We start from the raw sequence: 72,089 nt of genomic DNA on the forward strand, positions 1-72,089 counted from the left end.
TCCCTACATGCCTTCCTAGAGCAATAGGTACCCCATACCTGCCTGCTCCAGACATGGCACATCTCCATACCAGCAATCCACTGGCTGTGATCATCACCTACTCCTATGTCTGTTGCTACTGCTTCTCCTGACTCCGTGTTTTTCATCTGTGCTCCTGCTTTTTTTCTGATCTGAAGAGAATAAAGCCACATAAGCCACCTTCTTCTGAAGGAATTATCCCTGCTAGTGACATCCTCATGTCAGCCCTCCAGAACATGACCAACAACGTCCAGCTGCAGTACCCGTACATGGAAACTAGAAAATCACTGATGGATTGAGCCTGTAGATCAATCACTGATGGGATGGGCTTAGATTAACCAGCCTTGATGTGTGGCCACAGACAAACAGACACTACCTTTAGTATCTTTATTATCTACACTGCTCAGGAGAGAGGACAAAGGTGCACCAAAAGAAAGAACATCCACAGTTTACAACTGGATTTTAAAATACATTCACTTTGTCTTTATGAATTTAAGGCATCTCCACTCAACTCCTTACGCTGAGCTGCTGACCCAGTCCCTGGGGTGGACCAGGAAAAGGCTTCTGAGGCCTTTTTGGCCCAGACAAGGTTGCCCATCTTGCTCAGTTAATGTTACGAGATAATATTTATTATTACTTTTTCACAAAAGCAAAGTTCACAGTAAGAATAAACTAGATGACACTGAGACTTCATAGTCACCAGTACTGCAGTCAGAAACAACAGAGATGAGTCCTTGAAACATCAATTATGCTTTGGCCATGATAGAACTAAATAATGTGGATGATGACGGTAATAATGATAACAATTTAAAAAATTATTTTTTGTCATCAGTCACAACTATAAAATCTCAATGCCTAAAACATTTGAAAGGATATTGCAGGAGTTAGAGACAGATACAGCTGAATGTACCTTGTGACCCACTGATAAACACAGCTTTCAAGGTTGCACTGGATAGAAATGCATTTGCCCTCTTCATGCTGCTCCAAATAATTACCAGCTGTGCTGTCATTTTGCCAGTGACATGTCCCTGCAGCATTTTTCAGATGTAACAAGCTGAACATTTAGGTTCTCCATTCCTTTGATCTAATTTATATGGTTTAAATTCAAATTTTGTTTCTATATCTCTTCATGAAGCAACTTTTTAAAATCTGACACTAATAGACATCTGCACACATGCACTAAAATCATCAGCTCTCCCTAGCAAATCCTAGGCATTCTTTATAATGGGTCCACTTTTTACAATTTAATTTTGTCATTATGATTGTAGAAAGATTGACATTTCTCATTTAGTCAAAGAAAGTCTTTTGCCTGAGGATAACTAAGAAGGATTTACAATGAAAGAAGGTGATCTAAGTAAGGCATGAAGGGAAAAAAAAAAAAGGATGATGAAGGACTTAGTCTATTCTAATAGTAATAATCTCACTTATCTAGATTAAAATTTATTTCTATGTCATGGACCAACAACCAGGTTCGGTATCACTAAAGCCTTCAAAACAAGCAGTGAGGCAAAATTACCAATGTAGATCTTACTGACTCTTGTCATACAGTTGCATTAAACTCACAATGCAACCAGAATAAATAATGTTATGTACAGCAGCCATTTGAAACATCGTTATTTTGGGGCTTGCTGTATTTTGGGCAGGAGGGAGGGATTCTATTACATACACAGGCAGCAAAAGCTCAAACCTTCCTATTAATAGGCTTCATTTCTGTCTCATGACCACCCACTAACACTAAAGGACTGCAGTGCATCTGACTGACTATCAATTTCTCCTCCTGGTACTTCTGAGCAGAGAGCTACTTTGCTATTTAACCATTTTCATGATGTGATGAGCCTTATCAGACTCAGGTAGACTGCTCTGACAATTGCACAATAATTTTACACATGATACCAGGTACCTTTGAAAGAAGGCAAGAAAAATAACAATTACAAATGCTTTTAATGTGTTTCCCCTGTGCTTTATAGGCAATCCATGTACGTGAGAGAGATCGGACCATGACAAACCTTCTGGAACACTTCGATTTCTACATCATGCCTGTGATAAATGTGGATGGCTATGACTACACGTGGAGCCACCCCTCTGTATGTAGACCTTTTTTGAGAGGTTCATCATTGTGCATGGTTAGGACATAGTTTTCATCCTGGAACTGCACACCCCAAACTCTTATTCTGTGCTTGGAATTTCTGCATCTTTGGCCACAGAAAGTTGGATTTGTGCTCCTAAATTCACATGCCAGGCCAAACTGTATGTCTTCTGCCTTCCTTTCACAGTTCAAATTCCATTGAAATCAAAATGTGATTACTTCTGATCCTACCCAACATTTCCTTTTATCACCCAGCCTTGCTGGCAAACAGACTGGGGTTTTAGAATCTTCTTTGGTCTTTGCTTGTGGAGGACTGTAGAGGCACATGTGGGAAGTCACTTTTAACTAACCAGTGAGGTGGTGCCTTGCCTTTTTCAGCATTTTTCCCTGAACATGGCTTGTGTGTCTCTTTCCACAGAATCGGCTGTGGAGAAAAAGCCGCTCCTCGCATGGTAACAGCAAGTGCATTGGTACTGACATGAACAGGAATTTTGATGCACACTGGTGTGGTAGGGCATAATTTTCTTCCTATTGTACCCCTGCCTCACTTTTGGCCTTTAACATTTTTTATTTTGAAAACATTTTCATTTACCACTCTGCAAAATTAATATAAAGACAAATGCAGCTGAGTATCTGTTATGAACTGGTGAAAACTTTCCCAGCATTAGATTTCAGTCATTCTAGCCCATTGCTAAACCACCCATGGCTGATATATCATGCATATCATGCATGAAAAACATGCTTTTTGGGTTTTTTTTTCCCTAAACACCAAAGATCCTGACTGCTTCCAGGAAGTTATTTGGTCTTATTCTGAAGACAGAAGCGGTGAATCCTATTTGTCATTTTGATAATTTGTTCCAGCATCAATTTTTCTTAAAAATTTTCATTTTGATTTGTTTCCTCAGCTTCCCATTGGGAGTTTTCTTTCCCACAAGATTAAATAATCAAGTAGAATTGCCTTTTTCCTGTAGTACTTCTAGATTGTAAGATGTGATCTCACAATCATGTGATGATTTTAAATGACGCATATTCATCCTCTCCTCTAAGACTTTCTATCCAGTCTTTGAATATTTTTTTTCTACATCTTCTCCTTGATTGTGAGTCCTTTCCATAGCATGGTGGAATCCATGATACCTTGTGTATTAGTATCATACTCTGCTCTTTCATTTCATCCTCTTTCATTTTTCATGAACAGAAATGCAGAAGGGAAGAAGTAAAGGAGTAAAACTGTGCACTTTTTTTTGGCTAAAGGTCCAGGAGCATCTCACTCTGAATGTCAGGAGACGTACTGCGGGCCCTACCCAGAGTCTGAGCCTGAAGTGAAAGCAGTGGCTCGCTTTGTCAGAGATCACAAAGACACCATTAAAGCCTACATAACCATGCACTCCTACTCCCAGTTGGTGTTGTTTCCATATTCTTACACCATGAACAAAAGCAAAGACCATGAGGAGCTGGTAAGTCTTCCCACCTCCTAAAGTTTCACACATTTCAGAACTATTCACCCAGCTTGGTGAGTCTGGTAATGAGGGAATCACTATGTTGTGAGGATCAAGAATTAGGAAATGACATTTTTCTAAGATGTTCTTAACAACTTTTTAAAGTCTGGGATGGTCTAGTAGTGTGTAAGTCAGCAAGCTGCTTTTGAAGGCTACAGAAAAATGAAAATATTTATTCCAGATTGATTATACATCAACAACACCTAATATGTTGAAGCTCCTGCTAAAAGAGCAGTCTTGTTCTGGACATCTTGAAAAGATATATATGTGCAAATTCTTCACTATGTTGTATGGTTTATATAAACTCTGAAATTAATTGTGTGTGACTCTTGTAAACACCCTTTACAATACCTAAGCAATGAGGTATTCTGGTGGACACTTGCTACTTTTATTAAGGCTTTTGCTAGGGATACTTATTTAGAATTGTCTTAGTGGTAGGATGGAAAATATATCCTGCATATGTAGAATTTTACTTTCTTGAGCCACCAAATGACACAGTACAAACTCTCACTGAAAAGAGCAGAGTTCAAAACAGAACAGTTACTCTTGCTCTGTAAAGCAGACAGAGGTGCACTGATCATGGGCATTTCAGCCTTCTTCATGGCTTAAGAGTAGGGTTCTCTCAATTAAAATATTTTCCTGCCATATTTGTCAGTATTACTTAAATAAAGAGTAACTTAAATACTGTGGCAGAAAAGAAAAAAATACGAGATGAATGAGAACAAATGGTTTGACAACAGTTTACTGCCAAAAGTGAGGATAAGGTCCCATCTATACTTTTTATCTGTCTACAGCAGAAATGCAGTATGCAGCATAGGCATACACAAAAAACTTGTACCACATTCAGTGGGTTTTCTAGAACCTTTTATATGATTACTTAACCAAAGTGAAAATCTGAGCACACTGTAAGTAAACTCTAACTGCATACATATTATCTATTGTCACAAGGGCTTAAAGGTAATAATATATTGTTTAATTTCAGGAAAGTCTGGCACAGAAAGCAGCTAAAGCTATAAAGAGGACAACTTGGAAAACTTACATACCTGGTGCTGGTGCATCAACAATCTGTAAGTATGACTTTACTGCAATGTAAGGCATGACAGTGTATCTTTGCTAGCATCAAAAGACAGCTTTTGAACAGAACATGTTCTGGTTTCAGGCAATTTTTCTATTTTCTCTTCCTCACATAGATCTAGCTCCTGGAGGGTCCGACGACTGGGCCTATGATCTTGGCATTAAATATTCTTTTACCTTTGAGCTTCGTGACACAGGAACTCACGGATTTCTGCTTCCTTCTCGAGAAATTAAGCCAACTTGTTTAGAAGCACTTTCTGCTGTCAAAGTGATAGCTCAGCATGTTCTACAAAATTTGTGATGTTGAATATAATTTATTCCAACATGATTGTACTTAGTAACTTACGAAAATGTAATAAAAAAGCTTGCTCCTTTATTAAAATTCTTTCCACATAGGCAAAACCCCAGAATAACTGCACCCCCTGTATTTTAGAACACCTTGTTTTTTTTCAGACATATTTATATACCTATATCTACCATGGTAGCTCACTGCACCACAAGTATAATAGAGAGAGCACAGTACAAGGGGAAAAAAAAAGCACACATGTCCCACCAGATGGTGAAAACTCCAGGTGAAAGGGTCTCTGACTGATACAGGGCACACCGGGCAGACTCCATCCATAGAAGAGATTCCCCCATTTAGGTCGTGCTGTTTTAGAGGATCTTGTTACAAGACAACAACCCTACTTTTCATGTCCGCTGTGACACAGGAAGGGTGTTCACAGCAAGGTGAGCACACACAGGTGGCCAATCCACCAAGTGGTAGCAGCCAAGTTCTGTCACCCTGCCGCCAAGGGTTTGTTGCAGCACTGCACTGGCCTGAAGACTGTAAGACCTTTGTAAGATGACAGGGCAAGGGACAACAGTTTTAAACAAACCAAAACCGGACAGGTTTAGATTAAGAAAGAAGATAATTTTACAGTAAGAGTGGTACAGCACCGGCACAGGTTGCTCAGAGAGGTGGTGGATGCCCCATCCCTGGAAACATTTATGGACAGGCTGGATGGAGCTCTGAGCAACCTCTTCTAGTTGAGGATCATGGAAACACAGATTCACTGAGGCTGGAAAAGATCTCAGAGATAACTGAGTTCAAGCTACACTCCACCACTACCCTGTCAATTAGACCAAGGCACAGAGTGTCATGTACAGTATTTCCTTAAACACCTCCAGTTACAGTGATTCCAGCACCTCCCTAACCATCCATTCCAATATTTAATCATCCCTTCTGTGAAGAATTTCTTTCTAATGTTCAACTTAAACCTCCATTGGTGCAGCTTAATACTAGGTCTTCTCATCCTGTCATTTGTTGCAAGGAGAAGAGACCGGCCGCACCGGGCTAAATTTCCTTTCAGGCGGTTGTAGGGAGGGACCCCTGAGCCTCCTCCAGGTTAAACACTCCCAGCTCCGTCAGCCACTCCTCACAGAATTTCTGCTCCAGAGCCCCCGCCAGCCCCATTGCCACTCCCGGGAGGCGGAGCCGGGCGCCTACCCCGCCCTCCCCAAGATGGCGGCACTGCCGCTTCCGCCCTTCTCGCCACCGCCCTCCCAACTGCGACGTCACCGCCGTCGTCATCGTCGTCATCATCGGCGGCGGCGCGGGCGGCGCGAGGGCCGCCGGGAAGGGCGCGCGGAGGCGGTGGCGGCGGCGGCGCTCCCACGACGGCTGTCCCGGCGCGCGGGGCGGGAGCGGCGGGTCCGCGGGGGCGCGCGCCGCTCCGCGCGCTCCTCCCCCTCCTGCCCGCGCCGCTCCGCGCTCAGGCCCGGGAGGACGGACCCCCCCCTCGCCCCCTCCCACCCTCTCCGCCCCGGGCGGCGGCGGAGGAGGCGGCGGGGAGCGGCGCGGCAGCGCAAGGAGCAGGTGAGTGCGGCGAGGCGGCCGCGGGCGCGGAGGGTGGGCTGGAGAGGCGGGGCGGGCCCTGGCGTTCCCTTCCCCCCGCCCGGCCCCGGTCCTGGCCCGCGGCCGCCGGGCCTCGGGCGCGCTGGGCCTGCGGGGCGCAGCGGCGGGGAAGGGCCGCGCTCCCGCCCGGTTTGGTGCGCGGCCGGGGGTGCACGGGGGGCTCCACGAGGAGGGGCGAGATGAACCCGCGGAGGCGCCATCCCGCCGTGTGCCCGGGGTGCCGTTCCGTCAGTCGGTGGTCGTACTGGAGTCTCCTTCCCGTATACTCGGATATTCCCTGCTCGGGGGGATATTTTGGTTGGATTTTGGTTTTGTTTGGTTTTTTTTTCCTCCCACTTCAGTAGTCCTCTTCTCCCACTTTCTGGCAGTAAAATAGTTTCTGCTTTATGTGCTCAAGAGGGACTGCTAATTTCGCTTGTATAAATTCACTCATCACCATTCCTTTAAATAGCAGCTACAGCTAACTCCCATCCCTTCCAGAACTTGTAGCCGGGCAGGTTGGGTTAGTGTGTTACGGGTGGTCTGCTTAGGGCCTCGCCTCTCACTTCTCGATGGATTCTCGCTCCACCGTTGATATCTTGTCAGCCTTCTGCAACACTGTTTGAAAATCAGGTGTTTGGCTCTCAGTGGGTTAGCAACCAGCGCTTTGTGGGATCTTGGGCTGCTAATGAAACACTCCCGGTTCCTCTGTGCAGATGGGAGTGGAGAGTCTTAGCCAATGTACCTGAAAGCTAAAAAAGTGTGGATTTATGTGGCAGTGCCCCAGATAATACACCCTGCTTCTCAACATGTTTGCTGAGAGTGACAGCACGCTAATAAGCTGATCCAGCTCATGGATTAGAGGTAATGTGTATCCAGCAAGCTGGATACTGAGGCTGAGTGAACTTGGACCTGTCCACGCCAGTCTGTACAGACTGTCCCTTAGTCTGGGGAAACATCTTCTTTGAGTATGAAGATTTTGTTAGACACGGCATGGAGTCCTCTATACTTCCTGGTATCATACTGGGCCCTGATGTTTTTATTCACTCATAGAAAGCCAACCATGATTTTGTACTCATGCAAACATAATTAGCAGTTGCTTATTGCTACTAGTGGAGAAATACCGTATGTGAAATTAGAGGGATAGGGTCAAGTTACTATTGTGATGGGTTACCAACAAGGAGTTTTTAAATTTGAGTTAATTTCTAGTTTCGTGTCAGACAGGCTGTGTGAGTATTTGACTGCTCTTTTGCAAGGTCCATTATGAATGCATTTTACGATTTCTAGTAATATTTTTAGGTAGTAAACCCATGGAGTTTCTTCGAATATCATGATTTTATTAGTGATGTGACATGGAGGTGTTAACATTGTAATAGGACCCAAAATGTTTTCAGGTAAAAGCTCTTCATTTTAAAAAGTGCAGGGAACCATTCTCAAAGCTGTTATTCAGTTTTCATCATGTATTTAGTTTATCAGGGAGTGTTAATAATGAGTTTGCATCTGAACTTCTGTAGGACTTTGAAGTAATTTCGCTTGTTATTTGAAATGGCATATTATTTGTCTTTTCACAGGTAGGATTTTCTGAAGTGATGTTATGCTTAGCTTGTGTGTGGTGTGCATGCGCAGACATTGACATGCTCATGAGTGATGTCTTGGACTTCCTAAAGAGACTTTTATCTCCTTAAATGTTTTCTTGGTTTTGAACTTTGCTTTTGTTCTGTTACATCTCAATTTCAAGTTTTCCTGTGGAATCCTTCAGGATTCATTTTTTCCGGGGACTGGATTAGGTTTTTCTAACAGAAAACCAGGTGTTTCAGGTGTCTCTTAATTATGACTTATGTAGTATCATACTGATTTTGAAGAAAAATGTTAAGCATGCTTGACACCAAAACATAGGAATGCTGGTAATAAAAAATACAGAATATCAGTGAATGCTGTGTCAGTCATATCATGCCTCATTGATTTCAGTTCATTGGTCAGTGATCACTTGGTGCACTCACTTCTTTCAAGTCTGTCACATTTTAGACGATTCATGTAAATAACACTCCGTGATATGTTCTCCTTCAAATGGTAGTGTAATCAATGTCATTAACAGATTGTCTCTCATCCTGAGGAAGTTACTTCATTTAAAGAATAACATAGATGCATCCGTGAATGAGTTATTCTAGCGTCATAATATTTCTAATTTATTGTAAAGGTTGTCGTGGATCTTACTTATGCATGGAAAAGTGATAATTTACAGTTAAAATTTTAGGAGGATAAAGTCAACTTTGCTTAGCTTCAGAAACTTCATTCTGTTTCAGAAGTACGAAAAAGCTCAGTGCCCCTGAGTAGTCAGTAATTCAGAGTCATGTACCTGAAAAAGAGAAGTGCATAATATTCTACTTAGATTTTTTTTTTTTTTATCCTACTAGTAATTATTTGAAATGTTGAGAGTGCTTAAGGCTCAGTCCACGCTGGTACTCACGACTGTCTAATCCCACATTAGTGTTTGATAAGGAGATGGTAGTTCAGAGTAGTTCAGGTAGTTCAGACATCTGATGGAAAGTCACTGTACTGGCCATCAGCATGGGATTGATAGCAGGACTGTGATCATCAGTGGTAAAACATCAGAAGGTGATAATAATTGAGAAGGGGAGTCTTTATGGGGTATTCCATTTAAATTGGTCTTAGTTGTCCATTAATGTGTAGTCTGAGAAATTTAGAAATAAAACACGTATTTTTTCCCCTTACAGTACTTATTTATGAGCAAGGAACCTTCTTAGAAACACAAAACCTGTCCATTATCCATCTGAGATTTTCAATACTGTTTTAATAGTCTCTATTTTTTCAACTCACTCGGTCCTCAAAGAATGAAAATGGGACTGTGTTTGCAAACACAGTCTCTCAAATGCAATGTTTGACAAAGTGAAATTCCTCAGTTTGCCTCAGAAGAATGTGTCTGGACTCTAATCCTGCAGCCTTTGATAACATCTGTAGTCACTTAGCAGTGAATAAGTCTTGCAGTTCTTGTTACATGAGTGAAGCTCTCGTGATAATATGTGGATACAGAAAGTAATATGCTGTGTATTCCCAGCATGCTGGGCTTGTTTCCTTAGAGTAATCTATCATGAAATATCTCTTCTGTTAATAAAGGATCTGTTCTTAATTGCAGAGTGGTAGATATGGGCCAGACTATGAGGATAGAGTTGACAGATTTCTGCCTGAAATAGCACAGGTTTTTGTTTCTCATTTTAAGTTGCTGTTTTGGCTTTTTTAAAGAGGGGGTTTTACAAACCTTAGAAAACTCAGAGTTGAATGGTATTCTTTATTTCCTCATACCAAAATGCAGGGAAAAAGGCGATTGGAATTAAGTTATCTGTTCGGTTATGATGATGTTGCCCCCTTCATCCTCTCCATGTTTATAACTATCCTTTGAAGCCTAGTCATCATCATAACTTCTGTACAAGTTAATTCCAAAAAGGTACTAAATGCTGGGTAAAAATTAACATTTAAAATGTTTCTTTGAAAATAAAAGTACATTGGAATTGAGGTGAAATGAATGTGATTTTTCCATATGCTGCTACAATGTCAGTGTGTACTGTACTTGCGTATTAGATAGACTCATCTGTCCTTCATGTGTTGAACCTCTCTCCCTTTGCCATTGCCAGTGTCGTTTATCTAACACTTTTTATTCCAGATGTGGCTCTTTTAGCTGTAAATATTTAATCCAAATTAGGCATTTGTTATATGATTAAAAATGCTTTTGCATGTATCAGTTGATTTTTATATCTTCTATTAAAAGGGTGTGACTGTGTGAAACTGTAGAAATTTAGTATTTTTTTTTCTGAAATTCTCTGAGAATCCTGAAAGGGTGCTCAGCTAGGTGAGATGTGGTATTGTTTTGCTTTCTAACTTTAATTGTTTATCCTATCAGACTTTTTAACTATTGCTGCACATTGAGCTGTCCACAATGACTCCTAATTATTTTTCTCAGAAGACTGAACTAATTTGGTCTCATCAAATATTTAGACAAAATCATTTCTCCTTGTGTGCATTGCATTATATTTATTTGCATTTCATCTGCTGTTGTGTTACTCAATTCTCTTAACTCAATTAGATCTTTCTGGAAATCTCTATTCTCCACAGTTCTCACTAACCCAAATAATTTCATACTACTGGAAATTCTACTGTTTGACTGTCTGCTTCCACTAATTGATGTTAACCATTGTTTTTAATGTTTGGTATACACCATATGGTTAACTTCTACCCTCCCTGAACATCTTGGTTAATGTCTTGATTATCTGAACCTTATTTATGAGATAAAATTCTTCAGATAATCAGAGACTTGGAGAAGGAGTCAGTAGAGCAGAGGTCTACTGAGAAATCTCAAATACACAGTGTAAGCTTGCTTTCTTCTGTTGTTTATAAAGGAGCTAAAGTGCTTCACAAGAGCTTCAGCACAGCATTTTGTTTGTAGAAAATGCACAGGTGTCAGACTCCTAGGGAAGTCTTGTCTGGAAATAGCTGTAGGGTTCAGATAATGAAGTGTCCACGTCTATACATTATAATATTTTGTTTCTGTGAAATGTTACCTTACCATATGGATACTGTGGGAACATATTGCTGATCAGATGGTGAAAATGCATTAATCCTCTCTGGTTGGATGTTAGTTTGAATGTGTATTATTCTGGCTTTATGGATGAACTTTGTCATTTGTAACCTGTTTGTGTGTGAGATAGTTTAAGTGTGTGTGTGTTCTAAATGCGGTGATGTGCTTAGGAGCAGAAGAGACAGCAGCAGAAGGGTAGGAGATTAGTGTTTGGCTAATCATGATCTACTGATTAATGAGGGTGATGGCACATTGCAGTACAACAAAGAGGTGGTTTTTTGAGCTGTATATAAATTGTCAAGCACCTGGCAGATGTTGCCAAATTGATTTTATTTTTGTGTAGATCAAGTAGAATGTAAAGAATGGATAATAGTTTTTGAGGCCCATTTTGCCCTTTTTGTACAATCTTTCTGTAGTGCTAAATATATGTTGTTTTTTTCTTTATGTATGTTTTTTTAATTTCCTAAAACTCCTTCGTTTCTCAGGTAAGATAAATTGTGACTTCTTGTTTATCAAAGTTATGCTGTATTTCCTTTAAAATCTGTTTTTCTTAATGAGGAGGTGCTTTTTGAGCAGCTGAGTAGGTGCATCATCATTATGGAGTTGTTTGTTTTTTTTTTCTCCTAAACTCATGTAATTCCAAATAGTTGTAGGAATCAGACTGGTAACAAACACAGGCTGTGGATGATAGCAAGATGGTTTTCAGTAGGTTGTCATACACAACAAGGGGAGAAAAAAGATAAAGCTCTCAGTTTTTGAAATTTGGTTCAAAAGTGGGAAGCATTTTTAGTGGTTGGAACTGGTTTCTAAGAGGTTGGTGAAATAATATTAAAGGTTCTGTTCACTTTAAGTCACTTGAGTTGGTGCATCAAAAATACATGATGAAAGAAAGCATTTGTCCTGTTGGTGTTTGCTGCCTAAATGAATAACATGTCATATGATCTTTCCCAAGGGGAAGCTGAAGAATCCAAAGCAGGTCATGAAATAAAATGAAAAATTATCATTTCTGGTGTTCAGCTGACTAGTTCAACTCAGAAGCATTCTGTGTTATTAGATACATTTCACTCATTTATGACTTCTTTTTCTTTCTTCATCATCTCTGCAGCAGCTCTTGCAACGTATATCATACTATTTTATTCGTGTGAGTTCAGTGTCAATAGCCCCAAACTGAAGGATTTTACAGTTTTGCTTTTTTTTTTGGTTGAAGTAGTACAAAATGTCAAAAATTAGAAGGAAGGTCACAGTGGAAAATACCAAGACCATATCCGATAGCACATCCCGAAGACCCAGTGTGTTTGAAAGGCTTGGACCCAGCACTGGAAGTACTGCAGAGGTGAGTTGTAAAAGCGTTCTTCTTTTCCTCCCCACCCCAGCATCTTCTTTTCCAGGATTTATGTGGTGGGAAAGAGTAGTTCACAAGCACCAAATGCTCAGATGTGATTGAGATTAAGTAAAGGTGAAAAGAGCTCCTTAACGCATGGATGTTCAACATGCTAATACTAGAATTTTCAAATACCGTGTGTTGTGCCAGCTTCTGGATGGAGCAGTAGTAGTACTATGCATATTAATAATATTTCCAGAAACCTAAATTTTTCTCTGCCAGACCTGATGCTCTTTGTTGATTATTTTTTTAATCAGTTATATTACTGGTGGACAGAAATTACAGATAAATGGGACTTAATGTGGAGTCATTTGTTTGTTCTGCCACACTCACACCAATGGTATTTCCAGAAAGGAGTGTGAAATTCACCCAGTAATGTCTGTCTCTTAGACACAGTGCCGTAACTGGCTGAAGACTGGCAACTGCCTCTATGGGAACACATGTAGATTCGTACATGGCCCTTCACCACGAGGTAAAGGCTATAGCAGCAGTTATAGAAGGTAAATCAAGAACTCACTTTGAATTCTTCACATGCTGTAGGAAAATAGCTTTTGCAACTGTCTTTTGTTTTGTTGGGTTTTTTTTTTAAGTGAAATGCTGTGGTGTGCCTAACTGTATGTTGTATCAATAATCAATTGCCTTATGAAGCTGCTTAAAACAATTATTTTGGCAGTGTGCAGGATTTTTGTGTGTATACAGCTTTAAAAAATGAGTAGAGTCGACTGGATGCAGATTAACTATGTGTTACTTGAAATGGGAAGTTAAGTACCTTAGTACTTTTTTGTTTTGGCATAATGTCACTGCAGCTTTCTGGTGTACTTTTGTCCTGTGCTAAAATGCCGGTTTGCAATTACTTACAGCAGTGCTCACACTCACAGCCCTTCTGCCTTTGCTATGTTGCGTGATGAATGTCTGTCCTTTCTCTCCTGTTGTGAGAAAACACTTCTCATCAGAACATGGCTTTGTGATTTTATCTATTAGATATAGAAAAATGTCCTATACTGTAGGGGGAGATGCAAAAAGTGACCTCACTTTTCAAAAGAGAATATTTTTTATTATATGTCTCTTTATATGTTAGTAAAATCTAATTTTTTTTTCAACTGTCCTTTGTGTGGCCTAACACTTAACTGAAACCAGTAGTATTCTTGCTGTAAAGGACAGAAAGGTGTTACGGTTTTAGCATAGTATCTCTTCCTGTGAAGGCTTCACAATTTGCAAACAGCTGTCCTTCATGATGCCAATATTAACTATAGATTATGGATGCGCACACTGAAGCATCAAAGAGTAAAGCAACAATAGGAAGGTTGACATGAGGTTAGGGTTCTGTGTCTGGTTCTTTTTCCTGTTCCTGTGGCATGCTCTTAGAATGATCTTGACTTTGCTTGTTTGATCTTCCATTGCTTCTAAGGTGGTAGCAGCTGGGATACAAAATACGTCACTGAGGTTAATATTTCTTTTGGTGTGTAAAAGATTTTACTCTGTTCTGCACTGAATGTTCTAAATGAATGAAGTAAGTGATTTACTGGTAGGGATTAAATTTTAAAACTGTTATAATGTCACTTTCTCCTTGCTTTCAGTGTTTGGAACATTCATTGCATAGTTCTGCTTGGTCATTTGAAGAAAAGTGACATTTCTTTTAATGATTAAAGCTATGTTTCTGCTTCACTGTCACCACTGACATTTAAGAAAAACGTTGATTTCCTTCTTCTTATTGCTAACTTTTTTGCTAGGACTATATGAAAAGTCAAAGGACAAATCTTCCTGCTTATTTGCTTGGCACATTCAGCATTTAATAAAGGTGTTTTAAAAATAAAAAGGGGGAGGAAGCCCACCACCCCTACACACCTCTCAAAACAGACAAATGAAAGAACTGTGCCTGTCTTCAAAAGTTTCCACTAATAGCTCTTGGCCAGGCATAGAAAAAGCTGGTACATGATACGTACATAATAAAATGTTGGCATTTTCATGCCATTTAACATTAGAGAGATTTTCACAAATGTTATCCAGGCACTTCAAATGCAATTTTATTAGCTTCAGGCAAGCCAAACGAATGCTGTTTCCACATCAGTTCAGTTAAAGCAATACTCTTTTTCAAATACCTGCGATAACAAAATGGCAGTGTGTCTGCATGTGTTCAGCCATGCCTGCCAGGGAAGTCTCATCTGCTTTGCTGGGAGTTGGGTAGGACAAAGCATGTTTTGCTGCCTGTCTCCGTATCTTCTGCCTCAAGTTCCATACCTGTCTGCAGTAAATCCTGTTGTTAATGGTTTTATCTGACCATAATGCCTCACATAGTTCAAAACACCACCAGACAGTAGGAAAACTTGACTCTAAAGTGTGAAGAAAAAGATTGTTCAATTTTAGCACTAATGCTGCCTCACAGCACGAATTTGAATCTTGCTATAAAAATAAAACCTAACATATTTTTACATGAAGGTTACCTGGTGATAGCATTAAGAATTTACTATTAGACCTGCTAGTCTTCCCAACATCAGAATTAAGGAGAAGCTAACTAAGAGCTGTCTGTGAACATGTGATCCCATGAGGAATTTTGCTCTTTCTGCACTTGTAGATTATTGGTTGGCTGCTTGGCATCTTCCTGTCTGGCTCCTTCATGCGATTTTCATGCCATTGCTGGGCCCTTTTCTTAGTCTGACTGATCCTCTATATTTGGGATCATCACACTGCATTTAAAAGCCAAACCAAGTCAGCAATTATATTAGGAAAGAATGTATGGATTTTGAAAGTTTCAAATATTGTTGTATGGTAAACTGGAAAACAGGACAGTGTTTCTTGAGGAGTTACAATATGTACATAATACACAATATTGGTTATCTGCCTCTATGCATATGTGTGCTCTCACACAGGTGCACAGAGATATCCTCAGGTAGGTGTGTTGCCAGGTGTGCCTGTTGCTGCATACTTGTTCCTGAAGTACAGGAACAAATGAAAGCACTGTTATGAATGTGCATTTCCTAAATGCTGTTGAACATGGATAACTGAACTGTTGCAGGAAGTAATGCTGTTTAAAATCACTTAACTGCTTTAGAATTTGAAAGGAGGAAATTCTACATTTTAGGCCTTATTTAAAAGATAGGCCCAGCTCAAAATATTAAAAAGAAATTGCATAATGCTTTTTGTGTGAAAGGTTCTGGCAGTTGCAGTCTAGCCACATCATCTTAAACTGGAGAGGTAAATTGTCATGATCTGTTGCAGTTCAGCGGTGAGCATGACCTGGAATAACCAAAAATCTCTTTTGGAGTGGGCTGGGGGAAGCTTATGTAGAAATGAAGCTGTGGTACAAATAAAAGAAAAATCAGCTAGTGGACCAGCTTGTTTTTCTGTGCATTTACCCAAAGCATCTGAAAACAGTCATGGCTTCCTGAGTAATTATTTCTTAAAATTTGACTTATTGTCAGTCTTATTTTATTAGAGTTTTTAGAGGGTTAAGATGTCTTTGGGGACGGAGAGATAGGGTGATTACCATGACTTTGCTTTGCTGTTCTCCTCAAGCTGAAAAAAGCTGACCCAGTAACAGCAAAACCAAGCAAAAAATTGCCCAACAAACCCCAGCCCTGAATGTGTACCTTTTAAATTTGTGTTTTTTTCAGAATTTTTATAATGTTTAAGTAGATTTGAGTATTGCTTTAGCAAAATAGCTTTTTTTCAGCATGGAGGGAATTAAAAATGTATTAATTGAGGGTAAAATGGTTTGGATATTTTGTTTTTTACTCCAGCCTATAACTTTTAAAAAACAAGTCGTATTAAAATATCAGCTGTCACTCTATAAGGTACACGAGCTGTGTTCAGTACAAGTTCTCTTGCTTTCTCCTTCAGCTACTGGGATTTTTTCTGAAAGTATTCCTCTCGAGGAGCAATATTATGAATACATTATTGATAATCTTTCTGCCTTTTAACTTAATTTTCAGTTTCACTAATCCAAATCCTTTGTATTTGTAGCTTAAATATTATTGAAAATTAAAGTGTTGAATTGCACTTTAATGCTGAAAGACAGTTTATTTGTTGAGGTAGTTGATGGTTAGAATGCTTCAGAGAGTCTTGGTAATGCAAATAATTACCTTTTTAATATGGGGGAGGGGAAAAATACTTTGAATCATAACCTTTACTAAATCCAGACACTTTAAAGATCATATAGTCAAGCATGCAAAGAAGATAACTTATTTGTACTTGTATGCCAGCTATTATTTGATCCTTAGTGATGGAAAAAAGCAGAGCTCCACTCTTCTGTACATTTCCTCTGATCTAGATTGACATGTACTTAAAATTTCATGGAGAATTAAATGTATTAAAAAATGAGAGCAGTCGCTGGTCTTTGTCTCTGTAGGTCCTCATACATTTAACCCTATGATGTAGTTTAAGGAATTAAATATAGGAAACAGTGCAGAGGATGAAATGGAAAAAATTACTTCTTCAAATATGTGCAGATTGAAAATTAAATCCTATTAAATTAAATTTTTGTATGCATTGACTGTGAAAGACAGTCTTACCCTTTATATATAATGTGGCAGGAAGAGTGGGAGAAATTACTTTCTCAATGGAAACTGTTTCAGTCTGAAAAAAAAGGAAATGCCAGTTTAATTTTTCATATATTACATGTAAGTTTTCTAATCAAAAGACAGCATTAGTATCTCTTTATATTAGTGTCAGCTGATAGGCACAGATGTAGTACTTGTATACATTTCACAGAAGAGTCTATAATTACAGCTAATAGAAGTACCATCACAGAAGTGCTAAACTCGGTATCAAGCCAAATATGTGTGAAGAGAAAATTTGTTTTCTTGAACTGAAAGATCATCTGAAACAGCTCCTACATTCCCTTAGGTTAGGAGTTTGTCTGAATCATAGAATCACAGAGTACTTTGGGTTGGAAGGGACCTTAAAGATCATCAGGTTCCAACCCCCCTGCCATGGACACCTTCCACTACACCAGGTTGCTGAGGGCCCCATCCAGCCTGGCCTGGAACACTGCCAGGGATGGGGCATCCACAGCTTTTCTGGGCAACCTGTGCCAGTGCCCCACTGATTCAGTGCTTGTTCTCCTTTAACCCATAAGGGGTGAATGAACTCATTAATCTGTACTAAGAGGTGACAAAATTATAATAGTGTAGGATGTTCCTCCTCTCATTCCACATCACAGTGATATCTTTTACAGAAACGATATCATAAAGGTGCATGACTAGTAGAGTTCATCCAGTATTTTGTAATTAGATAATGTATTAATTATATTACTCCAAGATGGAAAATGGAAGATGCCTCCAAGAGTTAATTTCTGGTTCATGGTCTTGCAGCAGTGTTTTCCTGTATGGCAGCCTCACCTAGACCATGGGAGGATGGTACCTAGGTTATGTTACCTCTGCTTGCAGACTTCATCCACATTCAGAGTTGTGCTTCTCTGTGACTGTCATTGCTAGCCTATCATAGTTTGATTCTGCATTAATTGTGGTTTTAAATATATAAATGTAATATATATAGAGAGACACTTATATTTGTATAATATATATATAGAAATCGTTGCAGCTTAGATTATGGAGAAGGCTAAATCTTGAAATATTTGGCAGGAGTGATTGTGAAACACATTTGCATGATGGTCAGAAAAAGGTTATTTATTCTGGATGGGATCACCTGAAGATGATGTAGAGTAGTAACTGAGTAGAAGTAGTTTTTCTTCTTAGAGTCAAGTCTTCCTTGACTTCCTGAAAGGATTGGGGTTTTTGTAATGCATAAGCCCTTTAGAACGGAATATTTTCTTACTCATCCACCTTACCTCTGGGTGGGAGGTTTAGATTTTTCTGGATATACCAATAAAATAATAATTAAAAGACAGATAATATTCCTTTAAAAAATAGTCCCATAGAGCTGGTTATATTATATTTCTGTATTACACAGGTCACCAGAAAGACCCACTGGAGATCTTCGGGAAAGAATGAAGAACAAACGTCAAGATGTTGAGACAGAGCCACAGAAACGAAGTACAGAGGAATCATCCTCTCCTGTTAGGGTAAGAGTGGAGTTTGCAGAACTCCAGAATCCCTCAGTAGCAATTGGGCAGTGTGTCCTAGAAAACTTACTGTTGTGACTTGTAATATTGAAAATGTTTTAAGGAACTGATCATTCTGTACATAGCATTTCACATTTTTTGTTATGAAGTGTCTTAAAAATTGTACTGTTTTGCAATTTTATAGTGCTTTCTGGTCTTTTGGTTCCCAAAGATTTTATAAATCACACAGACTTAAAAATGTGTTACAAATACTGATAAACAGGTATTTAATAACAGTGCAGACTCTTTGATTATTACCAAGAAAGTATATTAACCATTGTTCCAGTTATCCACTATTTTCTCCCAACACTTATTCATGTCCCTTGTATACACGCATCCTGACTTAAGTTGTTCACCCCAAATTTGCTTTTGATGAAACCATGCAGTTACTATTGTGCTGGTTCATTTTGCCTTTCTCATCACATACTCATCAGGCACCCCAACTGCTCACTTTATGGATTTTGCAAAAAATTCATTATTGTTCTTATTTTGTAAACATCTTTTTCAACCCTGTGGCCCTCAAATATCAAAATTTAATTATTTTTAAATTGTGTTACTTGTTTCTAATGTTACAAACAAATAGGGATAGAGTTCATAGTGTGACCCTGTACTTGCATAGCAATAGCACCACTGTGTTCCTGCACCATGTTTAAGACCATCTTCATATGAATAATTTTTCAAAGGTTTTATTTGTAAAAAATCAGTTTTGCTTCTGCAGGTATTAACAATGTTCTATCATTTCCTCTTGGTCTGTTCCTATTTGCTGTGTAAAATGAATTTTTTATGTCAGCTGTAAATAAATCAGCAGCAGCTGCTATCATTAAATTTAACAGAATGGCTTACCTTCCAATCATGTTTTCAGTTGCTATTAATTTGTGTAAACTCTCAATCTTTTTACTGAAATGTGTTTCTTTTATTTTCTAATAGTTTGAATAAACTGTTCAGTTATTGAGTACATGGTTGGTGGGAAAATTTTTTTTTCCAACCGTCATTAAAAATTTGCTGTAACTTCTGTCCTGGTGCAACTCTAATTTTGATGTAATTCTTACTTTTGGTTAGTTAACCATGCTTTTTATAGTGTTCTCTTAATGTAATAATAAAATACTCTTAAACGACTAAAACTCAAGTGAAAGTGAACTGGAAGCAAGAATCTAAAGGAATTGGAGAATTAGTGTTAAAGTATCAAAGAATTATTTCTAGATTAAGCACACAGCAGAGTAAAAATTGCTCTGCTTCAATCTCATAAAATGGAAGATTGAGAAAACAGCTGAACTTTTGTTTTAGTTCCATGGAGGCAACTTTCAAAATACAGGATATCAAAGAAAATATTCTGGAACAAATAGATGAAGAGGGACAGTCGTCAAGAGTTGCTTTGCAAAGAACCAGTATATCTAAAAGGACAGAAGACTCAAGTGATTGAACTGCTAAGAACAATCTGGCTCCATCGGTAGAGCTGCCGTCATGGTGGAGATCTAATATGTGATGTTTCCGTATTTTATTAAAGCTTTTGGGGTAACAGCAGAGCTCAATAAGAAAACTTTGACATAAAGGAGCTTCCATAGGAAGCTTCATAATTTTTGTTAAAAAAAAAAAAGACCGATCAGAAATGTTCTTGCAGACAAAATCTGCGCTTCACCAGACTACTAGACTGAAACTTCGATGGAGAGTAGTGGTTAAGAGAGAACTGCCTGACATAAGTCAAACCTGTTTTGAAGCAAGGCTTTTGAGGCGTATGTATAGATACTCAAAGAATAGCAGGTATAATATTTTAGGTTTAGAAGCCAGCTAAGGGGAAAATTTTAGATTAATTTGAAATTGAATTACACGGAATGCTATCGTAATTCATTTAAAGAACTATAAAGAATGTAGAAAAAACATCGGACATCCCAAATGTCAAACTTTGCAGAAGATTTGAAAACAGTACTTAAGATTACTGAAGTCTGAGGAATGCTACGGGAGTTGGGAAAGATAGTTTTTGGCAGTACAATGGCAGATGAAACTTGGTGTTGGCAAGTGCAAGGTAATGCACAATGAAAAAAGTATTTAAAACAAAAAATTAATGATTTTTTTTTAAATAAATGAAACCACTCAGTAGAAAAAAGTTGTTGTGGACAGCTCAATGAAACCATGTGTTCAAAGTGAAGTCGCAGTTGTAGAAGCAAACATTCAGGTATATAAAAATGGAATAGAAAATGATTGATAATATGCTGTAGAAATTCATGGTCCCATTTCATTTGAAATGCTGTTTGGTTGTCATCACCTGTATGCAAGAAAATGCAGTCAAAGGTCTTCTTGAAGTGGGCAAAGAGGTGAGAAATAAACTGGAGAGAAGAAAGGACATGGGATGAATGCATATAACGTATGTTTGAGACAATGAAAGTTAGATGCGCCATATTCATGCTTTATCCCAGTAGAAAGAGTGGCAAATTTCAAAATGACAAGGGGAAATGCTGTTTACATTATATATGACAGTTCTACCTGGTTGCCAGAAAATAGACACACGAAGCTGAATAGGTTCCACAAGAAGCTAAGACAGTATAAGTAGTATAAAATCTTTTCAGAAGAGATTTTTTTTTCTTTGGAGACACAAGATAACTAGTACACTCTGTATGTATTCAGGAAGAAACTTCCTATATGGTCAGTTTATAGACTATATCCCTTTTTATTTTTCATGCTTTGTACTATTATTTGGAGAGACAATATGCTGTGTTATGTGGACACCTACATTAAACTCAGTTGTTTTTGTGTTTCTTGGATTTGTGTTTGCAATTACTTCACTGTATGTTAGTGTATGAATTATTATACAAATAATTAGATGAGGTTCCTGCTGTTACTGTATTCAATTGGAAATTTTTATTTTAAAATTTTCACCGTTTTATGAGAAGACAGTTACTGATGTATGAAGTCTTATCCAAAGTCTTAACCTGGAAGGTGTGTATGATGTGGGAGGAACTTAACGTACGCTTTGGAAGGTTTTTGTGAGGAATGCGTATCAATTGTTTCATATCTGTGGGTTTTGTGACTGCAGTTTTTAACTATTTCCACTGGAAATAGGACTCAGCATTGTCTTCCATCTCTGAAATGGGAACAGATACCTCTTGTTGTCAGGGGAACATCAGATTCATTTTCTTACGTTTCTGTAGCATGCTAGTAGTTTACACTATAAAGATATTATACCTAGAGCAAAGTAGTACTGTGCTTGCCCAAAAGGTTGTAGCTGTAATATGCATAGCTTACTGTAGGTTTAAAGTAATCTATGCTTTGGAATGAGTTTATTTTGCTGCTGCATGTACATGTGCAACTTGATAACGTTGAAACTGAGATTTCTGCAATGCAAGAATTGTAGGTTGTATGAGTCTTCTTTCCATCAGTGTTGACAACGTAACACTTCTTGGCCAGAAGCATGTTTTACAGATTGGATGAGTCCTTTTGTGCTTGGCCAGGCTTTTCTGGCAGTAGTGGGAATTTTATTCAAGTAGACATCAAGTCTTGTACTGTAGAGTGCTGGTCACATGGGACACAGAACTTCAACTTGAATAGATATTAAATTAAATGAAATCTCAGAGAAGTCAGCCATAATGTCATCCATTTTTCCCTTTCTTATGTGGCATCTCTCCTGAACATCATCATGAAACTGTAAACATCTGTCTATCTATAAACACTTGCTATGTTTAGCTGTGAGCATGTACCTGAAAACAGCGTAGACAAGTCTGCTAAATCGTTGTTTCCTCTTAGGACAAGCTAAAAATAAATACGTAATTATGAAAATGTAATGTTTCTCATTTAGTAAATGGCATTTTTCAGAGTCTACAGAGAAATAGTTAACAAGAGTGACTGAAGTGGACATAGAGCATCTTCAAGTACAAGTGAAAGACATGCGATTGGCCTTTAGGAACTTAACTTTATTCTTGGCTTGTTAAGGTAGAGACAAAACAGGTCTGTAAGGATATGAAGGAAGTATTTCATTCCCATAGTACGAGGGAATCAAATGTGTTACAAGTGTAACAAGTAAAATAAAAGGAATATGTTGAAGGCTTTTCAGTGAGAAAAATTAAGTATGTGTTCTAAACCATCATAACTTAAATTCTTGATTTGCTTGCCCCAGGAAAATATACTCAATTTCTAAACTGATTTTTTTTTTTTTTAAAGATACAATGTTGTCAAAATCTTTTTTTTTGACAACTAAACAACATTAGTGTAAAATACCATGCTCCCCCTATATTCATTATTTCAGTTTGATAGCTGTTTTTGTTCTCAGTTCTTCTGTAGAAATATGATTGTGTCACTACTGAATCTTTCCACTGAAAGGAGAAAATAAACACTTTTTCAAGATGCTTGTATTGGCTTGTAAGTTTGAGGAGGTAGGCATGATACATACAGGTTGTGTAGTATTTTTAACATGGGTTATTAAATTGGACTTGGAAGCATCGACTTGCTGCACGTTCTTTGATGACAAGTTATTTGATGAATTGTCTTTGAGAGGTTTTTTTAAATCGGCATAGAGAGGTTGTCCTAGTGTTCATACTCCAGTTTGCTAGTAAGAGGTAGTGTTGAATTAATAGAAACTAGTAATCTAGTTCCTATTCTAAACTAATACTTAAGAAATTATGGTTTTGTTAGTTTATGTTGTAGGACTTACTTGAAGTATATAGCAGAAATATACAGCTCAGGAACAGATGTGGCCTTCATGGAGGATTTGAAAAATATGAACAGTCTTAGAAAAGAATGGTTGCAGAGATGGCTTGTTATACTTAGAGATTTTTAGATCTCATCAGGATAATTTTCTTTTCAAGTAACTTGCTTTGGGGCATAGTAGAATTCTGGCTCTTAGACTGAATTTCTTTAGTGCATGTTGAGACAACGGCTTAGTGGATGTAGACTTGTCTGCAGTGGATGTCAGCAACCAACATTACTCAGTAAATTATGACCTTCTGCATCATTTTAGAGATTTACGTCATTAAACTAGAGATAAGTTTTTGACATTGCTACTGACTGAAGAGGAATAGTTGAATTTTACTCATTTTTGAGTAACTGCAATTTTATGTTGTTTCCATAAAGTGTTTCTAAGTTGATGTTAAGGTTTTAAATTAAATCAAGATCTAGGTCTCGATAATGAATAGCTAGTGAAATTCTCAGGCATCTCCTTTTCTTGATGTTTCTCCCACATACCAACATGAAAGAATCCCCAGAAATACAAAACAGGGCACTATGTGAGGTGAGAACAACAGGACTACGGGACAGACTTTGCTGTTCTGATTTCTGAGATACTTCTAAGCTTGAATTTTCTTCTTTTGCTAGTAGTGAAGAAACTTTGTCCTGTATTCCGCTTGAGCCCAGGTTGATCATTTATAGAATGTTGCTTCAGCAGATGCAGAGGTGCAACTATGTAGCTTTATACTGGAATTTAGCAGGGCCACAAGAGCAGCGCAGCATCAATTGACTTGGAATGATCTTTTTTCTTGTAAGGATGTCTCTGGCTTTCTTAGGTGTTCACAGGACCCTTTGCCACATGGGAAATAGGTGCTACTGCATTAGTTAGACTTGTGTTGGAGACAATGAAAGTCAAACACAAAGCTAATGGAACTTGATTAGATTGTGTTGCTTCAGAAGTTTTTCCCCTTCTGCTGGCCAAGGGTCTCTGGGTTTATTTATTTTACTATCTCCTCCCTCTCCACATTCTTTATCGTCTGAAGAGTTAAATAGTTCCACTTCTGAGGCTCATCTGCCTTGCATATAAATATTCTTATTTACAGCTGAGAATTCTTGCTCAGGCTGTTACAATTATACTCTTTAAAAGTTCATTAAACTTCTGCTCTTTGGAACTTAATCTCTTCTTTTGGTGCCTGTTTTAGACTTTATTCTCTGATGTGTGCTTGACTCTTGCCCTGCCTTTAAGCCTTCTTATTTTATGAATCCTTCTCTTTTCCTCATCTGCTGTTTGCATTCTGATTATATGAAATTGCATTAGAACATGTAGCCTGTGGAGTCTTTACTTGTTTAGGAGGTATTTGTTTAACAGGCTGAAGGGGAAAATGCTTTTTGTACTATGAAAAAACCCCAGCCAAAATACCATGTAAAATACACCTGCTTCTTCAGGCTTCTTTTAAAATAAAGTTGTTTACTCTAATGTGACATTTTTCCTTTTATAGAAAGAGTCTTCACGAGGAAGACATAGAGAAAAGGAGGATATCAAAATTACAAAGGAGCGAACACCAGAAAGTGAAGAGGAAAATGGGGATTGGGAAACAAATAGAGAAGGTATGTATAAGGTATTGAACTGACAATCCCCTGAAGCCTCAAAGAACTGTGAGATTTCTGGGCTGTGTGTCAAGTGGAATGCTTCAAGATTTGGTTTCTAAGTGGAATATTTTCTTAGAATGCAGTAGCCATTAATTTTTTTTTTTAAGAAAGCTAACAAGTTACCTGAGTTGGACTGCTACAGTGGTTAAATCAACTAGCTTTAAAAACACAGGCTTTTTTTTTTTTTCTCTTTTGACTACTCAGGCAACAAGGAATTTAGGTATAGTCTACTCCATGGTGAATCTTTTACATTAAGGTCACTAGATGAATCCAAGTTGCATTTAAAGTAATTTTGGAACTTGTCATTATAAAAGTTCTTGAAGAATGCTAAGTGTCTTGCGTTATCTTCTGTAGTCACTTTTGTATGAGTTGGTGAGTAGGAGTTTTTGAGTTTGGAGGTTTTTTTAGTACTTACTAGGTGGTTTCATTGTTGCTGTGGGCAGTTTTCCTCTCTCCTCAGTTTCACTTTTGTTAAGAGTCCAAGTTCACCTGATGGTGAACTGTGGTGTTTCTGTGGTTTCTAAGAGTCTATGTTTCAGAAATAGTTACAACGTTGCAGGAAAAAAAATGGCAATTGTGATGCTGTCTGTGGGAATTCAGATACAATGAACATATTTGCAATGGAGTTAACCGTATGTTGTAGGATGGAGCTCCTTGGAAATGTCAATAACTACAGAGCTTTTCAATACTGTTTGCTAAAAGTGTTGCAGGTCCTGTTTTGCTGTGTCTTAACCACAATACGTGGAATGTATTGTGGAGTGGAAAAATAACCATTATATATATTCACTCCTTTGTAGACTTTTTTTTACACACTTTTAAGAAAAATTGATCCATGACATGTATACCTGGAAATAAAACCTGACTCAAAAAGATTTGAAACATAGAAACCACAAGTTCTATATAAACATATGATACGAATGTCTTAAGTTTTAGACACTGAGACTTTCCTCTTGAGAATTCACGGTTTTCTTCAAAATAGTTTCAATTGTTGGTATATGGATGAAGGAGAATCAATGTCTGCTAATTTCTACTGAGTGCTATATAAGTAGGTGGATAGAGTGGGAAAGAAGCTATGCATCTTTCTCTGAACTGTTCCCATGCACTCATGACACATGAAGGCAATTTATAGACTAAGTAATAATTGTAAAACCTTTGATATAGTTCCTGTATGTAGGAAGTGAATGAAAGCTAATAACTTTTTAATGAACTTGTCTTTTCTCTGACAGATATTTTCCCAAAATGCTTTTTGAGTATTAGACTTAATAGCCATAAATAAAATTAATATAAACAGAGTGAGTAAACTCAATTTTCAGTAAGATTTCATTTGCCAGGTTGGAAGCTTAAGATATTAACTGGCCATGACTTAATGAAAAAGTGAGAGAAATAGCACTTTTTCTAATGTGAAAAGCAAACAGTGATAATGTTGTAAAACCAGATGCAAACTCCGGAAGTGTATGTTTATCCAATGAAAGGGTTCGTACAGAACTCTTATTTTAAAATCAATGTTTACATGTAATTAAGTGTAGAAATTGATTTGTAAGACACTATATTAAATAAACCCCTCTAGTATCATGTATCACTATATGAATGTTTCATATGAGTTCTCCAGTTAAGTAGTGCTCTGCGTATTTTTGCTCCTTGTGAAGACATGCAGTTTTAATTTTTTTGTTTTTTAAATATAAATAAATGTTTCCCCTGCTACTTCAGATGAATGTCCATGAAAGAAGTTAAGGTGTTCTTTTTAATAAAGTTTAAGAGTTGAACTTCAGGTTGTATGGAACTAGCTGGAATTACTTCAGGTTTGCGCATGTAATTGGAGAAGCAATTTGGCATTCATTCCTTCTCAGTCAATTCAAGCACTGCTTAAAAGTAATGGAAATATATATGGTTGGCATCTAGTATGCTAAATGTTATTGTTATATATTTCATAAGAAATTGTCTACTAATCTATTTACTTTTTTTTTTCTTCAAATAAAGACTCTGATAATGGAGATGTTAATTATGATTATGATCATGAGCTGTCTTTGGAAATGAAGCGCCAAAAGATTCAGAGAGAACTCATGAAATTGGAACAGGAAAACATGGAGAAACGAGAGGAAATAGTAATTAAAAAAGAGGTTTGTATTATGTAAATGTGAAATAAAAAAGACAACTCATCAGCCACTTGATAGGCTTCTAATTGTTTCCTAGAAGACTTAAAGTTTTTGAGCTACAAGTGCACTATTGTGTTACATGATGGTAAATAACTGGCACTTACTTAATTAGTATCTGACTTGATGTGACTAGAAGTGAGTCATCCAGCACAGTAACCAAGTTTTCTCCTTTGTGAAGTCAGCTATTAAATGAGTAGGATTTAATGTATTTTAGTGCTACAAAACTAGTAAGGTCTGTAACAGAGAAGATACGTAAAAGAAAACACAAGGCATTTCCCAGTCTCATTTTCCAGCTTGCCTTGTAGTAACAGAGTAGAGTGAGAGAGACAAAGCTGTAGGTGTTAGAAACTAAAATTTTGGGAAAGATTAAAAAAGAGTCCTCTAAGAATGTCTTTCAGACAACTGTGAGTGTTAGTTGTGAGCATACTGATTTTAAACTTTAAGTTATGTTTTTTGTAATGTATTACAGAGTGTGTCACCTTCTCTTCCTTCATGCTCTGTTATCTTCCTCTTTTTGTGTTCTTTGCAAACAATGTGATGAGGTTGAAATAGAGATGAACATGGTTCTCATTCTCTCTCACTTGTTGGATTTACATATTTGACACATATATCGGCATACAGTTACATTTTTGAGCATCAATATCTTGCTGTTTAATTATATGCTTTCCCTCAAGATTTCTCCAGAGGTGGTAAGGTCTAAATTATCACCATCGCCATCACCACGAAAGTCTAGCAAATCTCCAAAACGAAGATCTAGTCCCAAATCATCATCTTCAGCTAGTAAGAAAGACAAGAAAGCAACTACTGTCTCTTCACCACTTTCGGAGCAGCAGAGGTCAGTATGTAGATGCATCTTGCAAAAGAGTGAGAACAGAAAACCATACTTACATTCATTACTGGAGTTTTCTTAAATGTTTTCCATTTTCCTTCCTTTCAGTGTCCTTGATTGTATAAATTTAGGGGAAGATCTCTAAATTGTGCATTGTTAATCATCTTATGCAGAAAATCGTTACATGGATGTAGTTGTCAGTTGATTTTCTCCATGGTTTACAAGCAGATCTTTTTTCTTTGAATCTCCAGAATCTTTGTGAGATGATGAGAAAATATAAACCATTGAAAAGTGGAAAACACTTTTGTTTGAAATGCTGCAGCCTGTGAAGCAGCCTCTCTAAACTGAAGTGTTTAAAATTTGACCAACTGCACCTTCTGCTCGTATTGCATATTACTGTTCGAGATACAATATGTGACTTTCAAGGCTGGGAATTTCTCAGAATTCAGGAGAGGATAAGAAGTAAGGGATGTAAGGGGCAGGGAAGAATTAAGGATAAAATACGTTAAAATTATGGGATTTTAACTGGATGGGTACTGTGCCACCAGATTCAATCTCCAAAACTTGCTTCTAAAATTCTTGCTGGCCACGGGACGTTTTGAATTGTTGTTTGCAGCTTTTAGATAGGAAAGAAATTACTGCAGTAGTGTAACCAGACCCATCTGTGTTTGCTAAAATCCCCTATTTAACCTATTTGTTAAAATAATCTTTAAAATAGAGGCAGAACAACATTGTTTCTGGCATAGGAATGGTATAGCATGTGCTGGTATGCTACTGACATATGCAGTGATACCTAGTTGATAGGATTTATCTTAGTGGTAAATTATGTGGAAAATACATACTATTTCATATTGTGAGATGCATATTCAAGAATGTTCAGATGCTTCATCCTGTTAGGTAGTTAACATTAAATTGAAAACATGAGTAGTTCAAGTAATTTTGTGTTTATGATTGGGGTATTGCAGAAATGGGAGTCTAAACAGACAAGGTGTACTGTATGGTTTTTGTCTTCTGATGTTGACAGTTCATGTAAGGGCATTTTGTCTTTGAAAACTGGTTCTGGCTGAACAAGAGCAATTCCTATTGTTGTTCACTTCCTTCAGAAAAAAAAGGCTATAAATTGAAGAGCTCAACATAAAATTTTACCATCTCTATTCACCTTTCTGTCAAGTTCTGCTATTGAATGGTGCTTGCTAAGGGAGTTGGTAAATCCTGTCCTAAAGCTTCAAGGCCTTTTATGTTATAACTTTCCTGTCAATGTCTGAGAAACTATTGTTTGAAATAGTTGTCAACTCTTCATTTTTATCCCACCCCCCCCCCCCGTTAATTTCTCTCTAGGAGTTCTAAAAGTAACCAGAGTAAAAAGAAAGGTCCTCGTACCCCTAGCCCTCCTCCTCCAGTACAAGAGGAAACTCCCCTAGGGAAAAAACACAAAGAAAAACATAAAGCAAAAGAACGTTCAGAAGAAAAGGCAAGGGAGGTGAAAGAGAGAGGGCGTGACTTTGAAAGGCACAAGGAGAAAAAAGAGAAGCAGAGGTAAGTTATGTTGCATTATTAGTTTTTAACTGTAATTTTGCTTTTAAAGTTATCTTTTATAGAACACTGAATAATAAGGGTGGTATTACTTTGCCAACAATCTCTTCAGTACTCAATGAAGTATTTTCAGTGTGTTATATAGATGGAGTGATAGAATATAGCTAACAGATTGGTAGGTTTTAATTACATAATTTATTAAGTTTTTAAAATGCCCCTTTGAAAGATTCATTACTTCTCAAGAATTTGGATCTTCACCAGTGGAACAGATTGCTTGCCAAAATCTTTATTGAAGTCATTCACTGGTCTGATTGGATGCTTTTTTGAAATCTTAGAGGACTAATGCCTTTATAAGTTGGCAGTGTGCATTTAAACTCTCCCTAACCTTCAATAGATTAAAATATTTTTGAAGTAGTCAAAGACTACTGACATTTCAAAATTGCTTCACTTTTGCATATATACATATTTATATATTAGAAAAATGGTGGACTACTACTGTTCTATTATTTTCTGGAGCATACATGTTCACTTAAGCTGAAAGATACATGATCTGCATTTTTATGTCCTGTGTTTTCTTGATGAAAGTAGGGTACATGTTAAGTCTTACTTTGTAACTGGCATAGCAGACTAAGGATTGGAAGAGCAGTGAATCATTTTTAGCTGATTAAATAAATGCCACCATCCCTACTTGGAAGTATTTTATTTCCCTCATGGTTGTACAGTCCATTACTGGAAGGAAGTTGCAAGCAGTAGAAAAGAACATTCTAGGTAGTGCAGAAAGGATCAAGACAGTACATGTCTTATTGTATAACCAGGTATTGCTGTCTTGACTACAGCCTTGTATTTCACTGTTGGATCTTTGTGTCTCTTTTTTTCCCCTACATAATAAAAATGAAGTTGTAATGTCAAATCTCTATGCAGTACAGTCAGTGAAATAGTTGAAGGTTTTGATGGATTACTTTCATTCACTTGCTTCTGGGATTAGCTTTTAAAAATGTGTCTGAGCTTGAAAGTGCTTAAATAAAGTTCTGATATTACAGAAATTTTTGAGAAGGTAGCAAAATATTTCTCCATTGGTAAGAATTCTGTTTTACCACTACATGAAATGTTAGGTAAAATTAAAAGAAGATTTTCTTGGTTTTACCATGTTCTCGTTTTTACAGTCTAGTGTAGCAATTAATTTAGTGCATATCTTGCATTCTTGAGTATAGCTAGCTTAAGGTAATTTCACATGTGAAATCATAGGTGGAACAAATGATTGTGTGACATAGCTCTTGATATAGTAATCACAGGTTCTGTCTTGGAGGTGTTTGTAGTTTCTTAGAAATGTGCTAATGCCATCTTAGCCCTGTTAAACAAGCTGCTGTTGATGTTTCCCAGGGATCCATCTGAAAGCTCCCGTAGACAGAAACGTTCTCCTAGTCCTGCAGATCACTCTGGCAGTAATTCTTCCCCTTCCAGGGAGTACTCACCACCTGCTGCAAGGCGAAGGCAAACCTCCCGAGCTCCAGCCAAGTCAACCACTCACAAACATAACTTCTCACCCTCTCGCAGGTGGGAGGTCAATTCTGTGGATTTTATTTCCTTCAATAGTTCTAGTTTGGAAACTTCCTCTCTTGGTTTGACTACTTGTTTATGTGTCTGTTGTGAATATGTTTGTGCCTCAAACACTTGAGCTCTGAGACTTTTTTTTTACCGAGTTACTGCATTGAGGGTACCTTTCACATCAAGAACACAAGTCAAGGTGAGAGTGTCTGTTTATCAGTTCCTCTCAAATGTATTTTCAGGTAGAACTTCAGAAGTCTGATATGAGATACAGTCAGTGTGTGAGCCTTCGGGAACTTTCTTCATCCCTAACCCTCCCCTTTTTAGAAAGTGGAACATGGAAAAACCTTTCTCCTTTGAGATGGGAAATGAGCAAGGTTTCTCCCTTCTAGAATGGATAAAGTAATACACAAGTGCTGGTTCTGCACATCTTACTTGAGAAGCAGGCACAACTGGCTAAACAATGCTGTACAAAGCTTCTTGCAGGAAGTTTTAGGGAAGGCTCAGATTTAGAATGGCAGTGCTAAATACTACTGTAGTTCCGTGTTTGTATAATGGAAAGCAAGGCATTCTTATTTTCTGCACCTCAGTTGAAGAGTGGGGGAAATTCCAGATGTCATGCGTATTTCTGCATGCTGATAAAACAAACAAAATAAAACCCATCCATTCAGCAATCCAAAGAGTTGTAAGCAAACTGGCTTTTATGGTGACTCAGTTCAGCTGGATCAACATTGGATTGTCACTGATGGATGTCACTGATGAACATTTTTGCTATACTGGATTCTTCATAGGGAAGAGAAGAGAGTTCCTCCTGGAGCAGTAGTACAGAGTGTGCAAAACATCTCTTCTGTACTCTTCCCTGTTTTTTAACTTACTCCAGTGTCCTGGTTTCAGCTGGGATAGAGTTAATTTTCTTCCTAGTAAGTACTTCAGTGCTTTGTTTTGGATTTAGCATGAGAATAATACTGATAACACAGAGATGTTTTAGTTATTGCTAAGTAATGTTTACCAGTTTCTCACACCCTGCTAGTGAGCAGGTGCACAAAACGCTGGGAGAGAGCATGGCCAGGACAGCTGACCTGAGCTGGCCAGAAAGATATTCCATATCACAGAACATCATGTCAGTATATAAACTGGGGGAGTTGGCCATGAGCATCCAATTGCTGCTCAAAACAGGCTGGGCATCAGTTGAGGTGAGCAAATATGTTGTGCATCACCGTTTTTCTTGGTTTTCTTCTTTTTCTCTCTCTTTTTATCTCCCTTTTCATTGCTATTATTGTTACCGTCATGATTATATTTTACTTTATCTCAATCCACAGGCATTACTTTTTTCCCATTCTCCTCCCCACCCTGCTAGGGGTGGGTGGGGGGTGAGCGAGCAGCTGTGTGGTACTTAGTTGCTGGCTGGGGTTAAAGCTTTACATTCAGTATTTTGCTCATTATTGCTTGCTTGTATCAAATGTGCAAGGGAATGTTAAGCAGGGAAGATAAACGGGCCTTCTGCTAGAAGCAGGGAAGGATATTTGAAATATTTTGTCTCCATACCATTGAAAGCTTTCCACGCAAGCCAATTTTGGTAACCCTGTGTTTCAAAATAATGGTTTCACCGGGAAAAACAAATGTAGTCTTAGTTTAAAGACAGTAAGTCATGAGAGTCTTTTGTATTCTGCCAGTCATATCTAGCCCTGACAGAATTTTACATTGACTGCTTTGGAAGTTTTACTGCTAATTCCAGATAGTCTGTTTCAGTTCTGTATGAATTGTCATCTTAGAGGCACACAGGCTACTTGTTTCCTTAGGAACAGTGAGATTTTTGAAGATATGTTGGGCAAGTGTGGCTTTTTAACTCGCACTCTTCTCCTTGTCATCTCTGGAGTTTTGTGAAGTAGAATGGAGTTGGGAGTTAAGAACAGTATGTATTTCATGAGAAAAGATACTTGCAAGTTACTTTGATGCTGATAAGGGGAAAAACACCACCCCACTACTGAGCCTAAAGACTTGAAGTATGTTTTTGTCCATGTTAGTCATGAGGAAGTTTTTTACTGTTGTGTAAATTATCTTTAGTTGGTGACAAAATTTCAAAGATCAGAAATATTTTGTATACATTTTCTTATTCTATCAGATGTGAGTTTTCCATGTTTGTGTAAACATTTACTGACATTTTAAGTAGGTGTGTGTATAGTTTTTCTGTATCTAAGAATTGTTTAAAGATCAATCCTTACAATAAAAGGTGTTGGAAGTGTATAAGAAGGAGACACTATTGCTTTGTAAAGAAATTCAGTGTTGTTGTAAACAAAAAAATCCTAGTTATACCTTGTAAAAATTACCTGTGTAATTTTACTATGAACTCCAAAAATGATTTTATATTGAAGAAAACAATAGTTCTCATTTGGGGATGGGAAAGAAGATAATGATTTTTTTTCTGACTCTTCCTTCCCTTCCTGTATATTCTGGTAACTCTGTAATATAATTTAGATCAGAAAAAAATTTCCTGAGCTTTAAATACATGATAATCATTTAAAGATAAGTGTATTTTGTAAACATATACTTGGTGCCCTGGAGGGAAGCCAAATTTGATGTTTTATAGAAACAGCACATATTTTCAGCAGTCAGAGGATAGAGAATGCAAAAATTATTTTAATTGCTTTTTTGTCTGGTATGTTAAGAGCCTTCCAAGTCAAATTATTACACATGTGCCTGTTTCGACTCTTCCTTGCAGGTCTGCTTCTCCTTCAGGTCAGCATCATTCTCCCATATCCTCCAGACATCACTCCTCCTCCTCACAGTCAGGCTCCTCTGTTCAAAGACATTCTCCTTCCCCACACCGCAAAAGAACTCCTTCTCCCTCCTATCAAAGGACAGCTTCCCCGCCTGCCAGGCGGTCATCTTCCCCCTATCCCCCACACTCTTCCTCTCCACCTCAGAGGAAGCGAAGTCCTTCGAGACACCGATCTCCTGGAAGAGACAAGGGAAGGCACGATCGCGATCGGACTTCACAGTCCCATGACAGGCGCCACGAAAGGCGGGACGGTATGAATGGAAATAGCACTTGAGAATTGCTTTTATTTGTTTGCAAATTGCATTTGGAAACTTGATTTTCAAATTGTGGCAATATGTACACCCATCCCAGGGACTAGGGGATGAAGAAAATGCTGTGTTTACTCTGCCTGTGCTGGTGGTGCTGTTTGCAGGTAGTGTGTATTGGAGCACCTCTGGCAGCACTTATATAGGCTCAACTGATTGTGAAGGTGCTTGTAGGTATCTGTGTTGGTGCTCTTTGTGTAATGCAATGGTGGTGTCAGTAGAAAAGTGATTTTCTCAGCAGGGTACACCTAAGTAACTATTACTCTTTCTATGAGGTGCCCAAATCCAGTCCCCACTGATTGCTGTCTGTTGTCTTTGTAATTGACATTAAATGAGGTGTGTGCAAAGAAACAGTCATTCCCTCTGTTTGGGCAATATGTGATAAGCAAACATGCTGTTTGCCTTGAGAGACAGATTACAAAGAGTACATATGTCAGCTCTATTTTAGACTGGCTGTAAACTTACCTTCCTGTAGCAGTAATACTATAAATATGTAATAGAAAAACCCCAAAACAAAACAGACCCCCAAGCTCAAACCAACAGATTTTAGCAAGGCACTGGGGCCTTACCAATGGTCTAAATATACAACAAATTTTGGAAGTGTCTCTGTGTGTGTGTAGAATATAAGAGGAATCTATGATTGGAGGAGTAATGATCCTACCTTAAAATTATTGAAGTGGACTTGCTCTTTAGTATGTTTGACATTTATTTTCATTATACTTACTGTGTTTTGAACAGGTAAATATCTGTAGAGATTCATATTCAGAATAAGATCTTTAAACTTACTAAATGTATAGATAGATGACCCAGCATGATCTTGTCCTACTTATGTATTAATTTTGATTCACTAAGTGTGAATATGTTATTTTAGTGTTTTGTGCTAAATACTTGCTGTGATTAAGCCAGGTATATAGCATTCTTTTGAACATTTTACAGAAACAAGAGGGAAAAGAGAAAAAGAAAGAGAAACAAGAGATGATCGTGATTATGACCAAGAGCAGAGTACCTCCAGGGACCATAGGGATGACAGAGAGTCTCGTGATGGGAGAGATCGGAGGGACACGAGAGACACCAGAGATCGGCGGGAGCCACGGGAATCCAGAGATACTCGAGACTCCAGAGACACCCGGGATTATAGCAGGGATACTAAAGACAGTCGTGACCAGAGAGAGTCACGCTCCACACGAGACTCTCATGACTACAGAGACAGAGAGAGTCGTGATGCCCATAAAAAGGATGACCAGTATCAAGATGACTTGCGCAGCTATGGAAGATCCCATGGCAGAGAGGAGAGCTCTCGTGCTGAAACAAGGAATGACTCCAGAAGTGACTCCAGAAATGAGAGCAGAAGTGATAGAACTGGCAGAAGTCGAGGCAGAGGTCCGGAATTATCTGACAAAGGTATTGCGTAATTTTAAAAATTCATGTGTCCCTATCATTGAAGATAGAATATTGCCTTCATACTGCCTTGTTTGATAGTTGATATGCAAGTACTGCCAAATAGTTCATGCTATGTTCAATTCTGTTGTCATTAAATTAAAACTATTGTTATGATTTATAGCACTTCTGTGTTCTCCATTCATTAAAGTGGCATGACATTTGTATTCTGCCATCCCATTTTAAAACAAAGCCTAACCCTTACATCACTCTATTTAATGTTCTGCAACGCTAGGTTTTCTCATTGGCTACAAACACAATAAGAGGCTGATGTGTAGTAGAAAATTCATAGCAGGTGGTGTGTCTCAGAGCACTGGGCAGGAGGTTTCTTATGCTCTTTGAAAAACAGCCACACGTCTTTGGTGCCTGAAAACCATTTTTCACACACACCCATCTCTCCCTGCCTCACCACCTTGCCGCATCCGATTTCCAAAAAGTGTGACTTCAATCTTTAGAATGGTTTCTGGAGTTCTGATGCATTAATAATAATAATAGTAATAATAATAGTAATAATAATAAGTAGCTCTTAATAATATATAATTTATTTCGATTTTTCAGGCTTGTTGTGACATTTTCATTAGGGAAATTAGATACAGTTTTTACAGGGAGAATGATCTCTGTTTTCTGCCTATTCTTGCTATGCTGTCTGTTAGCTTACAGCCTACTCAGAACAACTGTGAACTGGCTTTTGGACTGATATTTTTAGTCAGGAGACCTCGTACTATGACCAAGGCATGAGAGCTTAGAAATTCTTTATTTTGAAGTTTGCAAATAATAACTTTACTGTTAAAACATGAAATTTGAGTTGTTGGTTAAGTAGAGTTTAACGTTACAATCTTGAGTCCGTGAAGAGCTAATTCAAATCTATTCGATGTTAATACATTAGTTGGTATAAAATATCAGTGGGTTTCCTTTCGTGTGGAAGCTCATATTTTGTGTTGCTACATCTCCTTTAGGAAGTCGGGGGACTAGAGGATCCCAGGTTGATGGTCACAGCAGTAGTGGAAACTACCACGACAGCTGGGAATCAAGGAGTAGCTATGCTGATCGGGACCGCTATGACAGTCGGGATCAGGCAAGGGATTCCTCCTTTGAAAGAAGACATGGTGAACGGGATAGGCGTGACAACAGAGAAAGAGGTATTTTAATGTCTATTTTTATTCATACATCTGTAGTCAAATGTGTGAATGTGTGTGTTTCCCTCCTTTTTCTACCTTGTTCTTGCCCCCACACCGATTCATAAATAGCTCATCTGACACCACACATTGACACTACTTATATCCTTGATACAACTTCTGTTGAAAGATCATTCATTGGCATTGTAGACACAAATACTGTCACCTTTTCTCCAGCCCTGTGGTTACATTTTGGCATTTTCTGTTTATTAATCCAATTTAAAAAAGCTGAACTTCAAGGGATTTCATTGTACAACTTCGTTGTAAAATGTTTTTGCCTCCTCCTCCATTTCATGGTACATAAGCATGTTAAGCTTAGAGTCATGATTGCATTTCATTACTGGTTCTCTTTGTCTGTATAGAAACGTTATGCTTTTGTACTGTAAATTGCTTGGTTGTGTTTTGGGGAAGGCCTAAACTAGGCTGACATTTATGGAATACTTGCTACTAAAAAAAGTGACAGTTTATGCTTAATTCAAAATTTTTTTTATTGGGGAGTTTAATAGTGATGAGTGCTTTGCTTTTGTCAATAATAATTAACTAGTAAGCATTGATACAGGTACCAGTGATCATGAAAACAGCATGCAAGACATAGTATGCAAGATGTCAGACTTCTATACCAGAAAGTGTACTGTATTGGCTTGAAGGAATTTACCAGATTACACTCTGGAATATATTTGTATTGCTCACCAATTAAGAGAACAGGAGTCAGGGAAATGAATGTAGCGTGGAAATTAAAAGAGGAGCTGTGAAGACTAAACATAAAATTACCCTGGGTTATTTTCTGTCTTGAGTTTTGATTTACAGGTGACAGATACATTCTAGCTACTGTGTAATTTCAGTTTTTCAAAGAGCTATTTTGTATGCCACTTCGAAAGATACTTTTTAGCCTATTGAAACAGATCTGTTGTTCCTTGTTCGTGTGAAAGGCTCTGCTTCAGATTCTCTCTCATCTTCAAGGCAGGATTTCAACAGACCTAAACTCCAGGCTTCCTTTTTCATGTCAGATGAAAAATCCTGAAGACTGAATGTGTCCTGGGGATTGGCTTTTGCAGTCTAGCTTTCGTCTCTTTCAATTCCCCAGCTTTCTACATATATATAATACAATTTTGTGCCCTTCATATCCTAATAAGTTCTTAATTTAGTAAGAAAAACAACAAGCATCCACCCAAAAAAAAGCCAAAATAAACCCCCAAACCAACAGAAGAAACCTTGGAAATAAAACCATGTAATCACAACAAAATAAATTTCTAGGAAGGAAGTTGATTGAACAGGCTGTGTTTTCCCTTTGGGGGGAAAAATAGAGAGCATGAATTCAAAATTTATTGTCTTCTTCCTTAAAAATTTAGATCACTTTTTATATTAGTAAATCCTCAGAGCTACAATTCAAGACAGTTTCCCTAATTAGACTACAGTTTTAATATCTGTCATTCAGAGAAAAATTGAGATAGATTTTGGTTCTGTGATATGTGAGGAGTATGATTTTAGAATGCAAGCTTGCAAATTTGAGCTGTCTTTATTTAACTAAGGCAAATATGGGAGTGTTCCAAACAACCACTGGAACAGTACTTCAAAAAATGAAGTCACACAAGAAGTGCTGACTATCTGCATTTAATTGTCTAATACACTTGCAGTATTTGATTCACATAAGACTTTCATGTGGATGTTTTGTCACCAAAACTGACAGAAGAAATAGGAGTTACAGAACATCTTTATAAAATCTAATACTTGGTATGCACAGTAAATCATATTACTGTGTTGTATGCCCCATTAACAGAACGTGAAACCTGTTCATGGAACCGATTGCCTGGATTGATGGTTTACCTTTTTAAAAAGGCAGAAATGTCACTCAGCTTTGCTTTTAATTTTACATGGTAACAGGGGAGCACTAAATCATTCTTAATTCACTCAGAGATGAAAATTGATTAAACTGATGGAAATGCACGTTTTATTGATTTAGTTCTGTCCAAATTCTGCGTGCTCACGCCTAGTGGACATTGTCTCAATTTACAGCCAAATGCACTCAGCCTCTGAGTAATGGATTGAAAAATACCAGCCTCTGTTTATGCCATTTTTTTTCTCTTTTGTATAGTGTTTTTGTATATACTTTGTAGGAAAATAGTTTTATTGATTTGTTGTGGTTCAAAAAAAATCTAAAATACAATGAAGAGTATTTAGATAATTCTGTGGAGAATAAATATAATGGCATAAATCAGATTTCACTGTCCTTCTGGATCAGTCATTTTCTGCATGTTTACTTTTCTCTCGGTCTTTAATCCACTGTCTGAACAACAACAACAAACTCAGATTCTAAACTGTGAGACACTGCAGTGAACACAAATGAAAGCTTCTGGCAGCTCTGCTTCCCCTATCTCATCCTTGCCTCTCCCTATCGTATAGATTCAGTTGTGTGTTTCTGTTTGGCAACTTTTGGTTAAGTAAGCAAAGCTCACTTCCTAAATGTTGAAAAATTATTTCAAAATTAGTTCTGCTTTTTGTCTTCTTTCTTCCCCAAAGGGAATATTCAAGTTTCTGCAGAGAGTTGCTTTTCATTCAATGCAAACCAAGATCTAGATTGTCAAGACAAAGGCTCTTAGCGTAGTGGAAGCAATGTATATCCATTTAGCAATTGGTAATCAAGCTTGTTTGTGTTTGCAGATCAGAGAGCAAGCTCACCGGTACGACACCAAGGACGGAGTGACGATCTCGAGCGGGATGAGAGGAGAGAGGAGCGAAGGGTGGATCGGTCTGATGACAGGAGAGATGACAGGGCCCGGGAGAGAGAGCGGGAAAGGGAGAGGGACCGAGAGAGAGAAAGAGAAAGAGACCGGGAAAGAGAGAGGGAGAAAGAAAGAGAGTTGGAACGAGATCGTGCTCGGGAACGGGAGAGGGACAGAGAGCGGGATAAAGACAGGGACCGGGAGCGGGACCGAGACAGAGACCATGACAGGGAGAGGGAACGAGAGAGGGAGAGGGAGAAGGAGCGGGAGCGAGAGCGGGAGGAACGAGAAAGGGAGCGAGAACGCGAGAGAGATCGGGAGCGGGAGCGCGAAAGGGAGAGAGGTCGAGACAGAGACAAAGAAAGAGACCGCCAGAGAGACTGGGATGACAAAGACAAAGGAAGGGAAGACCGCAGGGACAAGAGAGAAGATATTCGAGAAGAAAGAGGCTCAAGAGATGTCCATGAGGAAAGAAAATCCAAGTGAGTGGATCTAAATGTTACTTCAGTCACAGACAAGAAAAAGACAGTCTTTTACTGTTGAATTTGGTAAGTTAGTAGACAGGGGAGGATCTTAAGGAAGAAGACAATCCTGTTTATGCATAGGCTTGGTCTGGAGCTGTCTCTCCTGCATCTGTGTGGTACATACTGGTAGCCCCCAAATTGGTACTATGGTGGTGAAGTTATTCCAGTGTTTTGTTAGTGCTGAATCATGGAAATACTCATAAGTTAAGAGTTGAGTTAAAGGATGTAATTTTCCCTTTTATGTACCCTTGCATTGTCTTGCCTTTAATAATACAGTCATTAATGGAAACATACTAGAAAACTATGGTACCTTACGAAGTCTGAAATTCACGTAGCATCTATCTAGCTCAGGGTTTGTGACTTTGTTAATAAAATTTCTTTGGAACATGCATTACCCTTTGCATTACCAGGTTTCCAGCACCAGAAAGCTACCAGTGAAGGCGAGAAAAATATCCCAGTATATATGTGCTTCCATTAAGTGCATAGCTGTTACTCGGAATGGCAACTTAGAAAACTGTAGAACTTCATGACATCTTTAAATGTCTTCTGTGTGAGGTGCTTAGACTTCAGGGATTGTATTGATGATAAACTCAAAGCATCCTGATGAAATTTGGTGGTGCATGTTCCTTTTGCAGAAAGCGTCACAGAAATGAAAGCAGTCCAAGTCCTCGTCAGTCACCCAAACGTCGCCGGGATCATTCTCCTGATAGTGATGCTTACAACAGTGGAGATGACAAAAGTAAGTGAGAGTGGGCTCTCTCTGCAGCTGGACCCAGGTTATCTATGAAAAATAACTTGCAATTTTAAATAGAAAAAAATGTGGGGAAAGTTTCGGAAGTGTTCCCCATAATTCTATGAGCACTACCATTTTTCTTCATCTATATTTGTTGTTTATCTTCGTTTTGTCACTACATATTATGTCTGCCAGCTGATAGTGACTTCCACATCTCCTGTTTAAGATGCATGTGTACCAAATTGGAAATTGTCTTTTACTGCTGCAGCAGTAGAAAAACGTAAGAAATCTAACTGAAGTAATGAGTTACTTGTTTTAATGGACACTTTTTTTGGCATGCAGAAGACAGTGAATGCTCACACTTTTCCCTTCCTACACAGTGAAGGCACATTACCTTTTGCATCTTGCAGATGAGAAGCACAGACTCCTGAGCCAGGTTGTGCGGCCGCAGGAATCCCGGTCACTGAGCCCCTCTCACGTCACGGAGGAGCGGCAGAGCCGCTGGAAAGAAGAAGAGCGGAAATCGGACAGAAAGGAAAGTTCCCGGCGCTATGAAGAGCCAGAGTTTAAAGAGAGGGTTTCTTCAGCAGATAAGCAAAGAGAGCAACTGGATGCTTCAGAAGGTTCCCGGTCCAGAGCTCAGGAAAATCTTGGACACCGTCCTTCTGAAGAAAGAGATGGTTCTGATAGAATGCATGATGACAGCAAAAAGAAATCTAAAATACAGAAAAAGACGACAAAGAAGAAGAAAGATGATGACAGTGGGGTGGAAAGGTACACTAATGAACCAGCAACTGAGGAAAGCCAAGTCTTTTCCCCTAAGAAAGGTCAAAAAAGGAAAAATGTGGAGAAAAAGCGGAAGAGATCCAAGGGTGATTCTGAAGTTTCTGACGAAGAAATGGTTCCACATCATAAGAAGAAAAAAGGCCCAAGAACCCCTCCTGTAACTAAAGAAGAATTGGTTGAAGCACCACCTGAGAAAGCAGTGGCAGAAGTCCCCACAAAAAGAGAAGATACAACATTTAGTGACTGGTCAGATGAAGATGTTCCTGAACGTGGTGACATTGTTGTTCCAGAAAGAACCACTGAGGATTCCCATAGAAAAAGTCACAGGCCGAGGGGAGAAAAGGTGGAAGCCCCTCATGTTACTATAGAGGATGGACCACACCGTAAGCCTGTGGACCAGAAGCGCAGCAGCAGCCTCGGTAGCAATCGGAGCCATGCCTCCAGCAGGCTTAGATCCCCCTCCAATGACTCAGCGCATCGCAGTGGAGATGATCAGACTGGACGGAAGAGGATCCTGCACAGTAGCTCTAGGGACAGGGATAGGGACAGGGACAGGGAGAAGAAAAGCTTAGAAATCACTGAAAGGAAGTCCCGAATTGATCAGTTGAAACGAGGGGAACCCAGTCGCAGCACATCTTCAGGTAATAAGATCTATTTTAGTGCAACTGACCTATCATTCTGTGTACAAGTCCTAAATTGTTCTTCATGGCTCTAATTAGTGTGGCAGGAGAGCAAGGTGCTGTCTGCCTTCCATTGTAAAACTGGAATGAATTAAGATTCCTGCAAGTGTTAACATATTTGAAAAGCTGATTCTCGGTGGGCAGGATTACTATATTGTTTACACCAAAACATTCAGTTGGATTTGGTTCATGCTGTCTGGGGAATAAAATAAATTTGAATAAAATAATTTGAAGGACCTCAGAAAGAAAATGCTTGTGTAACGGAACACTGAAGTAGTTTTGTCATCTAAATAATGTTCTTAAATTCATTACAAGTATTAATTTTGGTATGGAAATTTCTGAAATTACCCAAACTGAGGTAAATTTTTATGGTTCCTGTTAGGCATACTTTTAATGCACATGGAAATAATCTTCATTGCAAATCAAAATAGTCACATTTTTTTATATATGTAGGTGCTGTAAAAAAAAATAGGTAAAATACGATAAAAAACATCAATACGAAAATATCTTCTTCCAAAAGCATTTTGGCTCTCTGTTCTCCTCATTGTTACAAGCCTGAAATTATTTTTCTGAATTCATCATTTGTTGACTAAGGCATTCCTAGCTTTTAGAAGACATGTTATAAAAATTTTGAATTTTGAGGTGATTCTTTTTTCCTTTTTTTTTCTCCCCATGCCTAAATTTCCAATTTAAGCTTGTATACCTTCCATTGGTTTCTCTCATAGTAGAGCGTAGCCACTAAAATTCTTCTTTGGAAGTGGGAAAATTTACCTCATATTTTTAAGTAACGTTAAATCTTCTAAGGCAATCTGAAAACATTATTAATTTGGAGATTATGCTTTTGAGAAGTGTATTTTCATACCTGAATCTTTGATCTAATAAAATGGTATTACATTTATGTGTCATAGTCATGCTTATGTATATAATCTTTTATCCAGATCGTCAAGATTCAAGAAGTCACAGTTCAAGAAGAAGTTCCCCTGAGTCAGATCGTCAGGTTCATTCCAGATCCGGGTCCTTCGATAGCAGGGAAAGGCTTCAGGAGCGAGATCGACATGAACACGATCGAGAACGAGAGAGAGACAGGAGAGAAGGGAGGCAGAGAGACTGGGACCGAGATGTGGACAAAGACTGGCCAAGGAGCCGGGAGCGAGAGAGACTCAGGGAGCGAGAGAGGGATAGGGAGAAAAGACGGGAGCTGGAAAGAGAGAGAGACCGACAGCTGCCTGATACTGCTGAAAGAGAGAGAGACAGAGAGAGAGCTCTTGACATCTCCTCTCAAAAGGAATCAACAAAGCATGGTGAAACAAAACTGGACAGAGATCACGAAAAGGAGTTTGATGGTATTTGCCGGGACTCAGCAGCTTCAGAGAAGGAAAAAACAGACAAAGATTTGGCACCTTTACCAGGCTTTGAAGATGGAAATGAGGCCGAAAAGGTAGAGAGTTTAGAAGGTGAGCTATTGTGGAAAACAACCTGGGCTAACAAATATTTTAATTTTTCTCTACTAGCATAGTGCTGAACTGAGCTATATTGGAATAATTTCCTTCTGAAAGGCTTATTGGCTTCAGCAGACAATGAGAGAAATCTGATGAGCATCTTCCTTATTGTTAATTGTGTTAGTGCTGTTTCTTAATTTCTAGAGAAGTCTTGAGGCAAAAAAGCATAATTAATCTGAGATAATTTCACCAAAATGCGGTGTTTCTGAATAGGCAGTTTACTGAAAGATAACACCAACATTTGATTGCCTTGTTATATCATTGTAAGATCTATTTCTTATTTTGGGAGTGACAGATAATGAGTGAAAAAAAAAGTGTGGACTTGTAACTGTTCGTTGGGATTTTTTCTGCCAGAGCCCAATTATCATAGAACTGTTTGTCTGATTAGTAGGTGAAACATATGTATGGCTTGGCACAGTAGTCCAAAAATAGCTTTCCTGACGTAATCTTACAGATCTTTCCTGATCTTACCTTATCTGAGGTGATCTCAGTAATATCAGCCGAAAATGCAGCTTCATTTTGCTGGCCCTAATGGTACCCTCCTAATGGGGGAAGCATGCTTAGAATGGATAAAGTCAGTAAGGGGCAAACACTGACAGTTTGTCACATGGATTAGAAGCTTGAACTTTGCAAGAATAGGGAGTTGGGAGTGCTTTTATATGAACAATGTAAAAGAAACAAGAGTCTAAGTCCAGAGTAACTGGTGTATGTTATGGTTATGCTCATTGTGTTTGCCATTCTTAATAAGAATTACCTGTAGTGTTCGTTGTTACTTTGGGCAGCTAAATCAAATGCTGTCTCAAGAGGGTGGTGAGGAATATTTAGTACTTACATCTCCTATCTGATTACTCACAAAGTGGATTTTAGAGTTGAGAGATCCTATTGGGAAAGTTTCATGCAAGGAGGTTATCTGTGAGGTGGGAGCACTTGACAAAGATAGTATTTGAAGTGAGCCTGGAAGATTCTGGTTTTGCTCCAATAGACAGAATTAACTATTTTAAACTATAGGAAAAGCATGGTGTGATAAATCTCAGAGTACCTTGTGGTAACTTGAGAAAAGAGATAATGAAAGGCCATTCTTTGGTGCATTACCTCTTTCCAAGAGGGCACCTGGAACCATATAGGCTGCTTATGTTAAATGTGTTCTTAGGTCTAGGCTTTCAGCATACTTGTTTTAATGTGTATTTTTTGTCTGTTTTTCAGAGGTTGTGTTGTAAATTCTCTGCAGGTTATCATCTGAAGGGAGTTTAGCTGTATTTAGGATTTCTTAATTTTATTAGGAAAATGTATCTTGTAAAACATTAGATGGCATTTCATTCTCTATATAGCACGATTATGATTTTCTAAGGTTTAGTATACTTCATTGTCTTTCATTACTTTGTAACTCCTCTTTACATTGCTCCATTCAGCTGATGAGTGTGTTGAGTTTTTAATGCAGAATTAATATAAAAGTATGCTTCCACTTAAGAGTGGTAAAAGATAGTCTAGAAATTATCGAACTCCTACTTGAAATTCAAAATACAAAGTAATTCTTAAAAATTATGTATTGAGAACTATGAACTGTAATATTTTAAATTTCTTAATTTTTAATGGGTCCAGGCATGGAGTACTGGTGAACTATTGTGTCTGGTACATCAGTGTGGATGCAGCAGATGGATCTTACAGGCAGTGAATATTTAAGGTTGGAAGACACAGAGTGAAATCTAGTACAGGTCACCTTATTCTCTTTTCTAAAAAGGAAAAACTTGTTAGAAAACTAAGTACAGTTTCCAGATGTGATGATGTTAGGGAGATATCTGGTATTTACTTGGGAAAATTACTGTTGTTTATTGTCTTTATAAAATATGTCAGGATATTGTTAAATTATCTTAATGTTTTGAACCTAATGTGTTTGCTTTAGGAGTAGGCTTTAATAATGCCTAAGATGCTATATACTTCCTCCAAAGCATTGCCAGATGGTCTGAATAGTTCATTTATGCTTTACTGGCTTGTCTTTTACTTGCTTTTTCCTTGCTGATTTTTAGGTTAGTTGAGGTGATTACTTTTTCTTCTCCCACAAAAGCAAGGCAAAAAGAAACCCACCCCAAGGAACGGGGGGAAACTTAAAATGGAAGCAGTTTCACTCTGGCTAAGGGAGCTGGAAGGTATTAGAATAGTCATCCACAGAGGAGGATCCCTGTAAATTCTGTCCATTTCATGTGGTACCACTCATTGCTTGTACCCATGATGGAGAACTGTAATAATGCCTGAGTTTAGAGCAATGGAATTTTTAAATGCTTGAGTCAGATCTTTCAGTCTTGGAGGTGAGAGGGTGTCCCTTTTGTGAACTGCAAAATTCATGAGTGTCTTCTGTTCACAGGTCCTAAGGAATATGTTTCCATGTACAGTACATGTATTTGTGTATGCTGATAGTATGTGGATGGATAGGAGGGTAACAACTCAAAGAAGTTTGGCATGGTTTTCTAAAAGCTCTTCTTGTGACTGCTTCAAAAAGTCTAAAATTCTGTACATAATTGTTTCCTTCAGGATACCTGTTACCTTTTTCTACTTTGGAGTTCTGTTACTTCTTTTAGGACCTTTGGACTGAATTTAGATTTTAGAATGTAAAATGCTAAAGCATCTGAAAAAGCATCTGTGACACTAACTTAGATTTTTATAAGCTATTTATTATTATAAACGACTTGTCAGATATCAGATAATCAACATGTATGTTGTGAAAATGACCTTCTCTGAGCAGTTTGACTAATAACCGCACCAAAATTTTGACCAGCGTATGTAAAATTCAAACTGCAACATTGTGTATGGGAGGAATAACTTCACTGTTTCTATGGGTTAATACCAGTTTTTATGTTGAATATATTTGTTCCTAAAAGCTGACAGTTTAGTTTGCTAAACCATTTTGTCTTCAGGTGGTGTATGGCACGTTTAGAAAACAAATATGATTGCTTTAAAGCTACAATGTGTCTCTGTCTCTGTAGGAGGAGAGGATGAAGCAAAGACTAATGATGTGCAGTCACTGGGGTCTGGTGCTGGAGAATATGAGCCGATCAGTGATGATGAACTGGATGAAATTCTGGCAGGTGATGCTGAAAAACGGGAGGATCAACAGGAGGATGAGAAGATGCCTGGTAAAAGTATATCAACCCCCCTTTGTGATTATTTGAATATAGATTAGATCAGTGTGCATGTAATGCTGTTGTGATGTTGACAGTATTTCTGAATTAGAAGTGCAGTCTGTGAGCAGATTTCTGTCTGTGCTTGATTGCTTTCCAAGTGCATTGGGAAGAATGGAATTACCTAATTGTCCTAAGTTCAGTTGGGTAATCTGGGCTGCATGAACTAGTTTTCTGAGCATTTAATTTGAATCCATCTTAGCATGTTCAGTTGTACTGTGACTTTTCTGAATGCGTAAGTAGTATGTCTGAACCTGCTGGCTAAGCAGGACCTTTCACAAAAGGATTGCAATAAAAATAAAGCAGAATATTAGGTGTGAGTTGGGGTTTTAAAATCTACCTAGCTTTTTATTTCTATTTATTTTTGTATTTCTCCTGTTTTCCACCCATCCAAGTGAGTTTTGACATTCCTTACCTGGAGGGTCCAAGAGGACTGCAGAACAATGTTCATCTAAGATATATATATTGCTTTCAGGAGACAGCATGTGAAATTAATCAGCTATGGTAAGGGGTAGTGATGTGATAACTCATTCTCTGTCAATGTTTTTGCAGATCCAGTGGATGTTATAGATGTAGACTGGTCCAGTCTTATGCCAAAGCAGCCAAAAGAACCACGTGAGCCTGGGGCTGCACTCTTAAAATTCACACCAGGTGCTGTTATGTTGAGAGTCGGCATTTCCAAGCGATTGGCAGGACCAGAGCTCTTCACCAAAATAAAAGAGACATGCCAGAGAGTGTTAGAAAAACCTAAAGGTAACTTCTGCAGGGATTAAACTGTCTTCTGTGCATAGTGAAAAAGTCCTTATGAAATGTGCATTAGTTCATTATTTTAGATTTCAAAGACCACAGAAAGTATATAATGAGTATTGTGTGAAAATTACAGAAGTGTGATACAGCAGCATATTAGTCAGATTAGTGTTTTGATTCCAGCAATGGTGAGGAGGTCTAGACTAATAAACAAAACAAAATTGTTTTTATCTTAGTGGAATATTCTTTTTGTGAGATTATTCATGCTTTCCTAGCCTAAAGTATATTAGCAGTTTCTTAGAGAGCCAAATATCTTTTCCAGTGAATTAGTAGTAGTATTTCAAGAAAGAAATAAGATTTCTTATTTACATTCTAAGGATCCTTTCTAGAATTCATAGATAGGGGTTTTGGATCAGAATGAAGGCACTAAGTGAAATATGTATATTATACCTCTACTAAAAGTGGGAAATACAATCATTTACAGGTTTGGAATTTGGAGAAAGTGAATGTTGTGAGATATGCATGATAAATGGGATAGGCATCAATGGTACTTGTGCTGTTTACTACAGTTCTGAGCGTTAGCAGGGCTTTTCCATGAGAAAGGATACTAATTTTTCTCTTTCACATCCCAGGAACCAGTTGAGCTGCTTCATGGTGGTATCATTTGTCTCCCTGTCTTAATCTTGATGTTGGTGTTCCCATCTTTGTTCTTGTTGAGGAACAAATTGAAGTATTTCTGGTATACTATTAAATGCAGAAAGTAGGGAAATGATGCCTTGTTTCAGGGTGTGATGCTCTTTAAATTATTTTTTCTTTCTAAAATTTGTATGTGATAGCATTGGGATTTTTAGCTGACTTGCCCTCTATTATATGCAATTGTTCCTCTAAGGATATGGACATCCTTACTTGCCAGATATGCTCAGCAAGCATCTGGCACCTGAGAAGACTCTGCAAGCTGTCCGTGTTACCTTTGAAGTGGCCTTTTTGTGTCTTGTCACTTATTTCCATTTTTTGATTGTCTGTTGAGGTTGTCTTTGACTTCAGTGCAGTTCTCTTTAACCTGCCCTTTATTTCATGTAAATTTCTTGTGTCTTTTTACATTGTTTAAAAACTTATTTAAAAACCACTGAGTTTCATCCAAGTTCTGAGTGGTTTAAAAAATTCATCTTTGCCCTCTTCTGTGTTCTTACTTCCAAACTGCTAGAGCAGTCTTTTATATGCTTTTAAATGCTGTATTTTCCCCAAGGTTCTTCATATCTTGAGTGAGGTGCTAAATTCTCTGCTGAACACCCAGCTTTACTATATAGAGGCATCTGGATTGGACTCAGTCACATACCTGTCCAGCTTTTTTTCTATTACATGATAATCCTCCTATTTATTGTAAGAGGGCCATAAATCAATAAGCCCTGGTCCAGCCCTGTGTGCTCTTTTTGCCTTTGCATTTCATAGAAACAGACTTGTTGCAGAGCAAGATTCACCTCAGGATCCATCTTTTCTAAAAGTGTTCTTTCTGCACACTGTTTCTTCTGGTAAATGTGTCAAAGGACTGGTTCTGTCACCTTGAGTTCTGTTAAATGGTTTAGGTGAGCCAGTAGGAAGGGGTAGTCCATTGGCAGCTGCTGACTTGTTCTCCAGGTTCATCCACCAAAAATGAAAAAGTTATTCTGGATAGTTGTATTTCACTTCTGCATAGCCATACAAAAACAGTGTTGACACTGGCACAGTTACATGATGTCTTGCAAAGAAGTGAAACTTGGGCTGCTTTATGATTAATGCAAGTGGTAAACAAACATCTTTTGTTCGTCACACGTCTGACCATAAATCATACCCTGTCTTCTGTCCAAAGCTGTCACTTGATTTTTGGGCTTCCCAGTGATTGCTGTCTCAATATTGCCTTCCAGTGCTGAAACTAAATGAATGAGTATCCATCTTTCGCTTTGAATGGTGAAGGATTTATTCGTGTTATTTTATAAACTCAGATACTCTTTCTTTCCCAAACCTTGAAGTTGTTTAGAAGGCAGAAATACAAATAGTAAAACGTTAAGAAAATTAATGTGACTGTATGTTGCTGTTCAAAAATACCGTGCATATATTGATCTCTGCAAATCTCGATTCTTTCTAGATGCAGAAAACCTTTTTGAACACGAACTGGGAGCTCTGAACATGGCTGCACTTCGGCGAAAGGAAGAGAGAGCAGGTCTTCTCAGCAATCTGGGTCCTTGCTGCAAAGCACTCTGCTTCCGCAGGGATTCTGCAATTCGCAAACAGCTCATGAAGAATGAAAAGGCAAGTGGTCTGCTTAGTGCTGGCTCCAAGTGTGGAAACACAGATGCCCCTAAGCAGAGCTTTACTCTCTCTGCGTTTGTTGTTCTGAAGCAGATCTGATCCTTTAAATAATAAACTGATTTTTATTTAGAGAGGTTGTAAGGTGTTCATTTTTTATGTAGAATGAGAGATTAATTTGAGACTAGAGCTAGGTCCTGTTTCTTATCATCTTACATATTTTCTATATTTAGAGAATGCATAATAAAAATGATTAGGTAAAGTGACTGTTGAATAACTTTCCTGCTTAAGATTGCATGTGCTTTTATAAGAATTGTAAGAATCCAAGTTAAAATTAAAACTTCTGCAGTAGGTTTTATGATTTTGTATGCTAGAAAAATCATTAATTCTCCAGGTCTTTTCTAGTGGTATAATTAGTATGATTAAACCTCTAATTACTGAGAGCGCTTGAGGTTAATTTCCCAGCTTGCATGTTAAAAGACATTGTTTTCAGCTCTTCCTTTTTTAAAATTCCATTTCCAATTTCAACAGGGTGCAACAAAACAAACTTACACAAATTCTGCAGCAATGGACAGCGACTTGTTACGGTTGAGTCTACGGTTATTCAAACGAAAGACTGTGTGCCAAGTTCCTGGGCAGGAAAAGACAGAGGACAGCAAAATTCCACAGCCAGCTCTCCAGCAGGAAGTGTGTGTGACTTGAGGAGATGGCTGCAGTGGCACTTCTTTGATTTTGAGTTGATTTCTCACAACCAGTGTTGGTGTTGCTGTTTGGTGGTTGTAAAGCGGCTCTAGAAGATGAAAGGAAATACTCCATTTGTACACAGTTAAGAATATTTGTTTTAGATGTGAATAGGAATGAAAAATTAAGACTTCTGTGTGGAGGTCTCTGCAACTTTTATAATATTGAACCTTACACTGTAACATAAATCTGTTTTATGGTGCATCAGGTGTAATAATGTGAAGATGTCTGGGTTTAGCAGTTTATAACATCAACTGATATTAAACTGAGGAAAACTGTCTATGTATCTTTTTCCTTATTTTGAATGGGTATTTCCACCACCACCTTTGTACCTCAGTATGCTTCTGAAATTTGTTAAATAGCTGTGAGCCTGTTTGCCTTCTCTTTTCCAAATCCCTTTCTTGTCACATTAGTCTCTGGTGTGGATTTGGATCAAACTCTTAACTCTTTTCCATCTTTAATGGAGATTTCCTTTAATGCTATTTCTGGACACAAAAACCTAGTCCAGTCAGTTAAGGCTCCATTTCTTTTTGGTTAAAGAGAAAGTTTAAGAAACAAAACAAAAATAAAAACACAGAAAAACTCACTTCAAGAAATTATTTATGACCAGTTTTAGATGTCTATATTTGTGAGACTAACTGCATTTTGGAAATGCTGGCTGCACATACTCACATCGTGTGATAGATGAGCAACAGGCTCATGTTACAGTGAATGGGGTGACATCAGACTGGTGACCTATCACTAGTGGGGTTCCACAGAGCTCCATCCTCAGGGCTGTGCTCTTCATCATCTTCATTAAGGGCTAAGTAAGCTTTCAGTGATACTAAATTAGGAGGAACTCTTGATTCCCTGGAAGGCAGAGGAGCCCTGATGGGCAGTCACCATCCATATGAGGTTCAACAAGGGCAAGTGCCAGATTCTGCACCTGGGATGGGACAACCCTTGATATATGTACAGACTGGGGAATGAGAGGTTGGAAAGGAGCCCCGTGGAAAGGGACCCAGCGGTTCTGGTCAATGGCAGGTCAGGAGTGCCCTGGCAGCCAGGAGGGCCAGCCCTGTCCTGAGGGGCATCAGGCACAGCATCACAGCCAGGCAAAGGAAGGGATTGTCCTGCTCTGCTCTGAGCTGGGGCAGCCTCACCTCCAGTGCTGGGGGCAATTTGGACTGCCACAATGTAAACAAGACATTTAACTATTTGAGAATGTCCAAAAGGAGAGCAATGACGATGGTGAAGGGCCTTGAGGGGATGCCATAGGAGGAGCAGCTGAGGTCCCTTGGTCTGTTCAGCCTGGAGGAGAGCAGAGACCTCGTTGTCGTCTTCAACATCCTCACAAGGGGAAGAGGAGGGGCAGGCACTGATCTCGTCTCTGTGATGACCACTGACAGGACCAGAGGAAACAGCGTGAAGCTGAGTCAGGAGAGGTTTAGGTTGGATATCAGGAAGAGATTCTTCACCCAGAGGGTGACTGGGCACTGAAACAGGCTCTCCAGGGAAGTGGTCACAGCACCAGTCTGACAGAGTTCAAGAAGTGTTTGGACAATGCTCTCAGGCATATGGTGTGATTCCTGGGATATTCTCTGCAGTGCCAGGAGTCTAACTTTGATGATTCCTGTGAGTCCTTTCCAGCTCAGGAGGTTCTGTGACAAATTTTACATTCTGTTAATTATCAGGGCAGATTAATCCTGTGCAGCAGCCTGAGGGTGTTTGAGAATTGCTGAGTTTCAGGAGGTTTTGTATGTTAGCTGTAGAGGCAGTGACTAATGATGGTTTTGTTGGTTATTAGGACTTCAGAGGCATATTAGGGACTTGACAAGCCTAGGCTAAATTTTGTAAGAATTGTTTTATTATAAAATCGGTGAGGGATCTTTGGATCACACCAGTAAGGTGTCTTTAGGTAGTCTTTATTGTCCTTCATGTGAAATGAAGAATTCTAAAACCTCGGACTAAGTCTCTGTATATGCCTCTGTACTTATCCTGGCTTTAAACTTGAACTTTCTTTGAATTTTGCTCATAGAGGATTGAAAAAAAAAAAATCCATAGCTTGATATTGGGTTGCTGCAGAGCAACTTGCTTTCCTTGTTCTCACTCAGTTTGAAAATTAGTTAGGAACCACTAAATTTTTTGACAAATTGGTTTATATCAGTTTCTTATCCTTTTTCTCCACTTGGAACTGGCACGCTGTGGTGGGATGTTGAATGTGCTAACAGCAGGTCTGTCTCACATCTCTTGTGATTGCTGACAGTTGTATTGGCTTCAGGCAAAGGCTTAACTATGAGCAGCAATGCTGTTCAAATTTCTTACTAAAATGCTTTCTGTAACACCTAATACCTAAGGGTTCAGTAAGATATTCTTGCACTACATTTAAAGCATTGTTGAAGACATGAGGAAGTTTTTATTTCTGTTTTTAGTTCTATTTTTTTAAGTGCCCACACAGCAGTGTATGGTAGTCATATCAAATATAAATGATGTGAGAAATCTCTGCCATTTTTTAAAATTCTTATTAAACTATATGACTCAGGCAAAACTTCATCTTATGTTTTTCACTTGCTGACATTTTTAGCTTGTTAACTATTATTTGTGGTGTCACTGATGATTTTATATACACTTACTTAAAAGACGTGTTTTAAACACTGTAGTGCCTGAGCAAGAGTTAACAAACCAATTCTATTCGGCATTTAAATGTATTCTCTCCTGTTTTATGGCTACAATAATGCTGCCCTTAAGCTGGAAGTATTAGATCATTGCTACCAATTATGTTAAAGCCTATTTTAACCTCTATGTCTAAAAGACATAAAACTGTTTGATGGCTAGAAGCAGCCTTATCTAAGACCACAGTACACAAAGTAGATTAATGGCGTGGCATTTAATTACACTGTGCTTTAAACCATCTTCCTGTAAAACAGTCAAGGTGTATATATGTACTTAGTTTGGAGAAGAGTATTTCACATTACCCTAGGAAATGCGAAATAAAGTAGGTTTGATGGGCTGCTATGAGTATCTCCTGAAGTAATAGTGTCCCGTCAAAGCCAGTGCTGACCTGTACTATCATTTGTTGGGATTATGCAAAGAACAGTGCTGATACTGCCTCTTACACACCTTTGTGTTAATTCAATTTGCAGCACTTATGACTGCAGAAGTATGTTACAGTACTGGCAGAAAACATATGTGCTCCTGTGAGAAGCACTAAGATTTTTTTTCAAGCAATTCCCTTCACCTGGCAGGAATTACTGCGCAGGTAGAGCCCAGTAAGTATGAAGTTCGTGTGTATGAGTGACTATCGATCATTTTAACTGAAAGTAATGTTTAGTTTGCAGAGAATGTAAATTAAAAACTGTCATCAGGTAGTTTTATAATAGCTTTAAGAAAAGGAGAATTGCCCACATCTCAATTTCAGAAAAAGGCATTAAACTTGTCAGAATTGCAGACCTTTCTTTAGGACCTCCCATCTTTGGAGCCTCCCCGCCTTCCCTGTGTTGATCATCTTTTCTTTCCCCTCCATTTCTCTCCTAGCTTGATCTTGTGTAGAAAAATAATGGGTGGAAGAATTTTAGTTATTTCATATTTTGTAAGGCTGCAGGATGATACACAAGTGCCTGTAATGTTTCAGGCAGTGAGGCTGTGTGCCTTCGGTGCTCTTTGGTGCTCTGGCTTCAAGTCTGAAAAGATGGAGAGGCAAATCTCCCTACTCAATTTTCCTTTTAAACTATGGCAGCAACTTTAAAGGGATCCCTGAACCAGATTAGAGACGTCTGCCCTCTCTGCTGCTAAGCCCATGCTGTGCCTAGTTGGATGATAAATTAGTTTTAAGCATCCCTGAGGTGCCACTGGCACGTGGCGCTGCAGAACAACGAGCTGAGCCTGTGCTGGTGGATGAACCAGGCTTTTGTCCCAGTGAAACGCTGGGCCCAGCTCCTGCAACCGGAACAGATTCACAGGCTGAGCAGATTTTTAGAGCCTCGAGGCACAAATGGGACTGTGACCTGTATCTTGGGGTAGTGTCGCATTCATTATCCCAAACACTACTTCAGGGCTATTGCTGCTTCAGCTAGTGGAGGGAGATAGGGATTTTGATGGTGGGCCATCTGCACAGCGTACTCAAAAGGTAGAGTTTAAACAATTTTGCTAGATTAAGGCTTTTATTTGAATTGCCTTGACACAGTTGTGTTCTCTTTTTCCTGCTGTAGGGATGCCCTTCAGCAGGGAACAGGCTGACTGGAGTGGGACACAGCCTGTGTTCAATTCCAAAATTTGCTACCAGCTAAAAGAGGCAGGAACCATTTGTTTTGCAGTAGCAGTCAAAGTCTGTTTTTCAAAGGTTCCTTTTACAAAGCAGCTGTTTTTACTGTACAAGTCTTTGTTTTAATGCCAATTAGAAGCCCAAAGATATGGCACCAAATGCTTGGTCTCACTGCACGCATGGTGAAGTGAGTGAGTGTGGGCAGTGTGGGTGTCTAAGATGCTTTTGGGTGCAATTTACATTTGGATGCAATTGAGAATGGCAAATGAATTATAAAAATAATAATAATAAGCTCTAAACAAAGCCCTAAACTCCAAAGTAAAACGATGTGACCAAATGTCAAGATATGAAGTTTCTTCAACAACTAGCCTCCAGAAAATTTCTCCCATCAAGCTCGATAAAGAAGACCAATCATGTGGGAGAGGTGTGTGCTGAAACAGTATTTAGCGACCAAATGCCCAGAAATTTACGAAAGAAGACTGTTTTTGTACTGAACAGCCAGTATTATTGCCTCTGCCCTATCAGCAGAAATCAATTGATGAAAAGGGAAAGATAAACATCATCTGGGAAAGCTTAATTTCTTAATATCTGCTTTCATTGCTGGGGATACATCTACCACAGGCTTGCTTGCTTTCATTAGTGATGAAGTCGAGGTATTACCCATAAAGATTGAAGTGTCAGAATACGTTAGTACAAACTGCTGAGGCACAAAGCAATGTGCTGCCAGATTTTAAGTATATGTTCATGTGTGAAAGGGCTGTGATGGTTGCAAGCACACAGTTCCTAGCCAAGGGAAGATGAAGCAACAGGTTTTGGATGAGGATTTTAAGAAAGCTCACAGCTGTGGGTGGAATGGAAAATATTCTTTCTCATCGACTTAATGATTCAGTTCTTTGTTTGGATATATTATGGGTGGGTATGACGAGTGCTTGGGGCACTGCCTGGAAAGTACTTGAAGAAGGGAGTAACAGAAATGGGGCACAATTTGAGTAGCATAAGTTGTCTTTTTCAGCCTGGGGGTGTGGCGTCATACTCCTAGAAGCTGGGAGCTCACTTACCAGAATGATGGAGAGAGAAGGATCTAGGTGTGCTAAGTGAGTTCATGAAGCACTGGTGAAATAGCTCTGGAAACAGGCTGTGTGGCTGTAATGGTTCCAGGTGGGTGTTTCCAGCAGGGAGAGGAGTGGTTTCACTACTCTGTAGTACCTGCAGACTCTCACCTGGTCTGCCCTGGTCTGCTTCCCTGTGCTTTCAGCAGCTGGATTCAACCGACAGACTCAAAGAGCCATGACAATGAGGAGAAGTGAGGAATATGAATTCTGTCTTCTGAAAAATTGAGAAAGTGAGAAATGGGGAGAAAAAACTGAAGGTCATAAAAAGAACAGGTAGGGGCCTATGCTGCTCATATGTACATTTAAGATGGCTACTGAGATCTGAACACAAGATTTACCTTTGCTCTGAGTTGCAAAGGTGCTCTGTGCCAGCACAAAGCATGCAGTTGGCTCTGACTTAGACATCGTGCCTTCATCTGTGCCTTGCATGCTCACAGAAAATGTGCTAGCAAGAGGTTTCAGAGGACTTCTGAAACGTCTCTCACAAGGTTAGTAAGAAAAAATCAAGCTGTAGTGAGTGAAGAATAAAGAAATGACGTGAATTTAAAATTAATCAGGGAAGAGAAGGTAAAATAGAGGATTAAATGATCACGTCTCATCACAAACAGCTCACAGTGGGTGACCTCCCTGTACATTTGTGATTTGGGAAGGAGCTGACTGAGAAGCAAGATGAGAAAATTTGCAAATCACAGTTACAACTGGAGGGAAACCCAAAGAGATGTGTTTGCTGCCATGTGGCCCATTAATTTAGCTCATTTCAAGTCCTTCTGCCAATCAGCATCAAGACACCCAAAAGTGACTTTACTTGGTTTGCTTGGCATGGGTTTAGTCACAGGGGTCTACAGGGGTGGGTTCTGTGAGAAGCAGCCAGAAGCTTCCCCTGTATCCAGCAGAGCCAATGCCAGCTGACTCCAGGGCTGACTCTCTGCTGGCCAAGGCTGAGCCCAGCAGTGACAGTGGCAGTGCCCCTGGGATAGCAGAGTTAGGAAAGGGAAGGAAAAAGCCTGTGCCATTGTAGATGGAGAGAGGAGTGAGAATACATGAGAGAAACAACTCTGCAGACACTGAAGTTCGTGTAGAAATTGGAGCAGGAGGTGCTTGGGTATCCTTAGGGAAGCAGAGATCCACCTACAGCATGTGGAAGACCCCACACTAGAGTCAAGGGATGCCCAAAGGAGGCTGTGATCCTGTGGGAAGTCCATGCTGGAGCAGCCTCCTGGCAGCACCTGTGGTCCTGTGCAGAGAGGAGCCCACACTGGAATAGGCTTGCTTGCAGGATTTGGGACCCTGTGGGGACCCACGCTGGAGCAGTTCTTGAAGAACTGCAGCCCATTGGAAGTTCTCAGGGAGAAATTCATAGAGGACTGTCTTCCATAGGACAACCTCACAGTGGAGCAGGGGAAGAATGTGAGTCCTGAGGAGGAGGAGGAAGAAGCAGCAGAGGCAACAAGTGATGAACTGACCACAGCCCCCATTCTCCATTCCCTGGTGCCACTGAGGTGAGGGAGATAGAAAATTCAAGAGTAAAGTTAAGCCCAGGAAGAAGGGAAGAGCGAGGGAAAAGTATTCTAAGATTTGGGTTTTATTTCTCATTACTCTACTCTGACAGTAAGTTAAATAAAATTTCCCCAACTTGAGTCTGTTTTGCCCATGACAGTAATTGGTGAGTGACCTCTCTGTCCTTATCTTGTCCCACAAGGCTTTCATTTTATTTCCTCTCCCCTTTCCAGCTGAGGGGAGTGAATCGAGTGGCTTTGGTGGGCACCTGGTGTCCAGCCAGGGTCAACCCACTATATTGACATAACACTGAAGCAGAAAATCTAATCAATGTCTTTACCTTGTAGTGCCATAAGTTTGTGGTATTGGTGCCAGAAGGAAGCCTGTAGTTCACACAAAACTTCAATCTGATGTAGAGAGATATATGTAAATCCAAAAATAGAAGAATATACAGAAAAAATTTTGTATGCAGAGTTAGAAATTGCACAATGCATAGATTTCTAATGTAAGAAAGTTTATTGCAAAGCAGGTGAGAACTTGGGGAAGGCATGAAAGATCTTATATCAAGGATATTAAAATTCTTGGGACTGTGCCCTTAGAAAGGAAAGGAGTAATAGTAGACACTATTAAATTATGTGAAGTAGTGGTCCAGAAAAAGAAGCATGGAAGATACATTTTTTCTGCTCCTTATGACAAAGCTCAGTCGATATGCAGTAAAATTGAAGACTGGCAGAACTGCACAATGAAATAGAAATTCTTTTTTTCCCTCACAGTGCACAATGAAATAGAAATTCTTTTTTTCCTCACAGTGCCTAATTAGGTTTAGAGTTCAAGCTATAGGACATGGCAGAAGCTAAAACTTACCAAAATTTTCAAAAGGTCTAAGCATGCTGTGAACATATAAAGCTGTTTCTGGGAGACCAAACTGTAAACTAAGACTGTGTCTAAACCAGCTTGTACTACATGAACTTTTACAAAGTGGGGAAGGCTGTCAGACATCGTGAGCTCCTGGTATCCAGCAGTTTGTGTGACCAAGCTGTCCTAACTCCTGACATGGGATAGCTGCCTGTCGGGAAAAGTCCCTGACCCAGCTGCCAAATCACATAGGGCATTTAGTTGGGAAAAATTCATGTTGGGGTGAGCCAGATTCCATCACACAGTCGTTCAGACTCAGACATGTTCCTGCACTTGGGAACTGTCCTGGGCATGTCTGAATCTTTCAGGGTGTCGTATGTGGGGTCTTAAACGGCTCATTTCTTGGAGACTGTAAGAGCTGCTGTGCAGGATTTGTCAGCCTATGTCTAACCCTGGTAGAAAATAAGAGACTGTCTGATGGCTTTTGAATTTCCCTTTGAGGTGTCTGGTTAAGACCACTGTAAGAGAGAGATAAATTGACAGATAACATGCCCGACTGTGACATTTTTCCTGCATGATCTGAATTTCTATATTTTTTCTTTAGGGAAATGGCTTTTTTTGCCAGTTTATCCAAAAGCAGGTTGTGTAAATAATAAATGCACTGTTAAATCCACACTTAGCAGCAAGTATTCTGTTCTCCACTACCCCAAACAGTGGTACCCCTCTTTAAAAATCTCATCTGATGCATGAACTGTCAAAACATAAATGGGCAACTGTGACTTCTCTACTATCTGCTCTGGAATGATAGCATAATCTATTTGCTGTATTCATGCCTTTAATTTCCATTTTTATTGCTATAATCTCACCTACTTTTTTTTCTTTCTTAGTGCACAAATTATGAATATGGCCTTGCCTATTCATCAGTAGAGTCTAAAGTGCATACAGTGTGTGATGCACAATCCTGTCTTGTTGTTTGGTCTAGTTAATGCTGCATTCATAACCACACATGAAAAATGGGAGTGATGACAGCTTGGTGTAAATCATGACATCCTCTGGCCAAAGTGGAAGCACGGAACCTTAGCAGATCTGAAAACAAAAAAACCCAACAAAAACAAAACAACAAAATAAAACAAAAAAGGATTAAACAGTGCTTTTAAAACATTTCTATACCTGTGAAAAACAGAGTTGTTTTGCTGTTCTGTTTGTTGTACAGGTTTGAATGGACAAATGATCTTTTCCTGGAACATAGGACCAGTGGCATCACCATTTACAGTGAAATGTCATCATGGGAGGGTTACATAACCACAAGATTTGTTCATAAGGAAATGCTCAAATTAGGGTCCCACTTCATCATTGTTTTAGGAAAAGCAATTTAATCCTGTTCAAATTAAATAAGAGAATAAATCAGCCTGCTTTGGCTTAAATTGCTGGAGCCTATAACAAAATGTATTGGGTAGTTAATAAATAAGGCTACTGGATAGAGTTTGAGAGTCGAACTTTTTTTCTGGCAACAGGCATATATCAGTTTTAGGCTCAGCTCAACCATGCACATCTGGATAGAAAGGAAATATCACATTTATGTATGGGAGATTCAATTCTAATTTTCACCTGTATAAACCAATGTGAAGTGTGAAGAGAATGACATGATAAAATTGATGTACTACTGAAGTGATAAATCCAATACCTGGAAAGATGTTTTCCTTCCCTGCTTGCTTCTGAACCATAGAAATTGGTTTTCAGCTCTTCAGCTGAGAACAGCAGAGAAGGATTTATCACATGGGGTTATTTTTTTCTTTAGAAGAATTTTGTGTTGCTCTGAAAGTACCTAATCACCATAGTATTGATTTCTGTATCAAAAGGGAATATTAGTTAAAGAGCAGGAGTTTTCTTGGCTTTTGTCACTGATTGTTACTGGAATACATATATATATTTTTACTGCGGTTTCCAGAGGGCAATTTGTCTGATCTGGCCATGGGACACAGGCAGTGGAGTTGCTGCCATCATGCTTGAGCCTGTGGGGTGCCCCTGTGGTGGTCTTGGTGCCATGGAGGGGCCATGGGCTCAGTGTGCTGCTCCTGGCCATGCACGGCTCCAATGAGCAGCACCAGCACATTGGCCATGGCCACAGGGGTGCCTGTGGGCAGAGGTATCCTAAACGTGTTTGCAATCACCATCTTTAGGAGGATTTACGTGATGTCAGTGTTTTTAAGCACGCACAAAAGTACAAGGTCCACAGCTACAAAAGAAATATTTTATCTGCAGACATTCATCTGATAAATGCTGACGTGGTCCCATAAAGGGATGGAAGAGAAACCAATGTAACCCTAAATTAATTTGAATTGTTGGGGTTTTTTTCCTCTTCCCTTTTTCAAGACTAGGGTAGCTTTCTGATTCATCAATCAAGACCTGGGAAAGTTTCTTTCCAGGCTTACAAAATTAAATTTCATGCAGCTTTTGACCTGGATTAGTGGTGGACAGAGCAATATATAGCCCCATTCCAATTATTTCTTAGCTGTCACCACTGGCCTGCTCCATCCCTCCAGAGCTGGTGTGTGCTGCTGTTTGTGGGCTGGCAGCTGCACAGAAGCTTGTTGGAAAAGGAGTCATGGAAGGGTTATTAGATGGCAATAGAAAGCTATTGTAAACATTCAAAAAGCCAGCAGAAGTCTTAGGCATGTCTTAAAATACATGGTAAAGAATATTGCAAAGACCATTTTAGAGATATAGTTATCTTCAATATGGCTTTCCTTCTAATTGATTCTTAGACCCCCACTGGTTAAATGACTGACTTTCTATCTACATGGTTAAATTTACTTTTTTTTTTGCAGATAAAAATTTATGAACACTGCTCCTGTTACAAATCCTGAAGTACAATTTACATTGACAATAAAACCCTTAACAATTGCTAAAACAGTTTAAAACAGCACACTAGAACATTCCCCATCATAGATCTAGCCTTAGGAAGTTAACTAACAAACATGTTATTAACCACTGATGAGGAGCAGTTTGGAAGAGATCATTGCTTAATTAATCTTTGTACTGAGCTAATAAGAGTGTTAAATGGGCCTCTCTGTTGAACTGGGTTGTTAGTACAGATTGCAAGTTCCCTTGTGGGGAAATCTGAGGCCAATATGACATTAAAGTTAGCCATCCAACAAAGAAGATATTTCAGGCATTAAAAATAACAAAGCCAAACATCTCCATTAATAATGCTGTAAGATTCAGTAGCTGTGTATGTAGGACTGAGTGTACGTGTGTGTATGAATTACTGTGCTCCTTCCTCTTCTGGTAAGAAAGCTTTGTCAAAAATCTTATTTAGATTCAGTGCTTTTCATCACTGTTCTGTTGTGGCATAAATTAAACTTGTCACACTTATCTGAAAGAGGCAGGTTCCGCTGATCAGGAAGGCAGAATCTGACACAAACCCTAATGTCATCTGCTTATCCTAAAAAGACAAACAAGATCAAAAATCTCTTCATATTAATGAACTGGATAAACCCTCTGCTTGATACAATTTGATGCCACCGTAAAAGGCAGTGTGACCAAATTGCCCTTGTGCTTCACAGCGTTTTTAGCAGTGAGTGCTCAGGTTTTAGCCATGGAGCAAGATGCCCATACTTAATATTAAACATTTGTTTTGGAAGGCATTATAATTCCCTGCACGAGAAGTTACCTACTGCCTTGAGCTCCCTTTTAACACACACGTTACATCTTTTGGGAGAAGAGAAAGATTCCATAAAAAGAAAGGTTAGAAAGGAATAATTTGTCCTTGAATGTGTGGTATTAGTAATTCAGAAAGGATATCAGTCTGTCACTAGAGTCACTTCCCCACTCAGAGATGTTGACTCTGTATGTGCCTGCATCCCACCATCTGAATATCACACTCAGTATGTGATTACATTTGTTTTGTATGAAATGATCTCAAAAAGGACTAGGCAGAGAATTTATAACACAGAAGTGTCAATATGACAAAAATGCATTCATGCACACCTGTGTTTTTGATGTTTGGATTTAATCTTGCCTGAATTCTCGGTGGCTTCATGTTTAATATACTGCACACACCCCCTTGGCAAAGCCTGGGCATGTCTAGGCGAGATTAAATCCTTGTGTGCCTGACTCCTCTGTGATCAGCCTTTGACATCTCACAGGTTTCTTTCATGGTCCTTTGCTAGGCACTCTTGAATAAGAGTCTTGCACTTGAGGAATGTGGTCATAGCAAAGATCATCACTTAGTGGTCCGTGGACTGGTTTCTCTCTGTTGTCTGTGTGGTCTCTAATGCATCACATTGAAGCACCAAGGCAAAACCTTCTTGATTAGCAAACCCTTGGAGACCTCTAAATATTGCCTCACTTCATTACTACTGCAAAATGATCAATATGCCTCACCAAAATTAACTGTACATTGGACATCTCCCTTGCCTGATTACTCTGTGTATTTTATTCCTCAAGGATAATGGAGGTTTCTTGCCAGCCAAGGCATTATCCTGGTTGTAGGCACAGCTGCAGGGTCTCTCTGTGCCTGTGGTCTTTTTGGGAATGGGCCTTAGCTGTTAATCAAAAGTAGTCTGTACACGTACACGTGATTCCTGTTTGGTCAGTTTGAGCTGAAATTCATAAATGGTGAGTGATTAGAATAACATACCCCTGTGCTTTTTTAAACATCAGGATGAGGGCGGTAATAACTCATTCCTGACTGTCTATAGCACATGTTCACAAATCAGAGATGTTTTTCTACCCCTCATTTCATGCTGACCTTTTAATGCAGTAACCGAAGCTAATGTTACGTGTACAACATCATATTGGCAATGCAAACATTGGTTTTGTTACAAACAATTAATATTGCTCTAGTCAGACAATTTCTCATTTATTATTTCCAGTTGCTTCATGGTTATTAAACGGCCACATTTCAAGTGTGGACAAGTGTCCATGGTGATATGCAGAGGTCTGTTAAGTGGAAAAGGTAGAGGTGCCTTTGTATTACTCAGATCCCTGAGGAATACTGCTGTGGTCATGCTGTCTTCAAAGATATATTTGACCTATCCTCGGTAAGCACTGCTGAAGGTTAGAATAAATATGCATGTTTTCTATGCTTATTAAGCAAAACTCTAGACATTAAGAGAACATGAGAGGAGTTTCCACTGGTCTCCCAACTAACATTGTAAATTGCTCATGCTGGATGCGCCTGCCTGCCTCAGCTCCGCTCCATTCACCCATGCTGCTGTTTTTCCATACATGCATTGATAGAAATCCATTTGCATGGAAATACAGCTCACTAGTTAAGCCTTTGCATTGTAAATCCAGGTTTAATATTATCAGCAGTGCTGCTTCCAGCTGTGCATCATGGTCCAGCATTTCCCACTGCGCATCAAGGTCCAGTAAGCCACTCCTTCATGTTGAGGGCTGTGGGACCAAATCCACATCCTGTGTCTTCTAGGCTCTTGCCTTCCATTGCTTCTTCTTCCATGAGCAATGCCAGGTCCCTCTTTCTGCAGTGAAGGCCAGCTGAGCTGCTGCACTAAGTGCAGGAACCTTCTAGACACAACACCACAAAATTGTCCATTGTTACCCTCAGTAAAATCTCCTTATCAATGTTATTCTTGCAGGATCCTTTCTGTACAGAAGGAGTTAGATCCCAAGTGAGTGTGAGCTTCAGTGTGGGGACCTAAATGACAAGGTTGGAGAGTGCAAATCCTCATCTCCTTCCAGCTCACCACTACATTCTAACCTGTGATCCTAATCACAGTCAGCTGGGTCTGAACAGTGACAGTGCTTGGGAAGACAAGAAAGGAAAGACGAAAAGGAAAAACAAGAGTACAAACAGAAGTCTGAAAAAAGAAGTGCAAGAGTTAGAAAATTATAGAGCAGATATTGTGAAATTTCTATTCATCAGGGAGTAAAAATCTACACAGAGAAAAATAATTTACCTTCCAGCACAGACCTAGCTCCCAACAAAGTCATGTCGGATTCAGGGACTTGTCTTTTACAAGATTCTTCTTAAGCGAAAAAAATGCTGTGTCTTTTTACTGATAAAAAGGTGAACACCTTGATCAGGAGTCCAGTTATGGATAATCTTCAAGTCCAGTAGTCCTGTTTGCCCAGGGCAGGTCTCCCCCTTTCCCTCTTTGCTTTCAGATCCTGATATTTAATTTTCTCAGTTGCTCAGGACACTCTTGTTTCCAACCACAGCCCAACCACTGGAACAGTGGTCCTCTGCTCCCTTTTCCCCCTCCTGTTTGGGTATGTTCCCACCACTGCTGTGACCTTCAGAACTGATGTATGAAGCATCCCTGCATAATCCCCTGACACTAAGTATGAGGCTGGGCAATAAAATGAGGAATTATCAGGCATTTACATTCTGAAGTTAATGATGAGGAGTGTGAGCCTTCCAAACATCTGTTTCCTCTGTTTTCAAGGGGGCCTTCAATTTTCTGCTGGTTCTCACCCAGGGTAATGGCTGTTGCCATTAACCATCAGTCAGCAGTGCCCTGCATCCCCTGGGAAGGGCTGTGGAATGAACTCCCTCTAAATTGTGGTACAGCTCAGTTTTGGGGGGATGATTGTAACAGCCATGAGGTTAGGAAACAACTGGAGACCCCTGTAAGGATGATGAGAGAAACACAGGGAGAGCTGTGCTGTCCTCGGGTCTGCAGCCAGACTCAGGGCTGCACAAATAGGAAATTGTTCTCCAGTGGTTGTGGTCTCTTCTCCAGGGCACCACTGTCCTGTCTCCTCTGCTGTGTCCCAGGCTGGCAACTCTTGCCCAGGGGAGAACAAAGATCTGACCCAAAGGTGAGAGAAGAGCCAGAAACTTCAGAAATGCCAGTTTCCAGAGGAAAAAGGAATAAGAGGGAAAATACAGTAGGACAAAAGCCACAGGATTGCATGTGTATGGAAAAAGAAGTAAGGAGAGATGGATGAAGGGAAGCTGGGTAATGATCATTGTTTGGAAATGGACTTGATGGGCATAGGGGCAGAATGCTGTTCCCCAGTAAAACACTGGCAAAGGTGAAGCTGCCAAAGAGCAGCCATCTTCTGCTCTCATGAGTGAAGAGGACAAATGAGGAGCCCTGGCACATGGTCAGGGTGTCAGGGCAAAACATAGAATAAACAATAAACAGGGCAAAACATGGAATAAAATGCCTCAGTGGATTACAAAGGCAAATATAACAACAAATCTTCCTGGTGTCCCTGCGTTTGACTTTCAAAGCCTTATGAGGGCATGTTGTTCAGCTGTTACACCTCTCCCTGCTTTAGTGGCATTGGAAGTAACCTTCTCCTCCCAGAGTTCTCCACTTTATTGCCTTTAATAACCTCATGAAGGGTAATGAAGCATTTTAAGTTTTGTGTCAAGCTGACTGGTGTGGCGGGGGTGGGAAAGGGGAGCTTTGGAACATTGGGTCAAAGCTCTGAGATGTCTTTGAGCAGGGGCTTGGGGTGGGAAAATGACATCCTAAGGCTCTGCCCTGGGGTCAGGGTGCTGCTGCAGCAGTTTCAGCTGAGAGCCCCCTGTCCCGTTCAATGCCAGCTCCTCATCCTTTCCCAAGTTCTTAGTACCTCTGTGAGTTTCACATGGAAATTTTGGGCTGAAACAGCACAGGGGTGCAGGACATAGGGAAGGATCACCTAAGCCTCACACCTGCTGCCCACCCACAGGAAGAGCTAGAGGTGAATTTTAACATTCTCTCTTGTCAGAGGAGTCCCCCCATGCCAAAATCACAAGAACAATAAGAGCTGGGGGGAGCTTTAAAAGCCTGATGCTAAAAGTGAGTTTCATTATGCATCATGCTGCTTGCAGTCATGCAAGTGCTGCAATCCCAGTGCACTCCCAAAATTGGATCTGTGACAGCTGGATTCAGGGTGGAGGTGTGGGAAGCCTCTGTGGTTTACCAAATAACAGGGAGAGACAGGAAAATCAACATGTCACACAGTGTCTGCTGGCAGTCCAATGGATTTAACCAGCTCCACATTTTTCAGCATTTGTGTTGAATTTGCTTGGCTTTAAAAAACAGACAGACTTTCAGGCTTGCAGCCATTTTCAGATGAGACACCCCACACTACTCTGTCCTCCCCATCCTATGCTGAGATGCTTTTTTGACCTGCACAGATTGTCTGATGGGGATTTGGTTCCAAAATCCCCAACCATTTGGTTCCAATCTGCCTGCAATCTCCAATAGGGTTGTAGTAAAATAGTTTTCTTTTTTTTTTTTTTTGGCTGTCTAACTTTTAAACAAGGTAACCAAGAAACCCCAATTTGCCCCCCGAAATGCTGATTACATTAAGTAGTTCAGCCCATCAAGTTCCCAGTGACACTTTCTGTCTGTGAGTTTCAGATAAAGACGGGGAACTAAAGTAGCTTAGTGGATTAAAGGAATTGCCTTCCCTACCAAATACCTCGGCTGGAATCCGATTTTGGCACTCAAGTGTGATTGCTCATTTGCTTTGGGGAAGGGAGATGGGGGCAGACCACCTGAATTTGTGTGGTCATCTGGCAACCAGGGGTGGGAGCCACTGAGACTGGGGCCATTGCCTCCCTGCAAGTTGTTCCTTACCAGATGCTCTCTCCATATGGGATTTCCCCACCGCTAAAAATTTAGTCCCCTTTGGCAGGAAATAACTGCCCCTTGCAGCAAATGTGGAGAAGCTTTTCCCAGTACGGAATACACTGTGACAAATTCTGCCAAATTCGTGTTCATGGAGAGTAGTGTTCAGACAGAGGAGGTGCTAAATGGTTAACCTTTCCATCAGACCAGGGAGAGGCTCTGGCTGTGAAAGCACCAGTAATTTACCTTCCATTAAGATGCTGCAGCTTCTTGTCTGTTTGAAGGCTGCAAGAAATTGTTTTCTAAATAATAAGACTTTCTCTGTAAAAAAATATCATAGGTAATGGAAAGATTAAAACAGGGGTTGAGACACCACCAATCTATATATTCAATCAATGTCAAGTGCTTTATGCAGTTGTTCTCTGCTTCCTGATACATGTTACTAGGACCGTACCAGAAAGCTCAGGAGAATTTCCAGGAATTGCTGCAATTTTAACTTTCTTTTTTTATTATTATTTTTAGTCCAGCTTTGAGGTCTAGAACAGAATAATTGAAAATTGTCCAAATGACTGAGATCAGTGGAAAACCTTGCAGAGAACTCATAACTTTTGGTTTACAGTCCTAGGGCCACTTTCAAAGGAGCAACACAGCTCTCAGGGCTGTTCCTTTCACTCTTCGGTGTGGCTGTAATAAAAGTGGACTTTCTTTAGGGATGTTTCTTTCTGTATGCAGCTGAGGCCCATCATTCCTTATATACCAAAACATCCCAGAGCACCTGAGAAAATGTGTCCTGAAGAGCTATCTCTTAATTGTTGTGTTCTTCAAGGTGAAACATCACAATTCTGTCTGGTAACAGCACACTGCAACCTTCACAGGCAGAATATTTCTCCAAGGTAGTCAGATTTTGATTGGGAAGAACAGAAGCAGCCAAACTGAATCTGAATAGTCAATATCCCCATTTTACAGACTCCTTTTTTTCCCAAAGAGTATCAAGAAAAAGAGTCTATGAGAGCAGCTGGGAAGAGGAAATCACTTCTTACCTCTGCAAACAGAAGCTGGTCCTACTCTGCTGGTTGAGGCACAAGTGAAGCACAGTGTTTCACAGGAATGATTTGTCCACGTGGCAGAGGAGAGACAGAAATATCACTTAATGTCAAATTAATCCAACATGATTTAGTAATTAGGCACAAAAGAGCATAGTTGCCATTTACCATTGGATTTAAAACGCTCTGTGTGTAAGCTGCCCATTTAAACCCTCTTAATACACTCTCGTTAGGATTTGCTACACATCCCAGTTTTATTGTCCCCCTCTTCTGGGCTTTTCCTGACCCAACTCTCATCAAAATGTGATTCAAACAGAAAAATGGGTTGAAAGCTGCTGTAGGGGGGTGTCCACTTCTCTCTCAATATTTTGTGTAAGGGTCTAGAAGAAGGCTGACCTTGGCAAAGGACATGGTGTCATTGCCTCTTCCTTTGCTCCGTGGTGTAACAGCTACTCCTTCTTGTGAGGATGCAGGAGGAAGCCTGCTCTGCAGCCCTAAACAAGGAAAAAGTTTTCCTTGACACTGAATTGAGCAAATAGGATAGGAGATGGTTCCTGGGTACTATCTGCAGGGTTGATTCTAGGCTGCAGCCAGAGCTGATGGGGGTCTTTTCTCTCCATGGAATTAGACTTTTGTTGTCTGTGCTGATTTTCAAGTTTCTCTATGAGAAACCCACAGATTACAAAATGGAAGCATCTGAGAGTTTCTTGGCAATGAAAACTTTTCAGACCATGAAAAATCATTAAAATAATCATGTACTTGAAAACATGTATTGAGTGCAAAAGCTGTTTTTCATTGGAAAACATCAAGGACAATTTTCTTCACCACTTTGGCAGATCTAGCCACACATAAGCCTTAGCTCCCTGTTTCATTTCCATTTGTTTTGCCTCCTTCCAAATGCCAATTCCAAACGCCCCTCTCCCTCTCTGCCAGAGACAGGGGTGGTGCTGTGGTGGAAGGGTCAGTGCATGGTCACAGGGTCAGTGCTGCCTGGCTCAGCCGCTGCAGAAGGCTGTCAGCATCATTTAAATTACTCTAGGAAGGAGGAGAAAGCTGGAGCTGGAAATGGGAATAGAGCGCTGAAATGAGTGAAACTTCCAGGCCCTGCCCAGGCTTCTGCTGTAGACAACAGTGGGGAATCACTCTGCTGCTGTGTCCATCCATAGAGGGATGCTCTCACACTCACCCCCCTGCCCTGTCCCCTGCACTGTCACATAAAGATGCCCGAGATCCTCCGCTGAAATATCAATGTGCAATGACAATGTCACCAGGATAGGTGCATCTGCCTTACTCAGACCTGGTTAATTAGGATCCACTACCTAAAGAAATTGCTATTTACTCTAGTCAACCACCGAATACGGTTTATTTAACTTACGACATGCAAATATCCTGGTAGTCAGAGGGTTAAGAGGGAGCAGTGGCTAAGTACTTGCAAATTGATGTTGTGCCCTGGGGGCACCTCTGCCGGTAACAAAGTACATCTCGAACAGATCTGACTGTGCTACAGCCCAGCAAAGTGAAGTGGAGTGAGTCTGTCCCGGGTTACTAGCAAATGAGACTGACATTCTAGCACAAATCAACACCCATCAGGGCTCTGATTACATTAATCACAAAGCCTTGGAAAGCCATCTATAAGGACTTTCTCTTCTTCAGGAGAAATTAATTGATAGGATCTGCAAACAGTGGAAAAAATCTGATGAACAAGAAGCAAAAGCCGTTGAAGTTCTTTTCTTTGCTCACCTTTCTCATGATGGAAACCGGTAATACCAGCAACAGCCAAGTGTGAATTAATCTGGGTGCTATGTTCCTCCTCCCCCGTTTTCCTTGCCCTAGCCTTTGAGGTAGAGATGCCCCTCTCATCCATGGATGTGGCTAGAGCCAGACAAGTGGCCGGAGGCAAGAAATCACCACTCCAGGACTGGCAGTAGGAGATGAACGGGATTGTGATAGTGAAAAATCAAATCAAATGAAGGGCTTCAGCCCGGGCAGGCTCAGCCAGGCACCGAGGGGCCACGAAATACAGGGTGGTCAGGCCTCCTGGTGTTTTGAAGGAAGAAAAATATGCTTGTTTTCTTTGCTAAAAGGTAATGTATTCAGGAGCCAAGGTCACCAACGGGGTGAGGTCCTCCCTCATGACTTTGTCCCACTTGTGCTCTGGAACATCTCACCCTCAGCAGGCACAGCAGAAACGCAGACAAGGTGGCAACCCCCAGGATTGCACACTGGATCAGGGGCTGAATTATACTGGGATTGAAAAAAAAATGGAAAAACAAAAATTCGAGGGAAAAAAATTCCCAATCTGAATTTTGAGATTGCAATTTGTCCTAGGTCCTCCTTTCTTATGGTGGGCCGTGGGCCAGGACAGCTGGTAAGTGTTCTCTGGGGCAGCATGACTCCTCTTGGACTTTGATTCAAAGCCACCATGCCAGGAAGATGCTGCCTCATGCCTTATCTTCCAGCTCTGCTACTTTGCATTTCAGATGCAGGGGCATGGTTTATAACCTAATTCTAAAAAACAAAGGCTTGGCATCTATTTTTTATGCTTTGTTAAGTAGCTGTTTGGATTTTTATGATTCAACTTATATTCATGGGGTTTTGGTTGTGTGCAGCCATCCAACAGTAACATTAAATAAAAAGTGGAGTCCCTTTATTGATTTGCTTTTGGGTAAAAACAAACATGTCATATATAATTGAGATGTACACTGCTTGTAGATAGTAGAGAAGACATTTATAAAGCCATTGAAAGAAATAATTAAACTGAATATATCACAGCCACCTTTCTGAATTGTTCAAACAGGGAAGTTTACACCCGTGAAAGGCTGATACTCCTTCTGGCAAACTTTTAATACAATAATTTGGTTCGTATTTTAAATGCCTGGCATATTTTAACCTGGGAGATAAATGAATCTCAGTGGGATTGCTAAGTAATTAAGAAAAGTGTGTCTGATGGGCTTGCTTCATATGGAGAGGTGAAATAACACCGTGAGAGTCAGCTGATCATTTGATATCTTTACATTAAAAAAAATCAACAAGGCAAACCCTAAGGCATGCCATTGTTATGCTGTGTGACAGAGATTGCTTGCGAACAAGTTGTATTTTCAGCGTTAGCTGTATCATGGTTTTTAAATTGCCATTTAAAATGTAAACCAATGTGCATTCTGGAAGGAAGCCCCCCGAGACACCCTGAGCTGGGGCATGGTGGCCTCGAGGCCAGAGGTCAGGGCTCATCTGCTCACTGGGGCTTTCCTTGATTGGGAGCGACAGCTCAGTGGGAAAGTGGCAGTGGTGGAAGGGCTTGAGGAGGAGCAGTTTGGTGTCCACTGGCTAATTACTGGCAAGATAACTGCAGGAGCTGTTTATTCTCTAGTAATAGGTCAAGACATAGTCTGGGTAGTCTTGAGAACTTGCTTTAGGGTTTTGTGTTGAGCCATCTGGATGCTCAGTTGCACTGAGATCTTAGATTTCTGGTAAGAAATGTTGAAAAGCAGCTGAAGCACTGAGTCCCCAAAGGAAGGAAATCAGGCTTTGAATTACTGCCCAAGCGTGGTATGCCATGAGGATCAACACACAGAGTTTTTGTCCCAGTGCTGCTGCACACAAATCACACTGGGAAGGCTCCCACAGCTCTTACTGCCAGCAGAGGGAAGTTTTCACATCAAGACATTTCACTCGAAGGAGTCGCTTTGCTGGAAAAGCCTTGGAGCACAGGGTCTGGGAATTCCCTGTCCAGTGTAAAGCAGCAGAGTTCTATCCCAGGCTGGAAGCTTTCAGCCTGGGTCTCTGCTGGCTGCCCAAGGTCAGGCTCTGCTCGCCCCTTGGGAGCTGGCTGTATCACAGCCAGGAACGCGTGGTGTCAGCTGTTTTGTGCTGACAATATTGCTCTTGGTTTCAGTGAGCGTCCTCCAGCATGAAAAGCATTCCAGGAAGGAGGTGGCTGTATCCCCAGGGATGATAACTGATCTCGTTATGAAAAACATTAGTTGTTCTCTGGAAAACAGAGCCACCATCAAGACATTATGCAATTAGAATCATTGCCCCTTAAAATTATTATTTTCCACTAAAAGATGTTGTTATTATTGGTGGAGAAGTGGCTGCAGGAGCAGTCCACTTGACAATTGTGTCTGAGAGCATGGGGCAGAAGCACCTGTTTATTGACAATATAAATCAAATTAATTTAGTTAAATTTACAAACACAGGAAGAAAAGCAATAAGGTCTGTCATGTGGCTGTGCCCCAAAACAGGCAACACTGTCAGTATTGAAAGTGCTCTCCCCAGGGAAA

General features: G+C 39.6%; 2 protein-coding genes across 3 annotated transcripts in view; both read left to right on the plus strand.

Annotated features, from left to right (window-relative positions):
* The window catches only part of CPB2 (carboxypeptidase B2), a 12,271-nt gene extending 7,221 nt beyond the window's left edge, over positions 1 to 5,050 (plus strand). Inside the window, exons 7-11 of the mRNA XM_014868805.2 lie at positions 1,986 to 2,102; positions 2,523 to 2,613; positions 3,356 to 3,558; positions 4,583 to 4,667; positions 4,791 to 5,050. Coding sequence (XP_014724291.1) covers positions 1,986 to 2,102; positions 2,523 to 2,613; positions 3,356 to 3,558; positions 4,583 to 4,667; positions 4,791 to 4,975 — 681 coding nt within the window. The 3' untranslated portion in view covers positions 4,976 to 5,050. The remainder of the gene's footprint in view (positions 1 to 1,985; positions 2,103 to 2,522; positions 2,614 to 3,355; positions 3,559 to 4,582; positions 4,668 to 4,790) is intronic.
* A 7,225-nt stretch (positions 5,051 to 12,275) lies between these two features.
* ZC3H13 (zinc finger CCCH-type containing 13) lies at positions 12,276 to 50,802 on the plus strand. Of its 2 annotated transcripts, none has more exons than XM_014868802.2 (19): positions 12,276 to 12,474; positions 12,913 to 13,022; positions 18,430 to 18,541; positions 24,730 to 24,838; positions 26,858 to 26,997; positions 27,708 to 27,868; positions 29,201 to 29,398; positions 30,776 to 30,949; positions 33,660 to 33,970; positions 34,961 to 35,425; positions 36,418 to 36,600; positions 39,295 to 39,838; positions 40,516 to 40,619; positions 41,024 to 42,040; positions 43,018 to 43,533; positions 46,557 to 46,712; positions 47,304 to 47,504; positions 49,621 to 49,784; positions 50,313 to 50,802. In XM_014868802.2, exons 1-19 carry the CDS (start codon positions 12,358 to 12,360, stop codon positions 50,481 to 50,483), a joined length of 4,953 nt encoding a protein of 1,650 aa, XP_014724288.2. In that variant the 5' UTR covers positions 12,276 to 12,357; the 3' UTR covers positions 50,484 to 50,802. The 2 variants fall into 2 exon arrangements, with proteins under 2 accessions (XP_014724288.2, XP_088015816.1); XM_088159690.1 differs by having other exon boundaries at positions 12,277 to 12,474; positions 46,557 to 46,706.
* The last annotated feature ends 21,287 nt before the right edge of the window (positions 50,803 to 72,089 follow it).

This window comes from Sturnus vulgaris, chromosome 2 (assembly GCF_052056855.1).
Source record: "Sturnus vulgaris isolate bStuVul1 chromosome 2, bStuVul1.hap1, whole genome shotgun sequence".
Taxonomy (NCBI): Eukaryota; Metazoa; Chordata; class Aves; order Passeriformes; family Sturnidae; genus Sturnus; species Sturnus vulgaris.

What these genes read in the sequence shown, in the direction of transcription:
- ZC3H13 (XM_014868802.2), top strand. Translation starts at nt 12,358, where the DNA reads ATGTCAAAAATTAGAAGGAAGGTCACAGTGGAAAATACCAAGACCATA. An exon ending in GCGCCACGAAAGGCGGGACG is followed by an intron (nt 33,971 to 34,960) that starts GTATGAATGGAA and finishes AACATTTTACAG; the next exon opens with AAACAAGAGGGAAAAGAGAA. An exon ending in AGTGTTAGAAAAACCTAAAG is followed by an intron (nt 47,505 to 49,620) that starts GTAACTTCTGCA and finishes GATTCTTTCTAG; the next exon opens with ATGCAGAAAACCTTTTTGAA.